Source organism: Eschscholzia californica, unplaced genomic scaffold (assembly GCF_041429995.1).
Source record: "Eschscholzia californica isolate CP2 unplaced genomic scaffold, dmEscCali1.0.p SCAF_1, whole genome shotgun sequence".
NCBI classification, from domain to species: Eukaryota; Viridiplantae; Streptophyta; class Magnoliopsida; order Ranunculales; family Papaveraceae; genus Eschscholzia; species Eschscholzia californica.
The window spans coordinates 6,187,749-6,259,837 of NW_028238198.1; the positions used below are offsets into that span (position 1 = coordinate 6,187,749).

The 72,089-nt window shown below is 36.4% G+C and overlaps 1 protein-coding gene and 6 pseudogenes across 4 annotated transcripts; 4 read left to right on the top strand and 3 right to left on the bottom strand.

Moving 5' to 3' along the window:
- The window catches only part of LOC147563612 (tetrahydroberberine oxidase pseudogene), a 1,877-nt pseudogene extending 352 nt beyond the window's left edge, over window positions 1-1,525 (top strand).
- A 4,245-nt stretch (window positions 1,526-5,770) lies between these two features.
- LOC147563613 (tetrahydroberberine oxidase pseudogene) lies at window positions 5,771-7,571 on the top strand (annotated as a pseudogene).
- On the bottom strand, window positions 7,552-10,817 carry LOC147563614 (O-fucosyltransferase 23 pseudogene; annotated as a pseudogene). Of its 2 annotated transcripts, none has more exons than XR_015224907.1 (2): window positions 10,688-10,817; window positions 7,552-9,291 (listed from the first exon to the last, which is right to left on the bottom strand). The product of XR_015224907.1 is annotated as an O-fucosyltransferase 23 pseudogene, transcript variant X1 (transcript). The 2 variants fall into 2 exon arrangements; XR_015224908.1 differs by lacking the exon at window positions 10,688-10,817 and adding an exon at window positions 9,392-9,572.
- A 12,025-nt stretch (window positions 10,818-22,842) lies between these two features.
- On the top strand, window positions 22,843-24,569 carry LOC147563615 (tetrahydroberberine oxidase pseudogene; annotated as a pseudogene). Its single transcript, XR_015236574.1, has one exon. The product of XR_015236574.1 is annotated as a tetrahydroberberine oxidase pseudogene (transcript).
- Window positions 24,570-44,072: 19,503 nt separating this feature from the next.
- LOC147563616 (tetrahydroberberine oxidase-like) lies at window positions 44,073-45,861 on the bottom strand. The gene has a single exon (XM_086639141.1). It carries the CDS (start codon window positions 45,813-45,815, stop codon window positions 44,229-44,231), a length of 1,587 nt encoding a protein of 528 aa, XP_086495267.1. The 5' UTR covers window positions 45,816-45,861; the 3' UTR covers window positions 44,073-44,228.
- Window positions 45,862-56,596: 10,735 nt separating this feature from the next.
- Window positions 56,597-58,195, top strand: LOC147563617 (tetrahydroberberine oxidase pseudogene; annotated as a pseudogene).
- A 9,154-nt stretch (window positions 58,196-67,349) lies between these two features.
- On the bottom strand, window positions 67,350-68,952 carry LOC147563618 (tetrahydroberberine oxidase pseudogene; annotated as a pseudogene).
- Between the last annotated feature and the right edge of the window lie 3,137 nt (window positions 68,953-72,089).

Consider the following 72,089-nt stretch of genomic DNA (forward strand, 5'->3'; position numbering starts at 1 on the left):
TACCTCAATCCCGAAACATGGGGCAGAAGAGTGCCTAATGCTTACCGACTTAATTTCGAAACTAATTAAAGATCCCATACGGTGAGGATCTTAAGTATTTATCAAACCTCTTCCGTTCCTCTGCTCGAAACTTGAGGTATTTGTCACCTAATTCAACTAAACCACAAATCATTATTACACCTACCCATGAATCCCACATTCAAGCTGCTGTTATTTGCTCTAAGAAACATGGGTTTGACCTTAAAATTCGAAGCGGAGGTCACGATGTTGAAGGCATCTCTTATGTGTCTGATACTCCGTTCGTTCTTGTTGATTTGATTAGTTTCCGAAATATAAGTGTTGATGTTAAGAGTAAAACTGCTTGGATTCAAGGTGGTGCTTCTCTTGGTGAAGTCTATTATGCAGTAGCAAATAAGAGTAATACCCTTGGCTTTCCGGCCGGATTTCGCCCCACTGTTGGTGTTGGTGGACACATTAGTGGTGGTGGATTTGGTGCCTTGGTCAGGAAATATGGTCTTGCTGCTGATCAAGTTATCGATGCTCGCTTTATTAATGCAGATGGCAAAATTCTTGACAAGAGAACAATGGGTAAAGAACTATTTTGGGCCATTAGAGGAGGTGGTGCTTCCAACTTTGGAGTTGTTGTGTCATGGAAAGTGAAGTTGGTTGATGTTACACCCATTGTTACAGTTGCCACAGTTAACAGAGCCTTAGAACAAGGTGCCACTGACCTTGTCCACAGATGGCAATTCATTGCCGATAGACTCCACGAAGATTTATATATCGGGCTTACTATGATTGTCGGGAATGGAAGCGGGCAGGAGAGAAAACGGTGATGGCTAGTTTTTCATTCATGTTCCTTGGTCGTGTCGATAGACTCTTGGAACTCATGGAAGAAAGCTTCCCTGAATTAGGTTTGAAGCGAAATGATTGCACCGAAATGAGTTGGGTTGAATCTCATGTCTATTTCTACGCTCGTGGGAGAACCGTAGACCTTCTATGGGACAGGGATCACACAACCAAGAGCTTCTTGAAAGTAAAATCCGACTATGTTACTGAGCCAATATCAAAGGCTGGGTTAGAATCGATATGGAAAAGATATATGACAGGCGACTCACCCGCTATGCTATGGACGCTGATGGGTGCACGAATGAATGAGATTTCAGAGTACGAAACTCCTTACCCTCACCGAGCCGGTAACATTTACAATATTATGTATGTCAATAACTGGCAACAAGAAAGTGATACGAAAAAACTGATTGATTGGATGAGAAAGTTCCATAGCTATATGACTCCTTTCGTTTCTAAGAATCCAAGATCCGCATATCTCAACTACAAAGATCTCGACATTGGGGTGAATAGCGAGGATGGAAAGCTAACTTACTCAAAAGCTAAGATATGGGGAAACAAATACTTCAAAAGTAATTACGAAAGATTGGTAAGAGTAAAGAGCATCGTGGATCCTGATAACTTCTTCAAGAACAAATAGAGCATTCCTCCTGTCCGTCATTGGGGAAAACATTAGAATAAAGGACAACTAATCATATATAAAGATTGATTTTTTTTTTATTGATATTCATGTTTGTTGTTAACATAATTATTCTACTTTTTACATTGTACACTAGAAAATTACATTTCATATGAAAATAAAGAATGATATGAAAAATACTTGGTTTTTATATTGGAGCCTTGAATGTAATATTTACCATTTTGTCAAGCTATTCTCATTCTTTTATCTTATCCAATAAACACAGGAAGAATCCTATCTATGAACATAAGAAAATATCTAAATTGAACAAATATCACAAAGGCACTATCCGTAAACTTAACAAAATGAGGAGGCGAAAGCGATCAATTAGACCCAATTGGGGCCAAAACAAACTGTCGTTGTGGGGGCCGTTAAGTTGTCACAAATTGAAAGGCAAAACAGAATTAAACCAAATCTTTTTATAATTGATGGTTTGATGAAAAGTGCTTCTCTCCTACAATCTTAGTTAACACTTGACTCACCTAAATGAGATCTTTATGATAGGAACTTTTGGTGAAGAACTCACAAAATGGGCCCAAATAGGAACTTCAACATACTATCCAATAATATTTCATAAAAAAAACCTCAGTTTTTTTAAAATATCCTAACATCAAATCCAAATACGGATTTCAGAACACAATTTCTCATCTCTAAGAAGCCAAATATTCTGATTATACCCCTTTTGTTCTTCTATATAGCAATCTCGAATCCCTCTCGAACTTCCTCGAATCGTTCTCTCTCTAGAAAACCAGACTTATATTTCTTTCCCTCCATTATCTCTCTTTCTCTCTCTAGGAAGGCAAACCGGAAAATTTTCTTACCGACGACGACATTTCATTATTCGCCGGACATCTTTCAGCAGGTACTATTTCTTTCCCTCATTACCGATGACGACACCCTCATTATTTCACCGGAAATTTCTCTAAAGGCACCATTTATTTTCTTCATCCATCTTTCAACATTTTTTTAAAACTATCTCCACCTCAATCCTTATGCAAACTAAAACATAATTTCTTCATTTCATCTTCATTTGTTTTCTTAACTATTTTCACACTCAAAATTGTTTTGTTTAAACTTTCTTTCTCGAAGTTCATCTTCATTTCATATATACAGACTCTCTCTCGGTTGATAACTTTCCTTCGTCAAACAACATTTAATTTACTTTTATTTTTATCTTTTAGTTTCATCATGAACACCGACATAATCCCTCTCGGTTCATAACATTTATTCATCGAGCAACATAATTTCAGAGTTATTTTCTGCACGTATTTCAATCTAAAATAGGTTTTCTCTCTCATCTCTTGTTCTTCTGTACATTTTCATGTTCTTCAAGACACAACACCCTCTTTTGAAACATTTCTTACATGTGTTTGGTTCTCAAACCATACTTTTGTAACACACAATTTGCAGTTATAAGCATACACGAGTTTGTTTTTTTTTGTTGAATTATGGAATATTAATAAGAAGGTAGAGTACCATTACAATACATAGTAACTAAAAAATACGGAACATTGGACCAAACTTTAGATCTATCCATTTGCGAGCCCATTTAGCCAGTTGTTTGCTTGAAATTTGGAAGGACCTACAAGTAACTTATTTTTGTGTAATAAGGGGTAATAAAGTACTTTCACATAATGATTTTTTTTTGCAATAATATTCAAGATTAGCCATAGTTTTCTATTATCTCCCATCTTATGGGATTTAAATTTACCCCTTCTCATAACTCATTTTCAACCCATATTTTCACAAAAATATACTTTATGTTAAAATGATTACAGCATACTCTTTTTCGTAAGAAAAATACAATGGAAAAAAATTGAAATGCCCCTACCATTTACTTGTTAATTGGTTGGTGGCCTTTGTCTTGTGGAACTATTTCTTTTCATTTTGTTGTGATTTACCGACACCCCATTGTTCTCTCTCTCATTATTTTAGGGAGTGAAAAATTGACAAGTCTCACTCTTTACGCCGCTTTCGTTCAATACCGTCACCATTTGCAACATGGTGGATCATATGGAGAGAATGAAACAACCGTGCGTTTTTGGGAATGGAGGCTATCAGGCTACAATTGCTTGTACTATTATTTGGGTCAAATTCTCCTTTATTATGGTCAATTTTTCTTTTTTTTTTGTTGAACTTAAGTCAATTTTTCTTTGTTTCACAACTCTTTCTTGGAAATATTTTTTGTGATAAAAAAATGGTCATCAGTTGACTGAGGTCAATAAATTTAGAAAAGACCAGAAACACAACGAGTCAACCTGTATCGAAATGACTGGAAGGTTAAATCTGAAAGACGCATGTCATTCAAGCCCAGATCTAGGGGGGTCAGAATTTTCTTAGATGCCTGAAATCCCGCCTTGAAATAAACCAGATCTGCCTTGGGATTTGAGAAAAGATTAGAGAGTCTAAATAGGCTACCTGAACTCATTTGGCAAAGCTAATGTTTTACAATTATTTCCTAGCATAGTTGGTGGAGCGATTATGAGGGATCAAGTCCCACACACATCACTTTTGTTTTTTAGCCAACAACCCTTGGTTGGAGTGGTAAGAGGTATAGTCTTCCACCTTAGAGGTCAAAAAAAAAGATTAGAAAGTCCACTTAAGTGGGGCCGATACCTCAATCCCGAAACATGGGGCAGAAGAGTGCCTAATGCTTACCGACTTAATTTCGAAACTAATTAAAGATCCCATACGGTGAGGATCTTAAGTATTTATTAAACTTGAGCTTCAAGAGTCTTCCAAGGAAGAAACACCTCCAAAAGAATCTACAAAATCGGAAACATAATTTCTTAAGTATCCTTAAACAAAGTAACTCCTAAATATGAAAGGTACGAGATATCCCTAAGAGGTACCGTAATATCTCCCAACTCGAAAATAACAGTTTTGATCCAACATGGTGAATATAAACCACCTCACTCACACCGTCTCTCTACAATCGATTAAACAACCTATAAAAGGTGATCAAATCTTCTCAGAGAAGACATGCAACCAACTCTCCCAATACATCGAGTAAGTCTCTAGAGGTTCACTCAATATTCAATTCTTTAAACTGTAAGGCAATCTGTCTATCTTGAGCGTGAAGAGGTTTCCAAGTTCCTTCCAGCTTTTATCCCCCAGATTAAGAAGAGCATGAGAGGGGTTAAACCCAGCGATCTCATCATTCACAACGGGATTCAGCATGACGGTCTCACTATTCTGATTGATACCAGAAAAACAAATTGCGACATCAACGCTCTTAATTCCCATTGGTGATCTCTTGCAATTTCATAGTTTTCTATGTTGTGGGAGACTTTCTTACTTTTTTTGTAATTTTGGGTTTTCTCCCCACCTCTAAAAGAAAAAAAAACTAAAATGGCAAATTCCACCTAAATCCAATTTGCCTAAGACTATCATTAACTCCAATTTGTCCCCTAAGTATAGGTATAATTTAAGATATGTCTAGATGAATCTAATAAAATACATCTAGAACTACTCAATTGTTTTCCCATCTAAGAAAGATCTAATACTATCTGAATTTATTCTCATGATTTGACAGAGAGTAATATTTGTAAGTAAAACAATAGTCAAACATAGGAGTAATTAAGGATTTTGTTTGGGAGGTATCCAAAAGGAATTGGAACAATTTCCTTGGCTTCAGTATTGCCTTACTTCAGCTTGTTGTTGATTTTCTGTAGTAAAATAAAAATTTCATGTTAAACAAAATATGCAAGTAACATGTGTTTTAATATCTTAGATTTAACGTTTATTCCTAACTGATATAATATGAAAAATCATGTTAAATATTTCAAATAAAAAAATTGAATATAAATTTCACATTAATTATATAACCGATTACAACAAGGAACAAGTCAATTAAGATGAATAAAAGGATGCCCTTTAAAGTATTATTTCATCATGAAAGAACACCATATAATAAAAAGACAATTGAATTTGAATAATTCTGTTATGAATGAAAAGAAGAAGAATAGTCAAATGAGGCTATTTTTTTTTTTATATTTCATTATTTAGTTTAGTGCAGCCTATATTTTTGAAAACACGGTTTCCATTCCACCTGAAAAATGGTCAAAACTTGCTAATACCACTCTCTCTTTACTCTTTTCTTTTGGAAGCATATTAGAGGTCACCACTAAAATATCATTTACTTCAACTTTGGCGGAAATCAATACAAAAGTCTTGTCTTGGGGTTTTCCTATAAATAGGTTATCCAGAAACCATAGTTTTTCATCACTCCAAACTCAACTCCAAAAAACAAAACAAACATGGGGATTTCATCAACTCCTTTCATTAACTCTGTCCTTGTTTCTCTACTTGTATTCTCTTCATTTACTCTCTCTTTTGCTACAAAATCATCAATTCATGGTGATTTTATCCAATGTCTTAATTCTCATCAACATCTTCACTCTGCTGCCTCAATTGATTCTAATCAATTTGTTGTCCCTGTTCATACCCCAACAAGTTCCAACTTCACAAACCTCTTTCGTTCCTCTGCTCGGAACTTGAGATATTTGTCACCTAATTCAACCAAACCACAAATCATTATTACACCTACCCATGAATCCCACATTCAAGCTGCTGTTATTTGCTCAAAGAAACATGGGTTTGACCTTAAAATTCGAAGCGGAGGTCACGATGTTGAAGGCATCTCTTATGTGTCTGATACTCCGTTCGTTCTCGTTGATTTGATTAGTTTCCGAAATATCAGTGTTGATGTTAAGAGTAAGACTGCTTGGATTCAAGGTGGTGCTTCTCTTGGTGAAGTCTATTATGCAGTTGCAAATAAGAGTAATACCCTTGGCTTTCCTGCCGGATTTTGCCCCACTGTTGGTGTTGGTGGACACATTAGTGGTGGTGGATTTGGTGCCTTGGTCAGGAAATATGGTCTTGCTGCTGATCAAGTTATCGATGCTCGCTTTATTAATGCAGATGGCAAAATTCTTGACAAGAGAACAATGGGTAAAGAACTATTTTGGGCCATTAGAGGAGGTGGTGCTTCCAACTTTGGAGTTGTTGTGTCATGGAAAGTGAAGTTGGTTGATGTTACACCCATTGTTACAGTTGCCACAGTTAACAGAGCCTTAGAACAAGGTGCCACTGACCTTGTCCACAGATGGCAATTCATTGCCGATAGACTCCACGAAGATTTATATATCGGGCTTACTATGATTGTCGGGAATGGAAGTCGAGCAGGAGAGAAAACGGTGATAGCTAGTTTTTCATTCATGTTCCTTGGTCGTGTCGATGGACTCTTGGAACTCATGGAAGAAAGCTTCCCTGAATTAGGTTTGAAGCGAAATGATTGCACCGAAATGAGTTGGGTTGAATCTCATGTCTATTTCTACGCTCGTGGGAGAACCGTAGACCTTCTATGGGACAGGGATCACACAACAAAGAGCTTCTTGAAAGTAAAATCCGACTATGTTACTGAGCCAATATCAAAGGCTGGGTTAGAATCGATATGGAAAAGATATATGACAGGCGACTCACCCGCTATGCTATGGACACCGATGGGTGCACGAATGAATGAGATTTCAGAGTACGAAACTCCTTACCCTCACCGAGCCGGTAACATTTACAATATTATGTATGTCAATAACTGGCAACAAGAAAGTGATACGAAAAAACAGATTGATTGGATGAGAAAGTTCCACAGCTACATGACTCCTTTCGTTTCTAAGAATCCAAGATCCGCATATCTCAACTACAAAGATCTCGACATCGGGGTGAATAGCGAGGACGGAAAGCTAACTTACTCAAAAGCTAAGATATGGGGAAACAAATACTTCAAAACTAACTACGAAAGATTGGTAAGAGTAAAGAGTATGGTCGATCCAGATAACTTCTTCAAGAACAAACAGAGTATTCCTCCCGTCCGTCATTGGGGAAAACATTAGAATAAAGGACAACTAATCATATATAAAGATTAATTTTTTGTATTGATATTCATGTTTGTTGTTAACATAATTATTCTACTTTTTACATTGTACACTAGAAAATTACATTTCATACGAAAATAAAGAATGATATGCAAAATACTTGGTTTTAATATTGGAGCCTCTATTTAATTACAATATTCTCAAGCTATTCTCATTATTTTATCTTATCCAATAAACAGTTAAAAACAGGAAGAATTCTATATGAACAAATGTAGATCTGTACACTAAACAAATATCACAAACGAATTGGAGCCTCTATTTAATTACAATATTCTAATCGATTCAGACCTTGCTCTTGAATTTAATATAGGTCGGGGGACTATAGTAGGACACAGAAAGAACGCCAATATATGATTGTGACGATACGGAACTCCATTTGTTATTCTAGCAAAGGATATTATTTGTGCCATAACTAATTGCTCGAAGACTAGAATCGGACATATTTGTCATCCATTTCTTAGCTCCGCCTGATTCGCCTAAAATGTTATACGCATAAGAGGACCACCTTAATTCATTACCTGTCTCACAGAATCCTTCTTTCACTCCCATCCTAATCAATTTCTGGGTTCTCTCGAGCACTATAAGACTCGAAAATGTAGAGAAGCTATTACCGACAAATATATCCGCTCTCAAACAAACTTCATAGTCGATCGCTGATTGAATAAGGTAAGGGTATTTCTTGTAAATATCCCAAACACCTAGTTTCTTCTTTTCAAATGGAAGAATGGCTTCTCTCCAACCACTCAGTACCGAACCATCTTCGAGAAGGTCGTCAGCCACAGCAAGATAAACAACGGTCGGGCCTGTAAGCCCGATAATGTGGCCTACCCGGTCCATGATCTCCCCTTTACTACTGCAAATTTGGCTAATATTGTACTTCCGCTCGAGTTTTTTGCAGTGAATCATCCAGTCTTTCTCTATTCTCATATGAACTGCAACATAAGTGGTTTCTCGTGACGATGTTTTAGTCGAAGTAGTGCTTCCTATCTCTCTAATTTTCGTAACAACTTTCTCTGCTTCTTCTGTAATCTCATTAACGAATACTAAACACTCAAAGATTTTCGCATAGTCCTTAACTGGCCAATGATCATGCCAAAGAAAAGGATTCTTCCCAATAATTCGAATCACTTCAAACCCATCGCTAATTGGGTCTTCTCTAAACTTTCTCAATTGATCCAAATCTCTTTCGATAGTCCATTTTCTTCCACTACCCTTTGTAAGATCAAGAACATCGGTCTTGTTGGATAGATCCAAAAACTGACCTAATTGAACGAACTCACTACAGAGAGAATTGAATTTCTCATATTGGAAGATCTTATCAAATGCAATAGGTTGTAAGAGATTGACTTCTTTATAGAACAGAGAAGCACTTAAGCTAGGTAGCAACAAAGTCCTATTCAACATTCTTGCTGTCAAGAAAGCTCTAGCTACTGCTATTTTCTGGTTATTTAATCCCCAAGCAATCTGAGGAACCTCCAAAAACTTATCTTTTCTCACTCCATTAGCATTTTTGGAATACGAAAGATGGGAAGAAGAAGTCTCATTCTGCAAAAAGGCGAAGTTGTGTTGTTGGACCCCAACAAGGCTAGGGCGGAACGTAACAAGGAAGACAACTCTGAAAACCAGAGCAATGAAGATCAGAGAGAAACATCTGCAAATCTTGGAATTCGTGAAGAGATCAAGGAATCCGATAACATTCTTCTTACATTTTGATATATTCATAAAGTCTTTCTTGTTTCTATCCGAATTCTGCCTATTTTCCCTCACAAAAACTAGAGATTGAGAATTACAACCACCACCACCACCACCATCTCCTTCTGAAAATCAACCCTGTTGAGTTCAATTTCCACAAAGGAAAAAAAATATAAGTTTCATCAACTTATTATAGTTTTACAAGATTATACCAAGCATAAAAGATCATAAATAAAACCTTTTCGAAAAATAAAAGATGAGAAACCCCATGAATCAAATGAACTCAATTAATCTTCATAAAGGAACACATGATTTAGCTCTTTTCTTGATTGGAATTCCAATTATTGGAATTTTATTTTGGTTTTGGTGTTTACTAGAGGAAATTGTTTAGTGATGTTCTCATCAGTTCACAAGATTATGACCTCAAAAGATATGGTTGAAGACATTACAGTTTGGAAAGTACTCTAGTCACATGTACATCCCAAGATTAAAAAGTAAACCAATAAATGATAAAGCTTCCAGCATTGATTTTCATTTGTCCCGTAATGTTTTTTTTTTTAATTGTTCAGTGTGTCTCGAACCCTTAACCTCTAGAATGGAAGACTATACCTCTTACCACTCCAACCAAGGGTTGTTGACAAATTGGTAACCTCATATACTTGACCAATTGTTCCAATTGAAGTGTTGGCATTTGTCCCATAATGTTATCAACTCTAAGTTGCAATATTTAGACAAAAAGGTGGTATTTTTTTAGTTCCCTAAACTCATATCACACTTTAGGCTTGATTTTCGAATGATTGTGTTTTGTCTCACTCATGTGTCTGACTCGTCTAAATGGCGGACACTGTTTGATTTTGAATCCATTTTAATTAGATATAAAGTTAAACCGACTTGGTTGAAAGAAACAAGAAACAATTGTTTCTTCCATGAAGTGATTCATTATGTCCACCATCCTTTGGTGTAACGGTTGGACACCACTCTTAAGCCCATGAGGTTGTGGGATCGAGTCTCGGTGGAAGCAGTTGTCATCAAGATTTATCATATGTAATTTAGGCTATAAATAATGTAATAGTTTGTCGGGCTTTAGGCCTCTTTCATTCTTGATTTAATTAGGCGGTTATCGTGCTTACTACATCTTCATGATGCATTTATGCCTTGTAACGACTAACGTAGATCGTAGTTGAATTCTCAGAAAAAAAAAAAAAAAAAAATCCTACAATCCAATACAAAAATGTCTTTGTTTTGATATATACTATTAGAGAAGAAAAATAATTTAATGAGTTGGGTCTCAAACTGTGATAATGAGGGTAGATCTTGGATGAATACAAAACCTAAATCAATAACATACTAGTTCAATTTCTCAAAGCATCCAACTTAAAACTATTAGTAGTATTATGTTTGAGATTGGAATCATGAAATAAAAATATTTGCTAAACCAAATTATAGATTGAATATATAAAAACAATAATGGGAACTAGTAATTAAATAATCGAGATCTGAAAATGAAATAACAAATAATGGCAGAGAGAAAAACCTGAAGGGTACGAGGTGGCAGGGGGCGAAATCGATAGAAGAGAAAAAGGAAAGGAGAGAATTTTGAGAGAGACAACATAACAGAAGGAAGTACAGAGGAGGAATTTATACTTAAAAGCTAATGTGGATTTGTACTTGTGATTTTGAATTGGAATGAAATAATGAATCAATGATTGTCTTTACCCTAAATTTACCCATGATGTCAACATACTGTCGGATGGTATAATCCAACGGCTGTTTTTTTTTCATTTTTTGATCTAATTGGAGGATCTGTTAAATGTATTATTGTATAGTTGTATTTTATCTTTTCTTCATGGGTAGTTCTGTAATTTCATTTTGTATTCTTTCATTATAAATACAAACATACCCTATTGATTAGGGTATCTTGAGTTCAACTTTACATGGTATCGAGAGCCTCTTGATTTATTTTCCCTTGGTTTTCTGTGCCTCTCTCTTTCTATGGCTTCCTTTAATGCCGGCACCCTCTCCCCAACTCAACTTTCTCCCACCTCTGATCCTTCTTCTTCTTCCTCTTCCTCCATGAATTTTCTAGCTCTCTCTAACATTGCTAATCTGGTTTCAATCCGATTAGATCATACCAACTATCTTCTCTAGAGGAGTCAGCTCCTATCCATTCTTCACTCTCAAGATCTTTACAAGTATGTTAATGGCTCTGTTTCTCCCCCTGCTGAGTTTCTTCCCTCTTCTTTCTGAATCTTCTTCTACTCCTATCATCAACCCTGACTATGTCTATTGGCATCGCATTCATCAAATGTTTCTTTCTTGGCTCAATGCTACTCTCATTGAACCTGTCCTCACTCAAGTACTTGGCTTAACTACTTCTCGCTCGGTTTGGGAATCTCTTGAACGAAATTTCTCATCTCTTAACTCTGCTCGCTTAATGAATCTCAAACTTCAGCTTCAGACCTTCAAGAAAGACTCTCTCTCTATATCTGAATATCTTCTTCGAATTAAATCTATCTCTGATTCCCTAGCAGCCATTGGACACTTTGTTCCTGATAATGAGTTAGTCCTCATCGTTCTGTCTGGTCTCTCTCCTGATTATGAGAGTTTCGTAATTTCGATTACTGCTCGTCTTGTCCCTCCCACTTACAGTGAGCTTCATTCTCTTCTACTTACTCATGAGTTTCGTATCGATCTTCTCAAACAACAACCCATTCAACCTACTGCTCCATTTTCTCCCTCTCCTTCTCCTTCACCTTCTCCATCTCGTGCTTCATTTTCCCCTGTTTTTCGAGGAAACAGAGGACGTTACAAAAGAGGAAGGGGAAATAGAAATTTCAACAATAACAGAGGAAACTATTGTGGTCAAAGAAATTCCACTGACTCTGTTTTAGGACCTTCTCCATCTTCTCAGGTGACTTGTCAATACTGTGACAAATATGGGCACACAGCTAGAAACTGTTACAGTCTTCCAAATCAAAATGATTTAGCTCGTGCTTTTGCTGCTATGGGGGTCGATTCTGCTCCTGCTGATCCAAACTGGTACCTCGACTCTGGTGCAACTATGCACATCTCCTCTGATGTTGCTTCTTCTTCAGCTCGATCTGATCTTTCTACTCCTGATCATGTGATGTTGGGTACTGGCCAGCTCACTCCAGTCTCGGGTATTGGTAATATCTTCGTCCCCTCTCATAATTGTTTTCTTCAAAATGTTCTTCGTGTTCCTCTTTTCAAAAAGAATCTCATCTCTATTTCTAGTCTTCTAAAGGAATTTAACTGTTTTGTTCTCTTTCATCGTCATGGTTTCCTTGTTCAGGAAATTCCAACCGCGAGGACACTCCTCGCCGGACCGATTGATGATGGTCTCTTTCGTGTCTCCATCTCCACTAAAGCTCCTCCATCAACTGCTCTTTTTGCTCCATCATTAGCCTCCGTTTCTTCAGTTTCCAAAGAAGTGTGGCATCGTCGTCTTGCTCACCCAAACCTGCAAGTTTTTAATTCTGTTATTAGAAACAATGATTTAAAATTTAAGAACTCTGTAATGAATTTAACAAAATGTTTGAGTTGTATTTTTGGAAACCATCATCGCCTTCCTTTTCATTATGTGTTTCATTCTACTTCTGCTCCCAATGAAATGATTAATTCTGATATGTGGGGACCCTCGCCGGTCATTTCTTCCTCGGGTCATCGTTATGTTCTCATTTTAGTCGACGATTACACGAGATTTACTTGGATCTATTTCTTAAAATACAAATCAGAAGCCACATTTCATTTTAAAAACTTCAAAAACTTTGTAAAAAAAACAATTCGGTCATCCCATTAAACTTGTGTCGAAGTTAATTCATGATCTCAAGCTTCAATTTGACATGTCTGATTTGGGTGACTTAAGTTATTTTTTAGGAATGGAAGTAACTCGATCGCCTCATGATTTACTTTTAACTCAAACTATTTATACATTGGATATTCTCTCTCGTTTTGGATTAGAGAATTCAAAACCTGTTTCTACCCCTAATATTTCTGGTTCAAAATTATCAAAGAATGATGGTACATTGCTCTCTGATCCGAAATTGTTTCGAAGTCTGGTGGGGGCTCTACAGTACCTCACCCTCACCAGACCTGATATCTCTTATGCCGTAAATCAAGTCTCCAAGTTCATGGGATCTCCGACGACGACTCATTTAGTTGCAGCTAAACGGATATTAAGGTATTTGCGAGGTTCCGTTCATCATGGTCTGGTTTTCCGGCGAGCAACAAGTTTACCCCTAATTACCTACTCGGATGCTGATTGGGCTGGGTCCCCAGATGACAGGCGTTCCACCTCTGGCTATGGTGTCTTTATGGATCCTAATTTAATAGCGTGGGCTTCTAAAACCGAATCCACTATGGCCCGCTCCTCGATCGAGGCTGAATACAGGGCCGTGGCCCATACCACTGCCGAACTTATCTGGGTCAAAAACCTTCTTCTTGAATTAGGTTTATCTACACCCACTCCTCCTATCATATATTGTGACAATATCAGTACGACTTATCTCACGGTCAATTCGATTCTCCACTCACGAACCAAACATGCTCCAATTGACTTTCATTTTGTTCGTGAGCAAGTAAAGAATGGTAGCCTCAAGGTTCAATTTCTTCAAGGGAATGATCAAATAGCTGATATTTTCACAAAGGACTTATTATCCACACGTTTTTAAGAACTTAATCGCAAGCTCTCTCTAGTTCCTAGACGTTCGGCTTGAGGGGGGTGTTAAATGTATTATTGTATAGTTGTATTTTATCTATTCTTCATGGGTAGTTCTGTAATTTCATTTTGTATTCTTTCATTATAAATACAAACATACCCTATTGATTAGGGTATCTTAAGTTCAAATTTACAGGATCAGAGTTGACTTTCGATAAGGATTATCTCCAAATTTGTTCTTTTGTGATCCCCCATGTGCCTTGGGATCCTCAATGATTGGAAAGAGCACCAACAAGAATTTTTTTTAGTGACTCTCGTTCGAAAGAGATGAAAAAGAAAGATTGGCGGCTCTTCAAATTATATCCATTGGTAGAGGATGAATTTTGTGAAATTAATAGTAGAAAGTGATTCTAGCAATGTCATAAATGCAATTAATGGATATATCAAAGCAATTCACTGGACTAGCTAAGATGCAATCAGATCAATGAACTTTTCTTGTAAATATGTAACAAAGCTGCTAATAGCCAGGGGTGTGGCTGAGATTTTAAGGGCCCTGTGCCAAATTTCGAAGAGAGTCCTTATACGATAAATAAACACTAAAGAAATCTGATTAACTAATAGGCAAAGATGGAGTAATAAATTGTTATTCCGCCCAAACTCAATATATATTAAACTAAATAACAAAAATTAATAGAAAATAAACAAAAACACTACAATCTTTATCATTTATATGACTTTGTAAAATAATTTTTCACTTGAATTTTTTCTCTTTGCATTTTCTGAAGCAAAATCAGTAATTAAGTCTTCGTAATGAATTTTGTCCAAAAAACCACTTCGTAGGAGAAAAAAGAGTGAAAAACATTACCGAAAATTTAAATTTGTCGGAATTGATGTTGTCTTCTTATTTTTCTTATTGAATGTTATAAAATTAGGATTTTTGTAGGTTATAATTAGGTAATGGGTAGTATCATATATAGTAGAAAGAAAAAAACAATAGTAATTGAAGAAGAAGGTGAAATAAAGGAGAAATCTTTTCAACAGCGAAAAGAAGGAAAAAGAAAAATATGATATTTATTGAAATAGAAAGGAGAAAAATACTTTATTTGTAGAGGGTGAAAGTGTAGAGTGAGAGAGATAGAGAGAAGAAGTCAAATCCTACTAGATAGGCATGTCATTCCCTAGACTTTGACATCTTTAAATGTCATTTCAAGTACAAGCCTTCATCCTTAACAAAAAAAAAAAAAAAAAAAAGTACAAGCCTTCAACTTCTGTACTATTTAAAATCTTTTTCTTGATCAATGCTACAAAGCTCCAGACCGTTGCATATTAACTTTTTTTAACTAAGGGTTAATAAGATGTGCCCCTGGGTAAAGGTGGGCCCTGTGCCACCGCACCGGTGGCACCCCTTTACCCACGGCTCTGCTAATAGCAAAGTCGATGAGCTTGCTAAGATATCTAGAAGAAAACTCCACAAGAATGGCAAACTGTGTGTCCAATCTTGTAGATGGAACAATCCTTATGTTCATACTTGTAAGTTTCTCAAAACTCTAATTTTATTCAATCAATAGAAATGATTACAAACTCTAGCTTTTATAGTAGAGATTAGAGTTAGTTATTGTGTTAACAGAAATATAACAAACATTTAACAAACTTGAAGATTAGTTAAAAATCTAACTAACTTCTTTATTTCTTGCAGGTGTGCCTCTAGAGTATATGTTGGTGTCTTCAGAGAATAGACTAGCTGGGATTTGACTTGGTCTATGATAACCTTGACTTTGACTAATCAAAATACCAATTGGGAAAACCCTAGAATCATTCTTAATTTTCATTCTTTTCTTCTTCTGGTTGTTCTCAGCCGAAACCCTAGGTTAACATCCCCCCTCAAACCGATGGGGACGAAGGATGATGAACCATTAGGTTGCTTCTTAGTTTGTGAAATAGATCAAAAGAAAGTCCCTTTGTAAAGATATCGGCTAGTTGATCTGATGTAGAGACATGATGAACAACAACCGAGCCATCAGTAACCAAGTCTCGAACATAATGGAAATCAACCTCGATGTGCTTCGTTCTTGCATGAAATATTGGGTTAGAAGCAAGGTATTTGGCGCTAATATTGTCACAATACAGCACAAAAGGCTTGATCAATGGAAGACGAAGTTCACTCATGAGGTAAGAGATCCAAACCACTTCTGTTGCTACCGATGATAGGGCTTTATACTCGGCTTCAGTTGAAGACCGAGCAACAGTAGCTTGCTTTTTCAAACTCCACGAAATAAGATTACCCCTAAAAAACACACAATATCCACCAGTTGATTTTTTGGAATCTGGGCATCCAGCCCAATCAGAATCTGAATAAGCTGTGAGAGTTGATAAATTTCCAGCAGAAATACTAATACCCGACCCCATTGAACCCTTTAGGTATCGTAAAATCTTCTTGACAATAATCATGTGTGTTGTTGTTGGTTTATGCATAAACTGTGAGGCATAATTCACTGCAAAGGATATATCAGGACGAGTAAGAGTGAGATACTGAAGGGCTCCCACCAAGCTCCTGTATTCAGTAGGGCTGGATAATGCAGTGCCATCAGTAAGTGATACCCTCTGCCCACTAGAAACTGGTAATTTTGATGGCTTTGAATCAAGTAAATTTGCCTTTTGTAGCAATTGTAGAGTGTATTTCTATTGAGTAAGGACCATATGCTTCTGTATAGGATCAGTTTTTACCTCTATACCAAGAAAATAGGACAGCTGACCTAAATCCTTCATTTTGAATGCTGAGCTGAGATCAGATATTAATTTGTTGATCTGAATAATAAAACTACCAGTAAGGATGATATCATCCACATATAGTAAGAGCACCAACATATCAGAGTTGCAGTGATAAACAAACATAGAGAGATCAATCTTACTCTTTTGAAAACCATACTTGTATAGAAAATTGGCAAATTTGTTGTACCAAGCTCTGGGTGCTTGTTTCAAGCCATATAGAGCTTTGTGAAGGTGGCAAACATAGTTCTCTTTACCTGGTTGAATGAACCCAGGTGGTTGAATCATAAAAACAGCTTCATCCAATGTGCCATGAAGAAAGGCATTGGATACATCAAGCTGTTTGATATGCCAAGAATTAGTTACTGCCACTGTCAAAATGAGTCTGATAGTATTGGCCTTAAGTACAGGACTAAATGTTTCTTCATAGTCCACCCCTTCTTGTTGATGAAAGCCTTTGGCTACAAGTCTAGCCTTGTATCTTTCAATAGTACCATCACTCTTTTGCTTCAATTTAAAGACCCATTTGCAGCCTAGAATATTCATTTGAGAAGTATATGGAACAAGAGACCATGTCTCATTCTGTTGTAAAGCTAGATATTCTTCATTCATAGCCTTACACAATTCTTCACTCTTAGCTGCTTCCTTATAAGTTGAGGGTTCAGATGGTAGTTGAAGAATAGATAAGTAAGCCACATTAAGAGTGTGAGGTGATGAGAAATGAGCCACAAAATCACTTGGTAGTTGCTTACTTTTGATTATACCATTCCTGCCCCTAGTTATAATCTGAGTAGTTGTTGGCAATTCTGAATCAGCTGGTGGACTAACAGTAGAGTTAGGTGTCCCTGATTCATGAGAGGGCAAACAACTAGGCCCTGAACTAGCTGGTGTGCTAGAACTAATACTAGATGAACCTAGTTCAGGGTGATCAGATGAATTGAAAACAATAGAGGGTAAAGGTAATGATATATGTGATTTAGTAACCTGATCACACCCAGACTGTTTCTCAGATATGTTAGCATAAGGAAAATTGCTCTCATCAAAAGAAACATGTCTGGATATATATAGTCTCTTTGTAATAGGTTCATAACACCTATAACCTTTGTGTTCATTGTTGTACCCCAAAAAGACACATTTGATGCTTTTAGGACTGAGTTTATCCTTCCTTAACTCTCCTAAGTGTGGATAGCATGCACAACCAAAAATTTTAAAGACTGAATAGTCAGGAATCATGTGAAAGAGGACCTCAAAAGGTGAAACTCCATGTAGTGTCTTTGTGGGAATTCTATTTATGATGTAAACTGCTGTACTAAATGCATCAAACCATAAATGTTTGGGTAAAGAACAGTGAAAGGATAGAGTATTACCTAACTCAGTAATATGTCTATGTTTCCTCTCAGCTTTTCCATTTTGCTGAGGGGTATATGGACAAGAACTCCTGAAAATAATGCCATTAGTATCCAAAAAGGCCCTGAAAGCACCTTTTTGAAATTCAGGTGCACCATCAGACTGAAAATAGACTATTTTTTCTTTGAGAAGATTCTCATTGGTTGCCTTGAAATGGGTAAAGCATTTCACACTGTCTGACCTTGCTTTCATAGCATATACCCAACTATATTTACTGTAATCATCCAAAAACAGAATGTAATATTTTGCTCCATTTGTAGTAGAGTTGGGTGCTGGTTCCCATATATCACAATGTACCAAGTGTAATGGGGTATTTGTTGTAGTGGTGGATGATTCAAAAGGTAAGCATTTGCTCTTTCCTAAAGCACAAGAATTACATAAGTACTTATCACTAGTATCTGACAGTAGTATTTTGTTCTCTTGATTTAACTGTTTTATAATACCACAATGAGAATGACCAAGCCTAGCATGCCAAGTTTCATAAGAGGTTGCTGTTTGAGCTGTATGAGCTTCTATAGACCTAGATTGAAGAAAATCCCCTTGAACTTCAATAGGATACAAATTATTCCTAACAGGACCCTCTGCCAGAATTTTATGTGACCAAATGTCCTTAATATTATATCCCCAGGGCATAAATTCCACTGAAACTGAGTTGTCCTTTGTAAACTTTGATATAGACAAGAAGTTCCTTTTTAGGCTAGGTACACACAATACTTTGTGAAGATCAAAAACACAATTTGAGGTACAAAGTTTAGAAGTACCTGTACTGGAAATTTGTAGAAATTTTCCACTACCAACCATTACTGCCTCATTTCCTTTGTAAACTTGGGAGGAAGATAGATTCTCAGCTGAGTGGGTCATGTGGCTACTAGCTCCTGTATCAGCTAGCCAAGCTTGATCTTTAATAGTTGACTGAGTAGATACAGTTAGAGTATAGCACTCTTCATGGAGAAAATATGAATTACAATCCTCAAATACATCATCATGAATTTGTTCAATAGCAGTATAGCATTCTTCAAATATATCTTCATCCTCATTTGGTTTATCTTGAGTACAATCATAGATAACAGCAGCATTACATTCTAGAAGAGCTTCTTCTTCATAAGGGTATGAGTACAATTGTTCATCACTTTCCTTTTCAATTTTTTGATTAAGTTCTTCAGTATGATATCCTGTTTGAGGCTTATTTGGCTTATATCTGAAATAACAGACAGTTGCTACATGTCCCCATCTCTTACAAATTCCACATGGTACTGTGGAAAAATCAAAATCATCAGCCTTTTTATGTTGTGACTGAGAATTTTGAGTATTTGAGGATGAACCCTCTATTTTAGCATATGCTTGATTCTTATAATAGGTTGGGGATGGTTTGTTCCTCATAATCTGTTTAGGAACTGATCTTCTAACATAGTATACTTCATGATCAGATTCTTTTGCAAGTAACCATTGCTCATGTTGAATGAGCCTAGATTTAAGTTGGGCTAAAGAAAGTAGCTCATTATTTGCCCTTAATGCAATGGTAAATTGATCATAGTCAGATGGCAGACCTTGTATTGCTATTCTGACTAGCTCAGGATCACTAATTCTGTCATGAACAGAGATTAAAGCATCTGAAATTTGCTTTAATTCTCTTAAGTATTCAGAAATGGAAGCACTTCCCTTTTTAAGACTTTGTAATTTCCTCCTTAACTGATCCTTTTTTGATTCTAAACCTTCATTATTTGTAAGTTCTAGATAGTCTCAGATTTCTTGTGCAGTTTGAAGTCCATAGATATCAAAATAAATGGATTTGGAGAGAGTACTCTTAAGGTAAGATTTCACAAAACTCTCTCTACTTCTCCAAATCAGAAACTCAGGATTTACCTGTTCTATGCCATTAATTATTTTGATTTGAGCTGGTACTTCAATAGAACCATTTACAAACCCTAGAAGTTCATATGTACTTAACATTGTTTCAATTTGGTCCTTCCACATCAAATAATTGGTTTCATCTAGCTTTTCAGTTATGAAATTAGTAACAGAGGATATAGGAGGAAGATTACCTGAATTGGCAGAAGACATGATGAGAGAAAAACCTTGCTTAGAAAAGAGGCCGAAAAAAACAGTAAGTTGTTGATGATATATGTTGATTTTACTTTTGATTTTACTTGATTTTGATTAGAACTTGATTTTGATCTTGATTTTACTTGATTTTGATCTTGATTTTACTTGATTTTGATCTTGAAGATGATAATTTTACTTGATTTTAACACTTCTTGCAATTTTGTTGTGATTTTGCGAGAAAATGGAGATGATGAAAGATTGCTGTTGAGTATAGATGAGAAACCCTAGAATGATCTAACCTGAAATCTGATACCATGTAAGTTTCTCAAAACTCTAATTTTATTCAATCAATAGAAATGATTACAAACTCTAGCTTTTATAGTAGAGATTAGAGTTAGTTATTGTGTTAACAGAAATATAACAAACATTTAACAAACTTGAAGATTAGTTAAAAATCTAACTAACTTCTTTATTTCTTGCAGGTGTGCCTCTAGAGTATATGTTGGTGTCTTCAGAGAATAGACTAGTTGGGCTTTGACTTGGACTATGATAACCTTGACTTTGACTAATCAAAATACCAATTGGGAAAACCCTAGAATCATTCTTTTCTTCTTCTGGTTGTTCTCAGCCGAAACCCTAGGTTAACAATACTCTTTTAGTTTAATGGATCTGTTCTTTCATTAAAAAAAGGTCCCTTCGGATCGATTTATGATGGGCAATCCAAAGTGTGGGCTAGGAAGTTCAAATTCCGATATCTCATTCATCTTTGCTCTCACTGGAGTCCATAACATTGGGGGTGAACTTCCTATTAAAAACTTTTTTCATATCCTTTCGAACCCAGCTTCCAAAATCGGGTCCCTCACGCAGTTGGCTTTTATTTTTAGGTATCTCGTGTCCGTAGAAACACAATAAATTTACCAGTCTAAAGAAGTAGACATGAGATTCGACCCACCTCTCGCGGGTGCAGTCTTTGTGTTTTTAGCCCACCTCTGGGAAGCTCTCTACCATGAGACTGAGAAGCATGTCACTACGGCCAAGGAACAAGAAAGAAAATTGAACTATGACTGTTTTTTCTCCTAACCGGCTACCGTTACCAACAATCATTGTGAGACCAATATATAAATCTTCGTAGAGCGTATCGACAATGAATTGGCATCTATGCACAAGGTCTGTGGCACCTTGTTAAAACGGTCTATTAGTTATCGCAACTGTGACAAATAGTGTAACTTCAATCAACTATTGCAACTGAGTTGGATTTACAAAAAAATTAGGAGCTTTGCAAATTTGTTGGAGTGCCTGTAAAGCACAACAGCCAGCAGCTAAACTTTAGGTGCCTATAGAATTTTCTTTCAATTTATACACAGAAGAAGAGGATTTTATAAGCAACAAATTTTTTTTCCTTTAGCCTCACTTAATCCTGACCAAGGGGTTCTGGTTTGCCCATTTCAATATTTTCCCAAAATCCCAAGCTCCACACATGGCTCGAAGACAGACCAGCCATAATACTTTTGCTGGTCTTGGCGGGCACAGGGCATCACATTTTGGTGCAATGCTTGACAGAACCCACGCGTTAGTCTCAATGGCCAAAAGACTAACACCACAACATGGTTCCCTTTCACCTCTTCTTGTGATTTTTAGTCAGAACAAACGATATTACTACTCAAGATGGAGGGGGAGACGGGAGCAATTTGACACTAACAAATTTTTTTTTCTAATTGGAATCCTACAGGCACGATAAAGGGAGACGGCCGACTAAAAAACAATACCCAAGTGTGCTTTGTTTAGCTATCAAATTGTTCTCTTTTAGGAAAGTAATGAATACTATTTCAACAAAAAAAAAAAAGTAATGAAATACTCAAATGTTATTTTCTATCATTAAAATTTGGATACTCACTTATTGGTTTGTCTACCTTTTTTTTTGGTGTCTTCTTGGCACCATTGGTTAACACATTAACTTTTCTCTTAAAAATTTCGTTAAAAATAGAATAGTCGCTTATTAGTTATAGTAATGTAAATATAAGTGCTAAAGGTTTGAATAAAGAACAATAATTAAAGTCACAATATCGTAACCTTTTTTTTTTTTTGTTGAAAGACAATATGATAACCTAGGAATCGTCTTTAGTTATTTTAATTATACCTAATTTGAACTCTAAGTGGACTCTTAGTTCAACAATTTTGGACTCGTTTTTCAATGTAAATTTTTAGGATTAAGTATTCGGGACTATAATTTTTAGGACTTTATAATTAAACATAAATTCAGATTGCGTAAGATGTCTTACGCTAGTTATCTTGTCAAATAATTATCTTTTAATGCTAATTTCCCCCTCTTCGCTCCTTTGTTTCTCTAATCCTGGTTTCCCTCTTTACGAGAGGTGTTTGCTATGTGTACAGATAAAATAACTAGTCTACAGGTACATACAACTCTCTCACATAGAAGGTTTAATTTTAGGAGGATTGCCTACAACGACCCACCCGTGGGCCGTGGCAGAACCTTCGTATATTAGAGATTTGTACGTACAGGCCATTTTTACTCAAAAGTGGAATAGAATATATAACACAAGCTGCTTCTTCAAATATAGATTAATTTCGAGAGAATGTTAGCTAGCTAGGTTTTCCATTAGTTTGGGTACTCTTTATCTGAAAAATATGGTGTTCATCCTAACGGTCGGTAATAGATGATTTTATGTAATAGCCCTACAAACTTATATTGTTCATTACATAATTAATCACATGGTAAAACAATATTGCTTTTTCAGATTATAAGTAGGCAAGTTCTAACACTAATTAAAAGCATAGAAACCATGGATATCTCACCATCAAGTTCTTCATCAATTGTCTCATTACTTACTTTACTTGTATTTACAAATATTACTACTTCATGGGCAACTTCATGTTCTTCATTTGGAGATGATTTCATTCACTGCATATCTCTTTATAAACCACCAAACTCTATCCCAATCTTCACACCACATAATAGTTCTTTCTCATCACTCTTACAATCTGGTGCAAGAAACCTAAGATTCTTGTCACCAACCTCCTCAAAACCTAAATATATTATTAAACCTTTGCATGAATCTCATGTCCAAGCAGCTGTTGTTTGTTCTCGTAAACACGGGTTGGATTTTAAAGTTCGAAGTGGAGGCCATGATTTAGAAGGACTCTCATTTGTTTCTGATACCCCATTTGTCCTAGTTGATTTAGTCGATTTTCGGTCCATTCATATTGATGCTGAAAATAGCATTGCATGGATTCAAGCAGGAGCAAACCTAGGAGAGGTTTATTATGCAATTGGAGAGAAGAGCAAAACTCTAGGGTTTCCGGGCGGGTTTTGCCCTACGGTAGGTGTTGGTGGGCATCTTAGTGGAGGTGGGATCGGTAGTCTAGTCCGAAAATATGGCCTTGCAGCTGATCACATCGTTGATGCTCGCATAGTTAATGCTAATGGTGAGATTCTTGATAGAGAATCCATGGGAGAAGATTTATTTTGGGCTATTAGAGGAGGGGGAGCTTCGAGTTTTGCAGTTATTCTTTCATGGAAAGTTAAGTTGGTTCATGTTCCAGCCAGGGTGACTGTTGCCATGATCTTCAAAAAGCACGAAGAACATGCAATAGACATTATTCATAGATGGCAATTCGTCGCCGATAGGCTTCCCAGAGACCTCTATGTTGGACTCACATTGGCAATGATAAATGCCACAGCCCAAGCTCAATTCTCAATTTTGTTTCTTGGTGATAATATTAACAAACTCGTCGAACTCATGGAAGAGAACTTTCCCGAGTTAGGTTTGAAGAACAATGACTGTATTGGAATGAGTTGGGTAGAATCTCATGTTTTCTTTTACGCACGTGGAAACCGTTTAGAGTACTTACTAGATAGGAATGAACCTCTATCAAAGATCTCGGTGAAGGCGAAATCTGATCATGTCAAGGTACCAATACCGAAAAAAGGGTTGGAAGGGTTATGGACTATGTTAAAAGAAGAACCTATACCAGTAATTCTTATAGCTCCTTTCGGTGGAAAAATGAACGAAATCCCAGAATATGAAACTCCATTCCCGCATAGAGTTGGGAACATTTACAATATCTTATACGTCACGAATTGGTTTGACAAAACAGAAGCAGAAAAGCATATAGATTGGATGAGAAGGTTATATAAATATATGACTCCGTACGTTTCAAAATCTCCAAGAGCTGCCTATGTTAACTACAAGGATCTTGATTTGGGTGAGTACGAGAATGGTGAAGTGAGTTACTCAAAAGGTAAAATATGGGGTATAAAATATTTCATGGGCAACTTTGATAGACTGGCACAAGTTAAGAGCAAAGTTGATCCTGATAATTTCTTCAAGGACAAACAAAGTATTCCTCCTATCCACTCGTAGAGAAAACGAATCGTACAGTTGTGTATTTATTCATCTTGCAAGATGGTTTCATTTGTTTTTATGTTTTTAAGTGATTTTCGTGTAATTAGTACTTTATGATGTACGGGTGATTCTCTTCAATAAATATTTTCCTTTACACACATCTATATTGTTGGAAGGTCTACTCCACTCGGCTAAACCGAGTGGATTAGGTCCAACTTAGTATATAGGAAATCTAGTACGATTAAGATTCCTAGTACAATCAAGATTATTGTATCTTAGATAAACATGTACTTAGATAAACATCATAGAGTTTTAAACTCTAAACTCCTCCATTGTAAACCTATATAAAGGAACCAACACATAATGTACAAATCAAGTTGTAGTGTTAATAAACAAAGGTGTTTTCCTATCTCTCTCCCACACACGATCAACATCTCATCACCATCATCTCTCAGTTTTCCCCTGAGAAGCTCTCACGATCAACTCTCGGTTATACCCGAGACCCTTAACTGTTCCTCTCGGTTTCACCCGAAAAGCTCCATCACTGCTCTCGGTTTCACCCGAGAGCTCCTACTCTTCCTCTCGGCTTCACCGAGACCGATCTCCCTTTATCTTCCTCGACTTCATTCGAGTTGTTTATTCAGAGGATTTTACCTCTTCACATGGTATAAAAGCCATTTATTTGAATCATGACTACTCCCGAAACTTCGGAAACTTCTCAAGTTCACCCTACCATTAATTGTGGGTCGTTTGATGTTCACCATTCGGATTCTCCCACTACTATTCTCATAACACCGCTTCTAACCGGTGATAATTACTCCTCATGGTCACGAGGAATGACCAAAGCCTTAAGAGCTAAAGCCAAACTAGGATTCGTTAATGGAAGCATCGAAAAACCCACGATCCTAATTAATGAACTAGAACAATGGGGACGATGTAACGATCTCGTTTATAGTTGGCTCATTAATTCGGTTGATCCACCTCTCCGATCGTCCATCTTATACGATGAATCGGCTTTCGATATATGGCACAATCTCTTTGATCGTTTTCATCAACGTAATGCTCCAAAGACATTTCAATTAAAAAGAGCTATCTTTTGTCTCAAACAAGAAAATTCTGACGTTTCAACGTACTTTACTAATCTCAAGGCTCTTCAAGATGAACTCAATTCCTTGCTAATCACCGAGCCTTGTACATGTGGTCATGGTCGTTCCTTGGTTGAAAGAACCAACCAAGCTGGAGTTTCTTCAAGGCCTTAACGATAGATTCCCATCTATTCGGAGTCAAATCTTGTTGATTGAACCCTTCCCATCAATTCTTCGAATCCATTCACTTATCAAACAAGAAGAGGTTCAACAAAATCTCATTACTCCCATGAATGTTGACTCCAATACTGCTGCCGTTGCCGTTGGTTCTAGCGATTATAATCAAAACCGTTTCAACGGTTCCGATAGACAACGTTCTACAATTGCAAAATTCATGGACATGATGTTTCTTCTTGCTACAAAATACATGGGTATCCACCCATTTATGGTCAAAGAGGACGGAACCGCTCCCGTCAAGAAGCCGTGAATGCCTCGGTTTTGGACCAAACCGGTCAGGGGGTGCCTGCAGCAACTTCCTTTACTAATGAACAATATTAAGGTATATTGGCACTCCTCGACCGAACTAGGCAACCAACCGCAACTCAATCTAACGGAAACACCAATAAGGATCCTCTAATCAACCTTACCGGTAAGTACTCTTCTTCGTTTCATCCTCCATGGGTCATTGACTCAGGAGTCGCGGAGCATATTTGTTCGAATCTATCTCGATTCTCTTCTTATTCCCTTGCAGCACCGAATTTATACGTCCGATTATCGGACGGTTCACGGGTCAAGGTTGAACATATTGGTACCGTCTATTTTTCCAATAGATTTTATCTTGAAGATGTTTTTCATATTCCATCTTTTCAATTCAATCTCATCTCTATATCTCAAATTTCTAAATCACTTCGTTGTACCGTCTTATTTGACTATAATTTGTGTTTTTTTCAGGACCGAACACCGTGAACGAAGATTGGGCATGGTAGTCTTCATGGCGACCTTTACTTCCTTCGCACGGAGCGTCCCATCCTTTCGATTTCTAGTCTAGTCAAAGATAGTTCTAGTCATGAGTCTTTTCTTTTATGGCATTGGCGTTTAGGCCATCCATCTTTTACTCGCTTTCAATATTTTAATTCCAAACTTTCATGTTTGAATTTTAATTTTTTATCTAATAAATTACCGTGCGATGTTTGTCCACTTTATAAGCTATGTCGTTTACCTTTTCCCACTAGTACCACTTCTTCTTCTCATATATTTGAGTTGGTACATGCGGATTTATAGGGACCTTTTCCGGTCCCTTCCACCTCTGGGTGTCGATATTTTCTCACCCTTGTCGACGATTATTCACGTTGTACTTGGATATTTCTTATGGGTTCTAAGTCCGAATCGAATACATTAATTATGAACTTTTTTACTTACGTCTCAACGCAATTTAATTGCAAAATAAAGACCCTTCGATCGGACAATGGTTCCGAATTCATCAATACATCTCTACAAAGTTGGTTTATCGAAAAAGGGGTTACCCACCAACATAGTTGTACTTATACACCGCAACAAAACGGGATAGTTGAACGCAAACATCACCACATTCTTGAAGTGGCGCGTTCCTTACGACTTCAAGCTCACCTTCCTCTCTCCTTTTGGGGGGAATGCGTTCTCACCGCAGTCTACTTAATTAACAAGTTACAGACACCTATTCTTGATGGTAAATCTCCCCATGAAATCCTCATGGGTGTTCCTCCCAATCTATCTCATCTTCGTGTATTCGGATGCCTTTGTTATGCCCGAATCCCTTTGGTCAAAACTAAGATGGACGCCCGCTCTTCCGCCGGCATCTTCCTTGGTTATCCCAATGGACAAAAAGGTTATCGTATTTACGATATCTCCACACGACGAATTTCCGTCTCTCGCGACGTCACATTCGTTGAAAACCAATTCCCTATGTCCTCCTCCTACTCTTCTGTTACGTCACCTAGCCCTCGTCCGACACCGTTTATATCGATCGAAGACGATGACACCTTCTATTTTTCGGCGACTAATGGATCACCCACCGTCGTCGCACCAAACAGAAGCAACACCACCGATAGAGTTGGTGTTCCTGTTGATTCCAGGAACATCACCGATGGTGCTGCTGTTCCTGTTAATTCCAGGAACATCACCGATATAATGGTACCTTCAGACACCCCTGTTGGACCGGGTTCCAACCCATCTCTCACGGCCCCTCATTCCAGGGTGCCTTCAGATTTCGCTGATGACGACCCCCAAACAAGAACCCCATCAGCGACTACGGACACCACTGTCCTCGACGATTTCTCGTCTGACTTACCGACGGCCGACGCCAACTCCGAACCTCTCGAGGAGATTTCCGGCCGTCCCACGCGGTCTCGCTGACCGCCGCCCCATTTAGATGACTATGTGTGTTCTAACACTAATTCCGTCAAGTACCCGCTTGAAAACTATTTCTCCATTAATTCGTTTTCCACGTCTCACCAACAATTCCTATCCTCCGTGTTAACCACTGCCGAGCCCAGCTCTTTCACTCAAGCAATGAAATCTTCTCATTGGAAGGATGCTATGGCCAAAGAAATCTCCGCTTTGGAAGAAAATAGGACATGGTCCATCACTACTCTACCACCCGGCAAAAGAGCTATTGGTTGCAAATGGGTGTACAAAATTAAGTTTAATTCTGATGGTTCCATTGAACGCTATAAAGCTCGTCTAGTAGCTAAAGGTTACACCCAAATAGAAGGACTCGACTACAACGACACTTTTGCTCCCGTAGCGAAACTTGTCACTGTTCGTGTTCTTCTCTCTCTTGCCGCCGTTAAAGGATGGTCTCTCCACCAGTTGGATGTTAACAACGCTTCAAGGCGATCTCAATGAAGAAGTATACATGAAACTTCCACCCGGATTCTCATCTCAGGGGGAGTCTAAAATGTGTCGCCTTCATAAGTCTTTATACGAACTTAAACAGGCGTCCCGTCAGTGGTTTTCTAAATTCTCCTCTGTCCTTATTGATCGAGGTTTCTCGCAATCCAAAAGCGCTATTCTCTCTTCACTTTCCGCTCGCACTCCACTCAGATTTTCGTTCTCGTCTATGTAAACGACATAATCATCACGGCAAATAATGATGATGCTATTTCCCTATTAAAATTATTTCTTAACAAAGCCTTCTCACTAAAAGACCTAGGCCGTCTACAATACTTCCTCGGTATCGAGGTATTTCGCTCATCGCAAGACATTTTCCTATGTCAACGGAAATATGCTCTTGACATTCTAAAAGATTCTGGCCTAACAGCGGCACGCCCCTCTGAATTTCCCATGGAACAAAAACTCCGTCTCAGTCCTACCGACGGTGATCCATTAAAATATCCGTTAGTTTACCGCCGGCTCATCGGCCGATTACTATATCTAACGGGCATACGACCGGACATCACCTTCGCAGTGAATAATCTTAGTCAATTCATGCAAACACCTAGTCAAGTACACTTAGACGCTGCTCATTGGTGGGCCTAGAAAGTTTCCTAAATAGGTCTACACCCGCAAGTGCACGGTGTCAAGTTGTAATTTTTCCGGTAAGACCGGTTCGTTCCTCAGAGACTAGTTAAACTTATTCTAAAACTTAGAATTAGTACAATTTTTGGTTTTGATTTTGGTTTTGGTTTTTAAAATAAAATAAATAAAATATTAAAACGATTAAAAAGGTGAACTCAAATGGGGAGAAGTCAAAAGGGAAGAGAGCCTAGGAATTTAGAATCCACCACATAAAATTACCTTTATTACACATAGTTAACTAACTAATTCTTTTTTCTATAACTCAAAATTCTGGATAATAAACTATCCAAATTTCGGAAGATGTTTTCGATAAAATCGGTTTTTAGATCATAAAATGGTATTTGTCTTCTTTTGAAAAATATATTTCTAAACTACTATCTATCAATTAATAAGTATGAACCGTCAAATGATTTAACATAAGCACGATGCATCAAAAAGTATAGATAGTGAAAAGATAACCGATTTAACAAATTAAAACAAATTCAACTTTATCGTTCAATCAAAAGAATTATTCAATCAAGAATATGCTTAAAAGATCAAGAGTTGGTTTCATCATCAACCCTAGATAGAATGTTAGCTAATTATAATACGAGATCGAAACAAATATGACAAATAAGAGAGGAAAAGGAAAGAACAACAAAACTTTCTCACTGATTTTCCTATGGCAGCCAAACGCTCCCCTGGAGAAAACAATTTTCCAGCGTCAATGGAAAATGATTTTCCAGCAAAACTTATTAACCAAACGCGGTCTTCTTCTCCACCAAGTTTTTCTCTCTATTTCTCTCAACTGATAAAATAGTACTACTTGATTCTCTGTTTTTCTCTACAAACAATAATCTCCAAAGTAAAGTATTTGTAGAAGAAGATAAAGAAATATGATGATGATTCTTTGATTATGAACACAACACCTATCTTACAATTCTCTCTCTGTGCTCTGTTTTCTCTCTTTCTCACTCTAAAAGTTGTTTCTCTAATAAAATCTCTCCTTCTTTTCTATTTTGTTTTTACTTTCTCTCACAAAAAGAAATACAAAGAAAAGAAAGATAAGAAGATGATGATGCTCTGGTTCTCCCTCTATTGAATGTATTCTGTTTTAGCTTAAGGGAGGATCTACCCAAAGATGAGATCCTCCTCCACGATGATGAATGCTCCCATTATATAGAAAGAATAATAGAGATAGAGAATAATTCAAATTGGGTATAATTTAGATTGGGTTGGACAGCTCTTATTTGGCTCCTATATACCTGATCATAACACTTCAACAACTGTTAAGTTTGTTATGGCTGGACCGGTTCTCATCCACTCTCAACTCAGCCTAACCTAACTACCTTAAGTTTGTTATAGTTAGTTAGAGAGAGAAACGAATTTCTATTTTCTGTTTTGAGTTTGTTATTGAGTTAGTTGTAATTGCTCTTTAAATACTCTTGTACTGATTCATTTTAATTTTAATGAGAATCAAATCAACTATGGTATCAGAGCTAAGTGCGCTCATCCTCTGAAAATCCCTTTATCGCTTTTTCTCTCTAGAACTTTGTCTTCTTCATCTGCTCCTTCATCCTCTTCATCTTCTTCATCTGTTTCTTCATTAATTTTCTTCTTCGTCTTCATCATCTGTCTTCCGTCTTCTAATTCATCAATGGAGAATCCTAAAATCACATCTTTGTCTATCAATTCTATGGGAAATGTAATCCCAATTAAACTTCAAAGTGATAACTATTTGGCTTGGAAATCACTATTTCTTCCTATACTTAAGAAATACAAAGTACTCGATCTCATAGATGGAACTCGCCCTCAACCTGCTCAATTTCTAGATGCTGAATCAAAGCAAATCAATCCTGAATATCTTGAATGGTTAGAAGAAGATCAAACTTTATTGATATGGATAAATTCAACTTTATCAGACTCTGTGATTCCTTATGTGGTAGGAAATACATCTTCTCAAGAACTTTGGAAGAATCTTGAGGATTCTTTTGCTTCAGCCTCTACTTCTCACATCTTCCAGTTACAAGAAAATCTTCGTGATTTGAAGAAAGATTCAGAGAAAATGCCTGAATTTCTCACTAAGGTAAAGAAGATATCAGATTCTCTTGCTGCTGCTGGTAGTCCAGCTTCTAATGCTGAGTTAGTCGTGAGCATTTTGTGAGCTCTCCCATCAGAATATGATTCTTTTTCAGCAGCTATTAGGCTAAGAAAACCTCCTGTTTCTGTGTCTGAATTACAAAATCTATTAATCAGTGAGGAAATCACTATCTTTGAGAGACAGAAGAGGTCTATGCTAAATGTGAATCAAGCCTTATTCACCAATCCTCAAGTTTGATCGAATCAACCAAGGTTCAATACTGGTAATTCTTCCAATTCATATCCTAATCGATTCAGAAATGCAAGGGATTATAGCAATAATTCTTTTCAAGGCAAAAATTCCAGTAATAGTGCTTCTCAAGCAAAGAATTACACTCAACAAGCTTCAAGAACCAATAATGGTGACAAGCCTGTATGTCAAATTTGCCATAAAGTGGGACATACTACAGTTGAATGCTATCATCGCATGAATTTCTCCTATCAGGGTCGAAATCCACCAAGAAATCTGGCAGCTATGCTTGCTACAGCCAACATTTTGGGAGAAAACCCTTGGTATGCTGATACTGGAGCCTCACATCATATAACTCCAGATGCTTCTAACATAGCATCTTCTTCCTCTTCCATCTATAAAAGCAAAGAGATAGTCTCCACAGCTAATGGCCAAGGTATGCTTATTGCTCAAACTGGTAATTCTATCTTTAAGCATAAGAATCATACTTTCTCTCTTAAGAATGTGTTGGTTGTCCCTCAAGCTACACACAATCTGTTGTCTGTGAACAAATTCACAAGAGCTAACAATTGTTCTTTAACATTTGATCCTGTTCAATATTCTGTGAAGGATCTAACCTCGAACCAGACTCTTTTCCAAGGGCCAGCTAAAGGTGGTCTGTACCCAATAATGCTTGATGCTGGTTTCTCTTCCAAACCTCAAATAAAAGCTTTGCTAGCAAGGCCTACTTCTCTTGCTATTTTGCACAAAAGGCTGGGCCATCCTTCATTCCAATCTTTGCAGAAATTGAAGTATCTCTTTACTAATGCTGCTATCAAACCAATATTTTGCTCAGACTGTCAACTAGGGAGAAGCAAGAAACTCTCTTTTCAATCTTCTAATAATGTAGCATCTCTTCCTTTACAATTGTTACATATAGACCTATGGGGTCCTGCTCCTAGTGTCTCAGTTAGTGGCTACAAATACTATGCTAATGTGATAGATGACTACTCTAAGTTCTGTTGGATATTACCTTTGTCAAATAAATCACATTTTGCTTCAGCTTTTATGTCCTTTGTTGCTTCTATTGAGAATTAGTTGGGTCACAAGATTAAAACTATTAGGACAGATGGAGGAGGGGAGTTTATTGCTACTTCTCTTAAATTGTTTCTTCAAAGTAAAGGAATTACTCATCAAATGACTTGCCCTCATACTCCAGAACAAAATGGAGTGGCTGAGTCTAAACACAGACATCCACTTGATCTCACTAGAACATTACTTGTTCAATCTTCACTTCCTAGCTCCTATTGGCTTGAAGCTCTTCATTCAGCCAATTATCTCATTAATAGGCTTCCTCTAATGTCTTTGCAAAATGTGTCACCATTAGAGAAACTATTCTTCTGCACACCTGATTATGACTTTCTCAGAGTCTATGGTTGTGCTTGTTATCCTTGGTTGCGACCATATGCACAAGATAAGCTTGCACCAAGGAGTAAGGAGTGTATTTTTATAGGATATGCCACTGACCAAAAGGGTTATAAGTGTCTAGACCCAACCAATGGTCGAGTTTATATTTCGAGACATGTGGTTTTTAATGAAGAGTATTTTCCATTGTCTTCTACCAAGTATTCTAACATTAGTACTTCTGATAACTCATCAATTAATCATAAAGATATGGTTCCCATTTCACCATCCATTTTTCAGCCTAACACACCTACTGAACAACCTCTTCTTGTAAATCCTGTTCATGAGGAACCTGCTTCACCTCTTCCTGCACCTGAGGTTAATTCTCCACCATTATCTCCTGTTCATGAACCACAGTCACCTATTCATGAAACTCCACCACCTATAGATGAACCTCCATCACCTGTAGTTCAATCTCCAATACATAACCAACCACCACCAATTCAAACAATTGAGTCCATTCACCCAATGCAAACAAGAGCTAAGTCTGGGATTTTTAAACCAAAAACATTTTTAGCCTCAACCAAACATCCTCTCTCCTCTACACTGACTAATATAGCTTTACCCCCAACACCAACTTGTTTTACCCAAGCTAACAAGAGTCCTCAATGGAGAGAAGCTATGGCTACAGAATTTAAAGCTTTACAAGATCTTAACACTTGGTCTCTTGTTCCTCCCTCCCCTAATCAAAATTTGGTAGGATGCAAATGGGTATTTAAATTAAAACAGAAGTCTGATGGTAGTATTGAAAGATATAAAGCCAGGTTAGTGGCCAAGGGTTTTCACCAAAGAGAAGGAATTGACTATTCAGAGACATTTAGTCCTGTGGCTAAACCAACCACAATTCGAGCTCTTCTCTCTCTTGCTGTTCAAAATGATTGGTTAGTTAAACAACTTGATGTTAGTAATGCATTCCTTCATGGTCATCTAAAGGAAGAAGTCTATATGACTCAACCTCATGGATTTCAAGATAAATGCTATCCAAATTATGTTTGTAAGCTTCATAAATCACTTTATGGTTTGAAGCAAGCTCCAAGAGCCTGGTATGAAGAATTAGTGGATTCATTGCTAGCTCTAGGCTTTCAAAAATCATTCTCAGACACATCTCTTTTTGTTCTATCAGATAATGGGGTTATTCTATATGTGTTGGTTTATGTGGATGACATATTGGTCACTGGTAACTCTACCTCAGCTTGTGCTTCACTAATCAAAACTTTAAGTTCTCAATTTGCTACGAAGGACTTAGGTCCTCTTCATTATTTTTTAGGAATGGAAGTTAAAAGAGATATGTCTAAACTTCATCTTTCACAAACTAAATATGCTTTGGATCTTCTTTAAAAGGCTCAAATGGCTGATGCAAAACCATGTTCAACTCCACTGCCTCACAGAACAAAGTTAAGTCCAAATGATGGTGAGCTTCTTACTGATCCTACCTACTATAGAAGTTTAGTGGGAGCCTTACAGTATCTTACATGGACAAGGCCTGATTTGAGTTATTTAGTTAATCTTGTTTGCCAATTTATGAGTCAGCCAAGGACTTCTCATCTTTTAGCTGTAAAAAGAATACTGAGATATCTGAAAGGAACCATCACACATGGAATTCATTTTACTAAAAGCAATTCTTTAGGAATACAAGGATTTGCAGATGCAGATTGGGCTGGTAGTGTTTGTGACAGTCGATCTACATCTGGTTTCATTATATACTTGGGTGGAAATCCTATCTCTTGGTCAGCTAAAAAGCAGCCCACTGTATCTAGGTCTTCTACAGAGGCAGAGTATCGTTCTCTTGCCCACACTGCAGCTGAAATCTTATGGATTTGTTCTCTTCTGAAGGATTTACATTGCTTTGTTTCTGATCCACCAATTCTATGGTGTGATAATGTTTCAGCTTTGGCCTTACATCAAATCCTGTTTTTCACTCCAAGATAAAACATCTCGCATTGGACTTCCATTTCATTAGAGAGTTGGTGGTGAATAAGAGAATTCAGCTATCTTATGTCCACACTTCAGATCAGCCAGCAGACATTCTTACTAAAGCTCTTCCAGGACCTCATTTCACACAACTCAGATCCAAGCTTAAGCTCTCTCCTATTGCTTAGCTTGAGGGAGGGTAATAGAGATAGAGAATAATTCAAATTGGGTATAATTTAGATTGGGTTGGACAGCTCTTATTTGGCTCCTATATACCTGATCATAACACTTCAACAACTGTTAAGTTTGTTATGGCTGGACCGGTTCTCATCCACTCTCAACTCAGCCTAACCTAACTACCTTAAGTTTGTTATAGTTAGAGAGAGAAACGAATTTCTATTTTCTGTTTTGAGTTTGTTATTGAGTTAGTTGTAATTGCTCTTTAAATACTCTTGTACTGATTCATTTTAAGTTTAATGAGAATCAAATCAACTAAAGAAAACAAGTCCAGCTCTCTGTAAAAATCTCACTGACTTATCTCTCTAGGTTCTCAAAAATATCTCCAACTCTCTTTCTTTCCTTCTCCAATAATTTCTTTCCTTCTCTCTCTCTCTACATTCTCTGTTTTGTAAGATTCAATCGAATGAAATCTTCCTTCCTTGATCACTTTCTCTCTCTTCACAATTCGGTTTTAAAGACATAATCTCCAGCTATAAAATGATATCTTCACTAAAGAATAAATCTCTTTCCTTCTCTGGTTTTTATGATCTCTTGGGTTGTTCTTGGTTTTGATCTCTCTTTCCTTTTAAATATACAATCACAGAACAACCCAGCTCTTCTTCTATGTTTAGAGAAAATTTCATGATATCTCTAGCACAATATCTGCATCTAATTAGAAAATAAATCCAGCTCCAATCATTAATCTTTTCTCTATTTAGAGAGATAAGATAATCTTGAAGAAGGAAATAGTGGGGATATGGAAAGCAATCCGTCTCTCTCTTTTAGACAATACAGGTTAAGGAAATATTAAAGAATAAGGAAATAATGAGGACATATGGGTATCAATCCCTACATGCTAGCTATTGTTCACGTGGGTGAGTTATTTCCAAATGAGAAAACAAAGGAACCAACCGAGTGATTTGCTGGAGTTGTCCATACGAAATTATTCGGTGAGCTTCGGAGCACAATGAGATGCTACAACGAACTTATAATACGATGCCATGTGTGCTTGGAGAGTTTCAGCCGTAAGATCTGACGTGATACGCGAGAAGCTTAGTGGTATCTTGTACAGTGTTACACCAGATTATGAACTCCAGAAGACCCCGTAGTACAACTATGGGTACCCGAATCTATCCCGTGATCAATTTCAGTCGTCAGATCGGGCTATCTCTTGCGCCACTTGTCTCTAGTAGCTCTGTGCTGACCTTGGTCAAGTGATTTTGACTCAAATTTTGACCGGTTCTAGTTTGTTCATCCGGACTCCAATTTGACTTCTGCTTTCGCCATTGTGTTCGTCTTGGGCTCCACTTATCATCCGATATAGACGTGGACAAATCACCAAACTCTATAAATGACCAAAATGCCCCTAGTATATCTTTCTCTCGGTTTTAGCTATTTTTCGCGCTTAATTCCATAGAAGACACCTAGACATGAGAAACAAACAAATCATCAGAGTAACTGCTCGAATTGGACTAACTAGCCTTAGTTAAGAGATTCAAATGGGACGTTTTCATGCCTCATCACTCATCGTGTTCTACGATACTTGAAAGGTACCCTTGACAAAGGAGTCTTCTTATCAGCAAATAGCTCCCTTCATATCACAGGATACTGTGACTCAGATTGGGCTGGGTGTCCTTCAACCCGTAGATCAACTACTGGATATTTTACAATGTTAGGCAATAGTCCACTCTCTTGGAAATCAAAGAAACAACCAACGGTTGCAAAATCTTCTGCAGAAGCAGGATATCGAGCTTTGGCCATTCTCACTTGTGATTTACAATGGCTCAAGTATCTACTACTTGATTTTGGAATTAATCACACAGACCCGATGACAGTTTGCTGTGACAATCGAGCCGCTCTCCACATTGCTGATAATCCCGTATTCCACGAGCGTACGAAACATATTGAAATAGACTGCCACATCGTTCGTGAGAAGATTAAAGATAACGTCATTGCCACGCGCTTCACCACTTCAGACAACCAGTTAGCGGATATCTTCACCAAGCCACTTGGAGCAGAACCGTTCCAGAACATCATTGGAAAGTTAGGCGTTACTTCCATTCCCGCTCTAACTTGAGGGGGAGTGTTGGAAGGTCCACTCCACTCGGCTAAACCGAGTGGATTAGGTCCAACTTAGTATATAGGAAACCTAGTACGATTAGGATTCTTAGTACAATCAAGATTATTGTATCTTAGATAAACATGTACTTGGATAAACATCATAGAGTTTTATACTCGATCCTTAAACTCCTCCATTGTAAATGTGACGCCCCAAGCCTAGTAGTTGCCGATATTGTCCTCCCTTTACGCCACCATCCTCGCACGGATGGTAGGAGGTTTTGTTCTTGGCGAGAGCACCACGGACTCCCCCAAAAGGCCTCGACACTTACCAAGCTGAAGCATACACCTATAGCCCAGGCTCCAGACACTCTCGTGAGCGATGTGGGACTATCACAATCCCCCACCCTCAGCGAAGAGCCGTCCTCGGCTCTGATACCACTTGTGACGCCTCTAGCCCAGCAGTTGCCGATTTTGTCCTCCCTTTACGCCACCATCCTCGCACGAATGGTAGGAGGTTTTGTTTTTGGCGAGAGCACCACGAACTCCCCCAAAAGGCCTCGACATGGCGAAGACACACGATTCGCCCTACCATCAGAGTACGCAGCGACACCGTTGACCCCCCACAACGATATTGTCCTCCCTTTGTGCACCACCAAGCACAGGTGGTAGGAGGTTTTGTTCGTGACGAGCGCTCCAAGAGCACACCCACAAGGCCTCGCCAGATTAGTAAACTAACCTCTAAGGAAGGACAATTTTGAAATATGCAATGATTCGAGGAAACTAAACAAGCGAGTGGTGTTAACGATCATGGGAACAACGACATTAGCTCAAGTTTGTTAAGTCAATGATTCTTTTTGTGGTCAACTTGTTCGATATGGATGGACTAGTGGTAAAATTGGTAAGCCTAAGTCACTTGATCAGGTGATTCTCATATGATGGCATTGCCAGGAGTAGCTAACCTAGGCGAACCGGTAATTTGGGAAATGCCATCAAGTGAGGAAGAAGCTACATATTGAACCACTTAAGAAGCATGTTGACCACATTGGTGTGACCATAACTTCGGCAAAGACCACAAAATTGGGTTTGTAGATTGATCCAAAGATTCAGATGCATGAAGAATGTAAGAGTGGTGAACGATATGATTTTATCTGAGCAAGGTCATAAGTAACAAAAACAAGAGGAATTCTTATAGAATCAATTTATGCGTCAGAAGTTCACCATTATAGTATTAAATGATAAAGAAGAGTTGTGATATGATGTGGTTAAGAAGTCGTTAAAGGAAAACGATTTAATTCGAGAGATACTTTGAGATAAAGTGAGTCGATCTAAATTTCGAGGATGAAATTTCTATAAGGGGGGAGGATTGTAACATCCCATGTTTTTATGGTTAGTTGAGGGACTATTCGACAATTGGGTCAAGTCAAAAGAGGGGCCAAATCAGCAAAGAGGACAATTTAGGGGGTATTTTTGCGCACAGGCCAAAACCAGGGACCAAACTGTAAATTCGACAGATTTAATTGAAGAAACAATAATCTGATTTTCTTTTATCTTGTTCGACCGAGTGAGTTAGGGTTTCAATTTGGGTTCAAATAATTCGATCAAGAAAAGGCAATTTTGGATCAAATTCATAAAGGGAATTTGATATATTTGAAAATTATAGGTTATTGATGGCTTATCTCTTGATTTTAGTTAAACTATGGTATATCCTGTGCCCTAGGGCACGGACACTTGTATAAATTACATGTTACGAAATTTATTGTTAAATTTCAAGTGTAATTTATTGTTAAATTACACTTGAGATTTATTTTGTTTCTTTTTTTCTTAAATTAGAATTTTTATTTCTAAGAACGAAAGGATTATTGTTTTTTAAATAGGTTTTAACCCTTGAAATTTATTTTGTTTCTTTTTTTCTTAAATTAGAGATTTTATTTTAAGAAGGAAAAGATTATTGTTTTTTTAATAGGTAACTTTATTTCTACGAAGAACTATATTTTAAACTTTGAGAAGGGCTTCTAGGCAATATCCTTTATTCAAAAAGGGTGTTTGTCTCAGTCATCATTTTCCCTTCTGTTTTATTATATAGATATTTTATTGAGAGAGATTTTTATTAGTTATTATTTTTTTGTATTATTCTTTTGTTTATTCCAGCCGGTGATCTTGTCTAACGAGGCTAGAGGTGTTGCGTCGTTTTCTTTGGTTTTCTATTATTTCAAAGTTATGTAGTTATTGCAGAACTGAACTCTAACATGTATATATGTAACACTTAGAGTTGTTTATAAGTTGTATCGGCGTTTTATGAGGCGTTTGTATTTTTTTTGGTTCGGGTTTCGACCCGAAACTGAGTTGAGTTTCTTTAGCTTCCGCTCAGTAGTTTATGTCTTTGTGTATGCGAATGTATGGTTTGCATGACAAGTTTTATAAGTGAGACCGGTTCGATTTACAGAGGAGACTCTACCGGGTTTTTTGTCTCTTCTGTGAATTGCCGGGGTGTGGTCGTGTCTATTTTGGGACACGGGGCGTCACAGTAAACCTATATAAAGGAACCAACACATAATGTACAAATCAAGTTGTAGTGTTAATAAACAAAGGTGTTTTCCTATCTCTCTCCCACACACGATCAACATCTCATCACCATCATCTCTCAGTTTTCACCTGAGAAGCTCTCACGATCAACTCTCGGTTATACCCGAGACCCTTAACTGTTTCCTCTCGGTTTCACCCGAAAAGCTCCATCACTGCTCTCGGTTTCACCCGAGAGCTCCTACTCTACCTCTCGGCTTCACCGAGACCGATCTCCCTTCATCTTCCTCGACTTCATTCGAGTTGTTTATTTAGAGGATTTTACCTCTTCACATATATCTCTTTCCTCATTTATTGGATGGACTCTATTCCCACCTTTGATATGGTATACGAAAATGATAGAAAATACAATGAAAAAGTCTATCAAGAGAGAGAAAGAATTGACTCGAAAATAAATATTGTTGATTTCGTTTATGTATGGAGTTGGCTTTGACTTTTAGCATTACACTATGCTGAAAAGTAAGAGCGTTTACCAACAAGGTGTCTATTATGGATGAAAGTGGAAGGGAGCATCTCATGCATTCTCTTTTAGTCAGACTATTTTGTCATATTTCACATCGGTCTTTGATTACCTATTCCATTGCCGACCTTCTTTCATACATTCGTTAGTGGATAAAATTGTTATCCTATTTTCCTGACTTTCACTCTTTTTCAGACCAATGAAACAACGAAAATTAATTTTCTTGAGAAAATCAATTTCCCAACCTTATTTCTCTACGTAACGAACAGACCCTTCATTTCTATAGAAATTTTTTAGGATGGCTCTCCACACGTATTATCATTTCATAGTTACTCTTGGAATACATCTCCCCACAAGGCCACAAGCTATAGCTTATGGGATAACATCTCTCACTTGCAGCTTGGTGATGATACTGGTGTCTTCTAAAGGAGGATGACTTGTTTTCATTAAAAACGATTATCGACAACTAAAAACAATAGCATCTTGCTTTTTGTCCAGCCATCAAATTGTTTTTCTCTTTCAGAGCAATGATATTCAAAATGGGAAATGATAGAGTGACTTAGAAATTGGTACTTAGAGGGTGACATATTTCCTCATTTGGAAACAAAAGCGGTCCCCACCATAGTCAAACTTTGAAAAAACCTTGTCTTTTAGTGATTCCACATCAGCTGGGCATTAAAATGCCCAAAAAACTGGGCACTCTAGCATCTCCCATTCAAAATTACTTAACTTTCATCACTAAACTGCTCACATTTTGGTTATCAAAATAAAATAAAAATAAAAATAAAAATAGAATGATGATTAAAGGTTTAAATAAATCACAATAATGATTAAAAGGGGAACATGATAAAGATTGCATAAGATTTTCTCTAAGTGGAACAAATATCTTGGCTGTTGATTCTACCCCTCCTAACCTCCTTTATGCTATCTATATAAGACATAGTGTATATAATTCAAGTATTTCTTGAAGGTAAAATTTTTATGGGAAAGATATTTAGGTGTGGCTTGAGTTTGCTAACTTCTTTATTAAAAGAGTTAATTCCTATATGGCCCCCACATTTTTGTAAATTCAAATATGGCCCCCTATTTTCATGGAAATGTCATAACTACCCTTCCCATTAATATATTTTCAAAATTAAAATTAAAAACCTAAATTCCACCTCACTTCCCTCTCCACCACTCATCTCTCTCCACGTCACCTCTCTCTCTCTCTCCAAGTCAGCACTCTCATGAAGGTCGCCGGCCGGAAAATTTCCGGCCGGCGACCTTCAAACTTAAAAAATAAAAAAAAAAAAAAAATTTTCACTCACCTCTCTCTCTCTCTCTCCAAGTCAGCACTTCATGAAGGTCGCCGGCCGGAAAATTTTCCGGCCGGCGACCTTCAAACTAAAAAAAAAAAAATTCACTCACCTCTCTCTCTCTCTCTCTCTCTCCAAGTCAGCACTTCATGAAGGTCGCCGGCCGGAAAATTTTCCGGCCGGCGACCTTCATGAAGTGCTGACTTGGAGAGAGAGAGAGAGAGAGGTGAGTGAAATTTTTTTTTTTTTTTTTTTTTTAAGTTTGAAGTCATGAGAGTGCTGACTTGGAGAGAGAGAGGTGAGTTGGAGAGATAGGTGACGTGGAGAGAGATGAGTGGTGGAGAGGGAAGTGAGGTGGAATTTAAGTTTTTGTTTTTAATTTTATTTTGAAAATATATTAATGGGAAGGGTAGTTATGACATTTCCATGAAAATAGGGGGCTATATTTGAATTTACAAAAATTTGGGGGCCATAAAGGAAGCTGGTCACAAAGTAGGGGGCCATATAGGAATTAACTCTTATTAAAAATACTTAAGGATGGTACTCTGCCCTTGTCCGGTCCACGAGCTGAGTGAGCCAGCCAGGACGGGCACTTGGGTCATCCCGATCAGACAACTCATTAATATAGGTAATTTTATACAACAGAAATTTTGAAGGCGACTCTCGGCTCACGAGCCTCCATATTCTAGAAAACGATTACCTCTCTAAACAGATACTATTTCACTTTTGAGTTAAAATTAGTGGACTCGAGTTGATTTGGCTACAAAATAGGTTGGTGCCCACCAAATTTGAACCTTACAGCCACTACTAAATACAAGTCAAATTGATTTGACTTTTGCATTACATCTAAACTAGCTACTTTCTATTTCTTTATCGTGATGATAGTTACATCTATACTACTTTCTAGGATTATAAATAGCAATTCATTTTTTAATACAATATAAAAGCATGTGACCCATGAATATTTCGCTACCAAACTCAGTACTTAGAGCATCTCCAATGCAAGACTCAAACTCTAAATCTTAGAGAGTCACATAGCATATTTTAGAGTTTTTCTTCAAAATCCATCTCCAGTGCAACACTTAACTTGGATCTCTAAAATGAGGTGGCGGTAGTTATTTTAGAGATCCTCAAGAGGACACTCTAAATTTAGAGTGTCCTCTTGAGGATCTCTAAGTGCCACATAAGCAAATCAATTAGTTTTTAACCAAAATATAAGTTTTTAGAGTTTCTCTCGAGTGTTGCATTGGAGAAGGTTCTTCAATAGAGTGTCTCTAAAAGGTCAAATACGAAAGAGACTATTTAGAGATCTATTTTTCACACTTAACACGTAAGATTTTTAGAGTTTTTCTTGAGTCTTGCATTGGAGATGCTCTTAGAGCATCTACAATGCAAGACTCAATCTTAAAATCTTAAGTGCCACCTAAGACTTTAAAGTTTTTTTTTTGAGAAAAAACCTCTCCAATGCAAAACTCAATTGAGATCTTAAGATGATGTGAAAACATTTAGTTTTAAGATGTCTCAACTAGAAACTCTATTTTTGAGATCTCTTTTGAGTGTCTTAACTATCCTAGTCAATTTCGACCCGACACATAAGTCAATTAGAGTTTTTTTTTTTAGTTTTGCATTGGAGATGCTCTTACTTTACCTGTATTTTCAAGTGGGAGCGTCTACAGGGGCTTCCCAAAACTACTATAAGGCCTACTGAGCACCTCTCCCTTCTTCATTTTTCCTTCTTTCTCTCTCTACTCTCAATCTGAAAATCAATCAACTAAAATTCATTGATCTTCAAAAAACTTAAACACAAAATGAGAACTCTAGATTTCCCATCCAATTTCGAAAGTATGATGAAGAAACTCTAGATCTGCTGTCTAATTTCGAAAGTGTGATGAAGAACCCTGATTTCCCTTCCAACATTGAGTGTAGACCCTCGGACAATCCAATCCGACAGGTCTTGGACTGGCCAGTCGAAGGCCTATAGCATGGCTTCAAATTGGGCTAGTCCGAGACTTGTCGGACTGAACGATCTGACTCCTCTCGTACGAGCCCAGTCCTAGGCCATGCTTTGGGCTTCAGACTTGTCAGCCCGAGTGGGAGGCACCTACAGTGGTCGGGATTTGACTACCGTAAAACCCTTTTGAGAGGCCCCTATAGCAATTTCCGGAGGTGCCTTTGGATCTATCGAGTTTCTTTTGGGGCCTCTCAAAACTGTTGTAGGGGCCTCTCAAAACTCTTCATGTCATGATGATTACATTCACGTTCACTGCGTATCCCTTTATAAACCACAAAACTCATTCCAAATATTTACATAACTTAATTCTTCCTTTTCATTACTCTTGCAAGTTGCAATCTTCTGCAAGAAAACCTAAGATTCTTACATCCAAACTTTTGAAACCTAAATATACCATTACCTTTGCATGAATCCCATCTACAAGCAGCTGTCATTTGTTCTCGAAAACACAGGTTGGATATTAAAGTTCCAAGCGAACATCCTGAAGTAGAAGGACTCTGATCTTTTGCTTCTGATACTCCATATGTTCTTGTAGATTTAATTGATTTTCAATCCATTTGTGATTTTGTGTTGAATCCCAAAAATCTCAAACTTGGAAATAGGCTTAATATATGTGAATCTTACAAAAAGGAACTTAGTGTCAAAATCTTAGAGTTAGTATAACAAAGCTGAGTGTAGGCAAAGCTCCCTAGTATCTCTATAACAAAACGTGTTTATTTGAAACAATTAATTTTTGGTATATAAATTTCCATTGTATAATTAATTCATTTGAACGTAATACGTACAAGAAATTATTTATTTATTGCATCAGTACAATATTGATGTGTCATATTTTACCTTTATGTTGACATATAATCAACTTGACATAGTTTTGTGTCTTAATTCATCAATTAACTCTAACAACGGGAAGACTTTGTTCATTTCTATAGAAATTTTCAGGATCAACTTTGCTCTTCACACGTACTAATCTGTCATAGTTATTCTTGAAGTACTTTTTACCCCAAACTCGAGCTTCTGAATAACTTGCCGTGCCATTTTTACTTTCACCCAAATCAATATCTCTATAGTTGAGAAACGCCGTTCTTGGAGACTTCGAAACATAAGGAGTCATGTAACTGTATAGTTCTCTTATCCACTTAATTTGCTCTTTAGTCTCTTCCAATCTTTCCCAATAGGCTAAATACTGAATCTTGAATAAGTTTCCTTTTCTATGGGGGAAAGGAAGCTCAGATTCTGAAATCTCACTCATCTTTCCACCATATGGACTTAAGATCACTTGAGGCTCTTCTTTTTCTAATAATCTTTTCATCATTCCTTCTAATCCAGTTTTTGGAATGGGTTTCTTCACATAATCAGATTTTGCTTTATAAAACCTCTTTTCTTGAGTCTTATTGAGTAGAATTTCTAGTGGACTATCTATTGGGTACTCAGCAAAATATATTGTAGATTGAACCCAACTCATTTCACTACAATCTTTCTTCTCCAACCCTAACTCAGGAAATCTATATTTCATCAAAGTTAGAAGATTCTTAGAACCTCCAAGATACATGGAGTTGAATGAAGCTTGTACTGTTTTTTTTCCGGTTTGGTTATCACGGACGACGTCTAAGATGACCCGAATAAAGAGATTTTTAGGAAGTTTAGGTGCAACTTCTTGCCACTTATGAACTAGTGAAGTTGCACCTTGTTCTAGGGTTTTAGTAATTGTAAAAACTGTTACAGTTGATGGAACAGGAACCAATCTAGTCTTCCATGAAAGAATGACCCCAAAGCTCCCTCCTCCACCTCCTCTAATAGCCCAAAACAGATCTTCTCCCATTGATTCTCTGTTTAGAATTCTTCCATTAGCATCGATTATTCGAGCATCAAGGATATGATCAGCTGCAAGGCCAAATTTTCTTAACAAAGCACCATACCCACCTCCACTAAAATGCCCACCAACACCTACTGTGGGGCAAATTCCTGCAGGAAAAGCGAGATTTCGACTTTTTACTCCTATATTATAGTAAAGTTCGCCAATTAATGCACCAGATTGAACCCATGCTGTATTTTCTTTCGTATCGATACTTATTTTTCGTAGATTGAACAAATCAAGGATTATGTAAGGAACGTCAGATATATAAGAGAGACCATCATAATCATGGCCTCCGCTTCGAATTTTTAGCTGCATTTTATGCTTTTTGGAACAAATTACAGCTATTTGTACATGGGATTCATACAATGGTCTAATTATAAGATTAGGTTTTGGAGTGGTGGGTGATATGAATCTAAGGTTTTGAATAGTAGATTGTAGGGTAGATGTATAATTTGAAGTGTTTGGGGTGAAAGTTGGAATTGAATTTTTGTTGGAATTAAGACAATGAAGAAAGTTATTATGATTTGAGGTTGCTGAAATTGCCAAGGGTAGAAAGAACACAAGTAAAGGAAATTGGATTGAATAGAAAGATGGAGAATAGATTGAATTGGTATCCATCTTAGGTTTTCTCTAAGAGGCTTTGGTGCTCAAAGATATGAGTCTGTGTTTTATTTTTCACTAATTAGAATTGCTTATTTATAGATGTCGATTGCCTAGTTTTTCTACAAACACGCCTAACAATGAAAGAGACGTAATCCAAGACAGTAAAAGATTATTAGCTAATAATCTAGTGTTTCGGCTTTTGGTAAGATGATAACGTTTATGAGAGACAACCCACAAGTAAATATTTTATATATGTGGATATAAGACACAATCACTAATTAACCGAACAACCTAAAATCCACACGAGTAAATTGATTGAACCATCTTATGCATTTGATTCATATACTAACTTTAGTACTCTTTGTTACTACTTTCGTAGCAAAAAAAAAAGTTACAACAAGAAAATATGATCAGTAACTCACAAAATGTAGACTTTGAAAACAAAAGTAACTCAGAAAAACCGTGCCATATAATGTCGATAGACGTCATTTCCACCAAAATTAGAGGAAATTGGAGCAAAATGTTTGTCATCCACATGTTGAAAGTAATTTTTTGAATTGTCTTGCTGCACGAGGGAAACGTGAAAGTATGGATGAGGAAGTTCATCTTGACTTTAATGGTGGTACCACATGAAGTTGTCTTTAAATCAAATAGTTTCTCACATTTTCAAAAACTCAAGAAGCCGTGAGAGCATAAAGCCTAACCCTGACATCAAGAGATCTCTTAACAAACCTAAAAATCAAATTTAGATAGGTATATAAAGTAACAAATTGTTGTCATTGTTTTTAGAGAAATGCTAAAATCACAAAAGATTTTGACAAAAGAAGGTACTCAACTGAAGTGACCGTTGTGGTTTAAAAGTTTGACTAAATCTGGACCGTTTAGAGATGAATATCACAACCGCCACATATTGATATTATTTCTTAGTATTCAAAATTGTTCTTAGTGGTTTTTGGGGTTAATTTCATGGCATATTAGGTGTATTCCATCATCTTTTGATATCATATGTGATTATATGGTTCTAGTGTTGTTGTATCTATCTCCTTTGAATTTTTTTATATTACTTTCCTAAACCAAAGGGAACTAACTATTTTTTTCTTTCAACTCCTTCACAATCTTCTAGTAGTTCCAAGCGTTCTTCTGTTGGCTCCAACTTCTACTCTCTTTTCTCATTGGTTCCTTTGAAATTTTGAGATCCATGAAAAGTGAAGCGAGTCTATTTCATTTTGGAATATAATTTTGCATCGTGCTTTTGAGCAATACCTAGTGATTTAAAAGACGCAAACATAACCTCCACGGATGAGAAATAAGAATTGGTGATGAGAATGAAATTGACTATGTTTCAGCATCAATGTGAGTTGGCTTTTCATTCACATTTTTTCCTCGCCAACTCTTAGAGGAATAGAAAGCAACAAAATAGTAAAGCATATGGTTTAAGTTGTTTACATATTCCGTGGTTCTTAAAAATCCTGTAATTTAATTGATTAAATATTGTTTATTTTTTCTTATTAATTTCCCTTTTCATGTTTTTTTTTTTTTTTTTTTTTTTTTTTTTTTTTGTTGAAAATTTCCCTTTTCATGTTGGTTGAATATCGGATAATGTTTGTTGTTGCAAAAATGTTAGAAATATCGACTATCATTCTTTCCCTGCTTTTTTGTGGAAGCACGTCTAAAAACACGTTTACAAAGCATTCCATCAGTATTTCTTTTTCAATGTTTGAAAATGACCTTTAAGTAGGATTAATTGCCCAATTCCCCTATAGATTATTAGAGTGCTGGTAGAAAGTTCAATTGGGCCTGGATCTGGCTGCGCGTTTTTTCATTTTCGAGATTATTACTAGGACAAGGTATAACTTGAGCCTGCAATCAAGACACTTCCATAGTTCCATAAAGTACTTACGGCATTTAAACACATTTGGTTCTCAATTAAAATCTGAAAGTTGTAAACATCATCTATGTTTTAAAACGAAGTTAATCAAAAACAAATTCAATTTTAATTGAATTTATAAAAAAGTTGTGAAAATAATCACGTGTAAGCCATAACAAAAGATAGCAAGATTTAATTTTTCTTTATTCATTCGACAATTGATTTTTAAGTTGAAGGTCTACGAAATTAATGTGATATCAGATGATGCATTAGGCGCCAACAACCATACACTCTTTACACCACCTAGCCAAAAAATATTTTACGCTGAAAAGAATGTCACAAGTAAAGAGCTGTCAAAATAATCCCACACTAACGAGAAGTATTTTTTTTTTGCCAATAGTGAGCGGGTTAAAGGGCCCGACCCTAACAAGCAACAAGCTATAAGCAACAAAAAGAAAAAACCAAAACCAAAAAACTACACATTAAGTCCAACATTTCCTTAGCCTAATTTTTCCCCTTACGTCATCCTGTAAGATTCGGCATAAATCTGGAGGCACCTCCTTGGGCCCAAAGATAACTTCACTGCTTGGCTGGATTTTGCCGAGAAAGTTTGCTGCTTGGTTAACTTCACGCACCACATGTTCAATTATGCACGATTTGAACCTAGCCCAAAGACTCCTTATAGGAGAAGTACTTCCATAACCAAAGATGTAATATATGAGGGTCCCTCCTTAGAAAAAAACGGGAGTACCATACCTTAATGCTACCGAGAAGAGCAGTCCAACGTCCGCATGATATAATTTGTTTTTTTTTTTTTTTTTTTTTTTTTTTTTGAACAGAAAGTCTATTAACTGATAAAAGTTACAACATAGTCCAAAAAAATAAAAGACATACAATCCCGGACTAAACTTATAACTGGATGAACTGTAGGTACTAAAACAAGATTAAACTTCTTGATGGGGTGTAACCGAAGCTGCCAATGCATGCGCTTCTTGGTTAAAGATACGGTTACAATACACCACTTTGACGCGGAGTATATTAACCCTTAATCGTAAACCGTCGATCTCATTTATGATTCTCCATGGAACCTCACTATCAACGGTTGCGAGTAAGTGTATCAACACCTGTGAGTCGCCTTCCACTATAAAATCCACAAACCCTAAACTTTCGCCCAAATCTAGGGCACACTCCAATCCTTTCATCTCGCTGTACAGCGCCGATTTAGGCATGATCACTCTACTTGTCGTCCCTAAGATCCGACCGGTCGAATCTCTTGCTAGAGCAGCACAAGAAGCTTTGTCTTCTCTGTAAGCTCCATCGAAGTTGATTTTAATGGAACCGAGAGGAGGAGGGCACCATCTTCCTACCTGCAAAACATTATCAATGATCATAGGATTGTTTAAGTTAGGAACAGACCTCAAAGATTCTCTAGTACTCCACCAACATCTTTCTAAATCCGGCTCCTTTTGGTTGAAATGTTTCTCACATCTCAACTTCCACCATTCCCACATCAGATAGGTAAGAGTAAACCATTCTTTGTTAGCTCTTTTGTTTTGTTGAAGTAAAAATTTCAATGTTTTGATTGGATCGTCGAACCTGCTTACCAGATCTATGGTCCCTGCCTTGATGTTCAGATCTATAAAAAGGGGGCATTTACCAAACAGGTGTGTACTCGTTTCCATTTCACCTTGGTTACACATGATACATGATTGATTAATATGATGAATTCTCTTACCAATATTGTTGAGAGTCGCTAGTCCTCCATGTATCAACTTCCAGATGAAATTTTGAATCTTCGGATTCATCGATTTTTTGGCCCAAAATAATTTCCAAGGGAAATCCGAGACCTCTTCTTCTAGTTGTGGTAATATTTTGGTCTCTGCATAGTAGGACTTAGTCGAAAATTTACCTGTTTTAGAAGGGCACCAAATAAGTCTATCTTCATTTGGTCTTGGACTGAGCTTTATATTTATAATTTCTTGTGAAGTTCTTTGATCAAAATGCCCCTGAATCAATGGCACATTCCACTGTTGTTGATTATGTTGCATTAGATCAGAAACTGTGGTAATAGTAGATGGGAATGGAAGTGTTGGTATAGGGATATGGTCTGTTGTGTTGGGTAACCAAGGATCTTGAGTGATTTTAACAGAGTTTCCATCTCCTATGTTCCATATGATATTTCTTTTCATGGATTCTCTGATATGAGTAATTGCTTGCCAAAAATGAGACGATTTACTTGGGCAAATATGAGTCCAGAAGTCTCCTTGTTTAATATATTTAGATTTCAAAAGTTGAACCCAAGTAGCCTCCTTGTGATTTAGAAATCTCCAAGTCATCTTGGCCATGAGAGCTTGGTTTACTTCATATAACGATCTAATACCTAGACCTCCATTTACTTTGGGACTAGTTATGATTTCCCATCTGATAAAATGTATCTTCTTTTCATTAGTTGTATGACCCCACCAGAAACTTCTTTCAACCTTTTCTAATTCGTAGATGACTTCTTTTGGCATTATTTGATACCCACATGGATACGTACAGAACGATGATAAAACCGATTGTATAAGAACAGTTCTTCCAGGTTGACTTATCATTTTGTTCTTCCATCCTGAGAGCTTACTATTAACTTTATCCACTAGCCACTTATAACTTTGTATTCTGTTGCTTTTTTTGAGGATAAGTGATCCAAGGTATTTTTCTTGATCGGACATTAGTGGTGCTGAAAGTCGAGTTATAAATTGATTCTGGATGCTTTGATGAATGCCTCTGCCAAAGAATAGAGATGATTTGGAGTAATTAACCTGCTGGCCCGAGAAAGAAGAATAATGGTTCATTAGTTGTATTAAGTTGTTTAAATTAGTTGTATTTGCTTTTCCGAATACAATCAAATCATCCGCGAACAGTAGGTGAGATATGTTAGGACTGTCCGGATTGAGCTTGTAACCTGTAAAAGACCCTCGAGCTGTATATAAATCAAATAAAAGAGAGAGAGATTGAGAGGTGAGGATAAAAAGGTAGGGGGACAACGGGCATCCCTGCCTTAGACCTCTAGAGGCCGAAAAGTCCCCAACTCTATTCCCATTTATCTGAATATTAAATCGGGTCGAGGTGACACAGGACATGATCAGGTTTAGAATCCGACCTTCAAGTCCCGTGGCAATAAGGACTAGTTTGAGAAAAGACCAATCAACACGGTCGTATGCTTTGGCCATATCCATCTTTAAAGAGAAGGCCCCTTTTTTAGCTCTGGAATTATGCATGGAATGGATTAATTCTTTTGTGATAATTATATTATCAATAATTTGCCTATTAGGGACAAAAGCGTTTTGATTCCAAGCTATACATTCTTCCAGGTAAGGTCTAAGGCGGTTGGCGATGATTTTTGTGATGAATTTATAGACCGAGTTACATAGGGAGATAGGTCTGAACTCAGAAGCGAAACTCGGATTCCTAGTTTTAGGGATTAAAGCGATAGTGGTAAAATTTAAAGTTGGATCGATAGAACCTGATGTGAAGATGTCTTGTATGTAGCATATAAGTTCAGGACCAATTACTTCCCAATTATGTTGGAAGAAAAAACATGGTAATCCATCCGGTCCAGGACTCTTCACTGCTCCCATTTCCATCACCACTGCTTTTATCTCTTCTGCTGACGGAATCCTTGAGATGTCGCCTATTTGTTCGGCCGAAAAAACTTTGTATGAATTAAGTAACTCGGTAGGGGGCATAGTAACTTGATCTGCCGAAAATAAATTCTGAAAAAAAGCCGTAAATTCCGCCTCAATCTCTTCGATATTTCTTGTGATTTGACCGTTAGACTTAGTTAATTGGTGAATGGTATTTTTCTGTTTTCTGGTAGACATTGCTAAGTGGAAAGCCTTAGTGTTCCTGTCCCCATTATGGACCCAATTTACCTTTGCCCTCTGTTCTGCCCTGGTACAACTTATACCTTCTAAAAATAATATTTCTTCTTGGATGTCACTCTCTATATTCAGAATATCATTTGTTGGGTCTAACTTTTGGATATTCAACAGTCTATTCTTAAGTATTGCAAGACGATTTTTAATAACTCCGAATGCCTTCTTACTCCATCTTTTGATTTCCTCCTTTACTTCTTGTATCTTGTCTGTAAAGTTACCCGAACTCTGATCCCATTTTTCTTTGAAAATAGTTGAGTAGTCCCCGTGCTTAGTCCAAAATACCTCAAATTTTGAGATAGTATACATAGTACTACCTTGGACATTGAATTTCAAAAGAATGGGAGCATGATCACTGTTGTAACGAGGCAAATGAAAGACTCCTGCCGTTGGAAATTTGAGTAGCCAATCAGCATTACACAAGACTCTGTCCAATCTTTCTTTAGTTAGGTGATGAATTGATTTACTATTCGTCCAAGTGAAAGCCGGACCATTGAAACCAAGATCCATAAGATTCGCATCACGCACAAATTTCTGAAAATTAGACATAAAAGGTATGTGAGTATTTCCTCCCCATTTCTCTGATTGATTTAGTAATGCATTTAAGTCACCCATACAACAATATGGGTTAGTTATGCCCTCAATACGATGTAAAAGTGTGGTCCAAAATATTGACCGATTATTGACCTGTGGGGGTCCATAGATAAAGAAAAAATCCCAAGGGATGTTATCCGTCACGTTCCGAATAGTCGCATGTATAAGATTAGGCGACGAATAGAGAATATCTAATTGTATGTCCTGGGTCCAATGTAGGATAAGACCACCACTACGACCCGTGGAGGGAACATAATAAAAATTAGTTAAATTATATTTAGTAAAACAAGTAAGAGGAATATAATTGGAAATTTTCGTTTCCGAAAGAAATACAATAGAAGGCTTAATAGCCCCAAGGAACTGTGAAAGTGTCTCCTTTGTCGGGTGTTCCCTAGACCCCGACAATTCCATGCAAAAGCAGTCATGGCCCCTGCGGCATTTGGGTTGCCGGTACCCTATCCTGTTGACTCCCCTCTTGCAAGTTGCGAGGAGTGTGCTTATACTGTTTAATGGCTCTAACAGTTTGTGTGGACGTGTCCTCTTCCATGTCGACCACCAAATTTGAACGATCTCGGCTCTGTTTCCTTTTCGAATCTGTTTGACATTCCGAATAAAGAGTGTTAGAGTAGACCGACGAGTCACCGGTTTTACGTTGAACTTTGGATTTCTTCGCATCAATTAGGTTGTAAAGGAGATCTCCAAAATTTTGGTTAATGGAAATATTTGCTGGATCTTGTTCCTCTCCTGTACCTACATTATCATTTAAATTTAGATTAGCCAATCTTGGAATAATATTACATTCAAACGAACCCAATTCTCGAATAGGGTTTCTAGTGGTAAAAGGAACTTTGTATTCCTCTTTATATTTAGGAACTAAGGCTTTTTCAACATATGTTCGGGTGTTATCATCAATGTCCTGTTTAAGGATGTCTCCAAAAGCAAGGACAGTAGGACAGAATCTCATAGTGTGTCCCAACAACCCACAATAGATACAAAAACGGGGTAATTTCTCCACTCGAATTTCTATAGAAATCAGTTTATGATCAGACAATTTTAGATTAACCCGAGGCGGTAATTTCTTAGTAATGTCTAATTCCACTCGCACTCGCCCAAACAGACTCCATTTGGACGCCTCTTCCTTCGTTGTGGGGACAAAATTTCCAATTGAACCCGCCATTCGATTAATTGCTGTACTGTTGAGGTATGCCGTTGGTACTCCATGGAGTTGGATCCAAAACCATGCCTTATCGAAAACGTGATTCCCTGGTGGTGTGTCCGGTTGGCACTTCTGTAATATAATTAATTCGTCCTGTATAACCCATGGTGAGCATTCTAATGCAATATCTAATTCAGTCCCCGTATTGAATTTCATAAGAAATAAATTATCTTGAACTTCCGATAATAGAAATTTATTCGGTCCGTGAATCACCCTAGATAATCGCATCACAGCTTGAGCAATGTCTACTTTTTTATTACTCTGAATCCAAACAACCCCGTTTTTAATAACTTCATTGTTCCACGGTAAAAGATCTGCCCCTTCAACTTGAATCGTTGGAGGATCCTCTGTAGTTAATTCTGAGAATTGCTGTATTAACTCTGCATTTGTTGATTCCATTATTAATGACAAACTAAACCAGATAAAGTCTAAAACTTTGAGGATGAGAAACCCCTATAGGGCGACTAATGAAGGAAACCCAGGCTTAAGAAGCCGGTTTCCGAGAAGATTTGAAAAAAATTAAAAAAGAACCGCTCAAAACTGCCTAATAACCGTGAAAAGGACCCAATAAATCTGGGTAACTAATTTATCTCCTCCACAAAAGGTGGCGCTGATCTGTTAACTATAATATCTCCGCCCGGGAGCAAAAACTAGTTTTTAAAGGGCGGTGTTGATTTATAATTATTCTGACTTCAACTCATCAGCAGAGCCCGATATAATTTGTTGTATGGCACCACCAGATTTGGAATCATTTCATGACTTTCATGAATATCCAATGGCCCAATTGGCCAATCAGAACTCAATGAGGATTTCTTCAAAGAATGGAATATCACTAAAATTAATGAGAAGAAAAATCTTATCTCCAACAAGTAACACGTTTTTGATAGTTCAACAAAAAAAAAAAAAAAAAAGTAACACGTTTTTGAGAAAAAAAAAGGGTTAATTTTCATATGCCCCATACTTTATGACCAGCTTTCCGTGTAGTTACCTACTTTATAGAAAATACTCAAATGACCTTTTTCCGTTAGTGTCACAATGTCCGTTAAATTATCTTTCCCTCTCCCAAAACTACCCTTAAGCATTGTCAACTTCTCTGTCGCCACCTCATCATCTTTTCTGATAAAGTCGCTGGCCTACCAAAATTTCCGACGACCTTCACATTAAAAATAAATATATTTCTTCTCTTTGTTTTTCTTTCTCTCTCTCTCTCTCCACTAGGGTTTGGCGTTTCCCCAGACCCTTAGATCTGGTTTGGATTTCCCCAAACCCTAGATTTGGTTTGGGGAAAACCCAAACCAGATCTGTTGAATCCAAACCAGATCTATTGAAGCTTCAACAGATTTGGTTTGGGAAAACACAAACCGTATATCTGGTTTGTGTGTTTCCCAAACCCTAGTGGAGAGAGAAAAATAAAGAAGATTTTTTTTTAAAGTACGAAGGTCGCCAGTCTGTCGCCAAAAATTTTGGCCGATCGGCGACTTTATCGGAGAAAATGATGAGGTGGCGAGAGAGATGACAACGCGAAAGGGTAGTTTTGGGAGAGGAAAAAAGAATTTAACGGACATGTGACGGTAACGGAAAAAGAAGGTCATCTGAGTATTTTTGATAAAGTAGGGGCTATGCGAGAAGCTGGTCATAAAGTAGGGGCCATTTGAAAAATAACCGAAGAAAAAACAAGTAACACCTTGGGCAAAACCAAAGAAAATCTTGATCGGCATATATACCCTGTCTTAATTGAGCCCCCTTGGCCTTTGTAACTTATTGAGAGGTATTCTTTTCAACACTACGATTAATATATTATCATTTCTAAAAAAATGAAGATTATAATGTCTGTGTTTTCTTGACATCTTAAATAATTTTAAACCAGTTGAGTTCAAAATGATCAAATAAATTGTGTTTATTTCTTGCTGATTTTCACAAGAAATACAAGACCTCGTTTATAGAGTTGGGAATACTACTAGTTTCTAATTTACTAGTCGCTAATATTTGATAATTTCTAATATCTGTTAGTTTTTAATATCTTTACTAGTTTCTAATTGTTAAATCACTAAATAAACATGAATAAAGAACACCATATTTAACGAGGTTTGGTCGGACATTCACGACTACATCCTCGAAGAAAACCACACCAACTACACACTCCTCACAATTGTGGTAATTCATTACAATGATATCTAATCAAAAGTATCGAATGATTTAATTCTTAAAACCCTCTCTCGTTTATAGAGAAATTAGGATTTACGATTTGCTAGTTTTTGTTCGGCATAAATTACGATTTGCTAGTTTCTTCTAGCTAATTACTAAGAAACAATATAAAATCTATTCAACAATAATATTAGATATATAACAATAAATATTCTAAATATATGAAACTGACCATTGTAGATATTCACATATCTTGAGCGTAAGGGCAAATTGGGCATCATGAGAAAGGTAATAAACACAAAAGTAAATTGAAAACAAAAAAAAAATGCTAATTTTAGAAGAAGGGGCGATGTTCATGAGTTGACCGTCTTTAGAGGGGCCAAAATGAAATCAAGCCTAGAGGAGAGGGTGTGAGAATAGTCTGACATGGAAGAAGGGCGACCTAGCAATCAAGAATATAATGTCTAGGTCTTATCCCCTCATTGCCAATTAATTTTGAGTTGGATGACCACAAACTCAACATGATATAATGTCTGAATCCCTATTTGAACTAAAAGGTATTTTCTTTTTCTTATTGTATCAAGAGAATAGGTTAAAAAATGTATTAAAAAAAGAACGAAAAACTTTAAGGTACATGTCCCCAAGGTCCATTTCTGTAAAATTTCCCTAGTGGCTTGCCTGATTTTTATTCTATTGATTCTTTTCTTGAGAAATATTCTATTGATTACAAAATCATTCATACGAGGAAAATTCACAAAGAAGATCAACCATTTTATTAAATACAATATCCATAGAAATTCTTTTTTTTGTTGTTGAAAATATCTTTGGTTTATAATACGTACATTCCTTTTGCGTATAGATACATTAACAAATTTAATATGGACTCTGAACATGCACTCATTGACGTGTAACATGCGCGTTTAAAAAATTAAATTTTGTACCATATATAAATTTCATAGAATGATCACAATTTTCATAGAGTGGTCATATATTTCATAGTATAAATAATCAACTATTTTGTGATGAAAAACTCATCAAAATCTCTCTCACCCAAATTAACAAGATGGGTATTAGTTCTTTCATATTCTTATTTTCTTTGTTTTCGTTTTCAATTTCATTGGGCACCTCACAAACCTCCATCTATGACAACTTCCTTCAATGCCTTAGCACCCAATCTTCTCAAACCCCAATTCCTGTTTACTCCCCAACCAGTTCTAACTATACATCTACCTTGCAATCTACTATACAAAACCTAAGATTCATATCCCCTACTTCTCCAAAACCTAAGCTTGTAATTACACCTTTGAATGAATCACATGTTCAAGATGTTGTAGTTTGTTCTAGGGAACTCGGAATTCAGATAAAAATTCGAAGCGGTGGCCATGATTATGATGGTCTTTCATACGTTTCCGATGTTCCTTTCGTGGTTATTGATTTGTCTAACCTACGTTCTATCGTTATAGATGCAAAAAACGGTACTGCATGGGTTCAATCTGGTGCAACAGTTGGCGAACTTTATTATAATATTGGAGTGAAGAGTAAAACCCTAGCATTTCCTGCAGGAATTTGCCCTACTGTTGGTGTTGGTGGTCAGCTTAGTGGAGGCGGGTACGGTAATTTGTTAAGAAAATATGGTCTTGCTGCTGATAATGTAATTGATGCTCGTATAGTCGACGTTGAGGGAAAAATTCTAGATAGAAAAACCATGGGAGAAGACTTGTTTTGGGCAATTAGAGGTGGAGGTGGAGGAAGCTTTGGAATCATTCTCTCATGGAAGATCAAATTGCTTTCTGTTCCATCTACTGTTACTGTTTTTACTCTCCCTAAAACTTTAGAACAAGGTGCAACTTCACTTGTTTATAAGTGGCAAAAAATAGCACATAGACTTCCTAATGATCTCTTCATTAGAATCCTCTTCACCGTCACGAATTCTAGTCAACGAACAGGAAACAAAACTGTCCAAGCTTTATTCAACTCAATATTTCTTGGAAATACTGAGGATCTGTTAACTTTGATGAAAGAGAGATTTCCTGAGTTGGGTTTGGAGAGAAAAGATTGCAAAGAAATGAGTTGGGTTCAATCTACTAGCTGCTTTGCTGGATTCAAAGTTGATGATCCTTTAGAAATCCTATTAAGTAGGAAACAAGATAAGAGATTTTACAAGGCAAAATCTGATTATGTGAAAGAACCCATTTCACAAGTTGGATTTGAAGGACTATGGAAAATTTTATTAGAAAAAGAGGAACCTGTGGTAATCTTTAGTCCTTATGGTGGGAAAATGAATGAGATTTCAGAATCTGAAATTCCATTCCCACATAGAAAAGGAAACCTATTCAAGATTCAGTATTTGGCATATTGGAAAGGGTTGGAAGATACTGAGGATCAAATCAATTGGATTAGGAAACTATACAAATACATGGAACCTTATGCTTCAAAATCTCCAAGAGCTGCATATCTCAACTATAGAGATATTGATTTAGGTCAGAGTAAAAATGGCACAACAACATACTCACAAGGTAAGGCTTGGGGGAAAAAGTACTTCAAAAACAACTACGTAAGGTTAGTAATAACGAAGACCAACTCTGACCCCTATAATTTCTTCAGAAATGAACAAAGCATTCCCGTTGATGCTTCTTTAAATTATGGTTTAGCTTAATTGAATATTATAAATATTTAAAGTAAGAGCCTGATGCATTTATATTTAGTTCTACGACATGTAATTTATCATTTTTTGAGAAAAAGATTGATATTTACTTCCTCTACGTTGTCTATTTTTTTCAGCTTAAGGTAATATTAACGGAACTTCAACTTAATATATTATAAGAATAATGCTTTTAATCATCAGATAGGTGTTACGTAATTATGCGGAATATGAAATATTGAGAGAGATATCAAGAGACTTGAAATATATATGAGATACGCTATCCCTAAAACAATATTTGAGCTATTTCAATCGAGATTAGTTGAAAGTCATTATTAGGAAAATTTCTTCCCACAAATCCTTTGTGAATTTGCACCGTACTATTCATGAAGGTTCACATATTGTATTTCAAGAAGGGAAATTTGGACCCAATATTTTTTTAAGAATAATCACATTAATTCAGAATATATAAAGTTTGTTTCTAAAATTCTATAGAAACCAAAGATACTTTTAGTGGTAAGTTATATCTTCCCAAATAGAAAATACATTATGTATATTTCCAAATATACTTTTATCAAAATATACATCTATTATTCTATTAGGAATAGGTCTTTGGTGTAGGAAGAGCGATATCTGGTATGGACACTGCGTTAGAAATGTCATTTTATATATTTGTTCTTCCTTTACCAAATTAGTTTAACTCCAGGACCGTGGCTGAGAGTTTAAGGGCCCCGTGCGAAATTTGAATCTAGGCCAGTTTGAACAAAAAAAAATTACAATTAAACAAAACTCGAACAAGGTATATTTTCTTTGTTAAAATGTATTCTTTCTTTGTAGAAGATATAGTTTAGAATCTAAAAGTTGGTTTTTGAATGTAGCATTTTCGTATCATGATTTTCACATACATACTTTCGAATTCTTTTAACGAATTTTAGATTTTTATTTCAAAAAGTTCTTCAAAAATTAAAGAAATGCACCGATATACGTAACAAAATGTTAAAAAGAAGTATAACAAAGTAAAAAATAGAGAGTCAATTAGCAATGTACCATGAACATTACAAAACCAGCTAAAAAGCAAACTTGATTTGGTTTCGAACCCACTGCAACACGGTTGGACACAACCAATTCCAACCATCTCGACTAAGTGACATTTTATGAACATGTCTGTATATTTATTTTATATACTGTAACTATTACGATATTATCGAATACGGGCTCTTGTCGGTGGGGGGCCATGTGCGACGGCCCTGCTCGCACGGGCCCAAACACAGCCCTGAGTTTGAGGAGAGCGTTATAAGGATCATTTAATAAATAATGCTAAAAATGAACTTGAATAAAATTAACAATAAATCTAATATTCTATTCACTTGCAGTTTTGTCTCACATAAACAACCCAACCCTAATGTCGATCACTACTATCAACATCTCAATTGATATTAAAAAAAACTTGAAAATACATAAATTTACTAACGTTTTGTATTAGATACAAGCTTTTAATGATGCATCAAGGCCCCATGGAAACCTCCATTAATAAAGGAGGCAACCTACATCAAGAACGAAAAGTCTTTTTACTTAAACGAAGACATCGACTTAAATGAAAATATCGACTTAAACGAGAGCTAAACGAAGATTTAGACTTAAACAAAGACATATTCAATGAAGATAATATGTCTCAGGTAAAAAAATCATTTGTTTGTCTTCTTCAAAGGTTTAACAAATATTTTTAGGGTTTTAGGTCATTTTTGTTCTAGTAAAGGATTTCTGATTGTGTTGAGTGAAAAAGACAACAAATTTCGGTCGGCTCGGCTGAAATTGGTTTATTTTTTAATCCGTCCTGGACGAAATTTGTTAACTTTTCAATGGTTCGGGATGAAAATGTTCACTATTTTCATTCATGAAACTTTTATTTATTCTAAGCAAAACTTGTTAAAATGCTAAAAATCTATGAAGAAATCAAACAATAACAATATGTATGAACCCTTCGATGGAGATGAGGGTTGTGTTTGTCATCTAGGATTTAGGGTTTCCATCTCTATTTCTCTCTTTGATCGAACATCTCTATCTCTTTCTTTGATCGAACAACAATTCTATCTCTATCTTTGATCGAACAACATCTCTGTCTCTCTTTGATTAAACAACGTCTCTATCTCTTTTTGATCGAACATAACTTTAGAGGTTTCTCTTTCTCTGATCGAACAGAGTTTTAGGGGTTTCCCTCTCTTTGACCGAACAAAGTTTTAGGTGAGGGACCAACTTTTAATTTTGGGATATTCTGAAAATAGTGTCCATCTCTCTCTATCCTAAAATGAATGCTCTCCCTATTTAATGCACTCCATTTACTAAACATTACTCTTCTTATACCAAAGACGAATAGATTTTGAATTTGAAAATAATAGGAAACATATTTATCAATGGTATGTGAAAATCTCAACAAAAGATGACAAATATTGTAGGGGTTTTTGCGCTTACCCCCTCAAAACTAATTGGTAATTGAGTTTACCCCCCTCAATGATGGGTAATTGAGCTTACCCCCTTAGACTTACTATTATTGACAAAAACACAAAAGTTGTGTTTGGCGTACGTGAAATAATTGTGACTACCAAGATCAATTATTCTTCAATATGATTTCTAGTAGAGATTCCACCTTGCTTTATTGTTTGATTTGGTCGGGAATATGATTAGTAAAGATTGATTTTGTTTATATATTTTTTAATTTATGATTTTATTTATCACATACCAAACACTTCCTTAGTAGTCTTGACAAAAAATCGAAATTTAAGGGGGTAAATTCAATTATCAATTACTGGAGGGGGTAAACTCAATTACCAATTAGTGGAGGGGGTAAACTCAATTGCCAATTAGTTTTGAGGGGGTGAGCTCAAAAGACCCAATATTGTATTGTATTGTATTGTGTATATTGTGAATATACTGTGGGGTATTTTCAAGTAAGAATGCATCTTTCTAAATACACTTACCATTTTCTTTTACATCAAACACATTGGGTATGAGGGAATTTTAAATGGGTCTGTATCGTTAAAGACGCTTAATCAGATTGAAAATTTTGAGGGAGAATTTGTGAGGGAAGGAGACGTTTTAACCTGTGCGGACGCCACTAACACTTCCCTTGCGCGCAAAGAAGGATTTTTTAAGAGAAGTTTTATATGCGCCCCGATTATTTGTAAATAATTCACACTTTTTTACGTGGGAAGTTTTAAAGGCACATCTATAAGTGTTAAAGGTGCCTCACTTAAGATAAATTTGAGAGGGAGTTTGTGATAGAAAGTCTGAGGTTAAGTTGATTACCAATTGACTGACGAAAATATATAAAAGCGAGCCAAATTAGAAGCTGGTCATCTTTAGGGGGCCATTTTGGCGAGTTGCTCATCTTTAGGGGGTTAAAATGGAATTAACCCATTATTATTAATAGCAATTTGAAATATGAGAAATGCTACTGTAATAGAGTTGCTGCCAAGCTGATTGCTATTACATAAATAACAATAGATTTTGATAAACATAAAATCTCGATAGAGTTTGATAAGAACATGTCGACTATAATTGTATAAGTGCCGACAATGACACAAAAAGTGTTGAGGAAATATAAGAGCGTCGATGAAGAATCAAAGTAGTTGTACGAAAAAATATTCCGATTAAATTTAAATTATATTATTTTCTATAATTTTAATCGATATGATTTTACAGTTTTGTTTTTTTACTTTTATAATATAAATTGTTGGCACCATCATTAAGTTTTCTTAGTTAGCAAAATATGATTATAACTAATAATAGATTCAGTAAATAATAAATAAAACAATTAAAAATTTCTAAAAATAAAAAGTGCCAAAAATACTAAAGTTAAACTAATGTGAATTCTACTTATGTTACGTTATTAAGATTAAACTGTAGATGTGTAATTGAGAATATAAACTAAAGATGTTCGTTGACAAATAATGTACTAAAGATATCTATTTTAAAAAGTATATTCTTTCAAATTTATTAAAGATATGAAAAGTAAAAATTAAACAGTGTCATTTTTAACAAAAATTATTATGCTTTTGATTTATATTTCTATTTGCATATTTTTCTATATATTTTAAATTATTATATATTAAAATAAATTTTATATTTTATAATAGCCAACCATCATTAAGTTTTATTCGTTAGCAAAATATGATAATCACTAATGAGAGATTTAGTAAATTATACATAAAACAATTAAAAATTTATAAAATTAAAATTTATAAAGGTTTAAAAATAAATAAAATTTTTAAATATTAAAAATTAAAAAAATACTAAAGTTAAACTAATGTGAATTCTACTTATGTTACGCTATTAAGATTAAACTGGAGACGTGTAATCGAAAATATAAACTAAAGATGATCGTCGAAAAATAATGAACTAAAGATATCTATTTTAAAAATATATACTTTTAAAATTTATTAAAGATATGAAAAATAAAAATTTAACAATTTTATTTGTAATAAATTAAAACCGATGTTGATGGTAGGTGTTCAATTTGAGGGGTGTTATTTGGGTGAGGTGGATGATACAGTCTTAGGTGTTGCAACAAAGATATAGAATATCCCATTTGTAAGGATTTTTTATTTAGTGATGATGAAGCTGAACTATATCATCACTTCTGAAAAGAAACAGGCTTCTCTCCGAGTAAAACCCTATAAAACAAAAAATGAAGTAGTTAAAAGAAACTATAAGATGTTAGGATGTAGACTTAACACTAAATATGTACTAATATTTCGGTCAAATTTAAAATATTTTATTTTATATAGTTTTAATCGAACTGGTTTTATTGTTTTCTTTTTTTTATTATTGTAATATAAATGTTGACACCGTCATTAAGTTTTATTTTTTAACAAAAAAGAATATAACTAATGATAGATTTAGTAATAACACATAAAACAATAAAAATTTTATTTTAAATTAATATATTAAAATAAATTCCTCATTTTAATAGTTTAAATAAACATATATAACTTAATAGTTTTTTTATAAACATTTTTAATTTAATATGAATAATTGCATGAGGAGGTTTTCTTCAGGAAATATTGGGGGCTATTTGGCCGAGTAAATGCCTTAAGGTGGGTTGAATTGAGGGTAAATCCCTGTTATTGAAAAAACTGTTATTGAAAAAACTGTTATTGAAAAAAAAACATTACTATAAAGTTTTTATAATAAACTAATCTATTAGTTGCATCCTGCGGTATTTAACACACTTTGTAAACCTACTGAATTTATTCATTCTTTTATTAAAGTAATCAAAATATTCATCTCTAAATTATTGTTGGTGGACCCTAAGCACGTTAGTGGCGACAAAATCAATGAATGCATCGCACGCACGAGAGAAAAGTATGTGATGTAGTAACTCTTTGGCGAGTGTTGGATGGCGAATGCATTGGTTTTCCTTATAGACGACGAGCTTGAGCTGCTTGAACCTACATATTGGTTTGATTGTTAAAGTTTTTTTTGTTAAAAGATAGACATATTAAAACTAAGGTACCAGAGTAGCATTACAATACATACTTAACAGAAAGTACGGAATATCGTTCCACGATTTAGATCTATCCTTTTTGCGAGCCCACTTGGCGAGTTTGGCTGCTTGAATATTGAGATTTCTTTTGAGGGGGTAAGCTCAATTACCAATTACTGGAGGGGGTAAACTCAATTACCAATTAGTTTTGAGGGGGTAAGCTCCAAAAACCCAATATTATATCGTATTGTGTATATTGTGAATATACTGTAGGGTATTTTCAAGTAAGAATGCATCTTTCTAAATACACTTACCATTTTCTTTTACATCAAACACATTGGGCATGGGGAAATTTTAAATGGGTCTGTATCGTTAAAGACGCTTAATCAGATTGACAAATTTGAGGGAGAATTTGTGAGGGAAGGAGTCGCTTTAACCTGTGCGGACGCCACTAACACTTCCCTTGCGCATAAAGAAAGACTTTTTAGGAGAAGTTCTACATGAACCCCGATTATTTGTAATTAGACACTTTTCCACGTGAGAAGCTTTAAAGGCGCATCTATAAGTGTTAAAGGCGCCTCACTTAAGATAAATTTGAAGGGGACTTCGGCGAAGGGGACTTTTTCACGTGGGAAACCCATCCATCTCTCTCTTAAAGAGAAATGGTAACTTCAAACTTAAACCTAAGACATAGAAAACTTAAAAATAATTTCCTCCCATTCAAAATCGAAGGGGACTTCGGCGAAGGAAGGCCTGCTTCGCCGGAAAAACAACCAAAAACTAAGATCTCTCTCTAAAAAACGGTTACTCGAGTTCCTATTTTCTCTAACTTTCCCAAAAAGGTCCTTTCCCGGAAAGATATGCCTTTAATACTTACATGAGGTGTTTTGCGTTTTTTCCAGACCCAGCTCTCGTCTTTACCTTCATATGTCTTTAATTATTTTAGAAAATCTTAATGCAATGCAATTTTAATTGAGAAGTTTTAAAGGCGGCTCCATTTTTATTATTAGCACCTTCCCTGCTCCTTTGACTGTGGCAAATTCTCTATGATTACCCTGGCTATCGACACCCCCAAATCGGTGGACGTGAGCTGATTTTCTGAACTAATGTCGATTTTAAGCGTCTTCAGCAGTGACGGTAGGTTCAATTGGTTTTGTAAACAATGAGGGTATAACCTGTGCCCGTCGGGCACTGACCCTTCTATCAGATGCGTCACGGGAGGTTGGCTTTAAGATAATAGTGGTTGATCTAACGCGCCCCACATTGCAGCTATAGGCACTCTTAAAAGCTAAAGTTTAAGGGATCCATATGTAAATGAGGTGCCTACAATAATAATATGAATATTCCCAAAGAAAAATGAGATCTTTGAAAAGATGCTCATAATCTCAACCCTTGAATGAATTCTAATCAAATCTGAACCCTCAAATTTTGAGTAAATGAATCCCAACCATTATTGAATAAAAATGGGAGAGTAAATCTTGGCCATTGGGAGGAGGGGAAAAGATACTCTCCTCCTTTATCCTATATATTAAAACAGGTCAGTCGGTTACATGAGGGATAAGTCTTGCCGTCTATTTTTATTGGGAGTTTGACAGATATCACATCCGACGGCTGGATAATATCTTCTTAATGTAAATTAAATCAAAATAAAAGGGTATTAGTGTAAATCGACCAAAATCGGTTGGGATATCCCTCTAATAACTACTACCACGTATTTCTCTCCCTACTCGATTTTCTATCACGATTTAAGTTTTTGACATCATCTTTATTACTCATTGTTATTTGTTATTCCATATCCAGAGAGTTCTTCTTAGGAACATTGATTTAATTGTCATCTCCGGCGTTAGCCAAGAGGGATTTGTCGCGTCCGTAGGACGCGGCGGAACCCTAGTTATATAGATATCAGCTTAGACCCGTCAAGTTTTCTAGCGGAAGCGGTTTGAACCTACCGGTTAGCCCTAATCAATCCATCTATCTACAACAACTTTCTCAACACTATCCAAATCACTAAAGTTCACCACAATTAAGACTACCTTATTCAACCAAAAATTCATATAAAAATCATAGAAGAAAATCCTCTTTCAGCCGATTGAGGAATCCTCAACCGATTTCAATCATAGAAACAGTTAAGAATAGATGTTTTTTCAATTTTAATTCGTCTACTGACGAGTTTAGAGAGAGAAAGAGACTTTAGAGATTTTTATCTCAACTTCAAATACTTCAAAAATTATTGCACATAGAAGCAAACTTAGAGAGAAGTAACGTTTCTGATTTTAGGGTATAGTTGTGATTCTGTGAAGAACAGAAACAAGAATAGAAGAAAATGTTTTGCGTCCCTTTGAAATCAGTGGGTTCGAGCTGAATTTTGGAACCAAAGTCCGTTGGAGTCAACCGATTTCATGTCAAACACAGAAGTTAAAGGGTTTGTATTGAGAGAAGCCGCTTTTAACTGCACTGGAGGCTCTAGTAGGGGTGGGATTTTGGCCCGGAAACCCGGAATCCGCCCACGACCGTCCGAGTCCGAAGAGTCCGTGACCGTCCGATGCCCGAATCGGTCCGTACCCACTCGACCGAAAGATCTTAAGCGGATGGATGCGGGAATAGGTCCTTACCCGGTGGTCCGACCGAGTCCGCCCGCTTATATCGTCCGCCCGCTTATATCGTCCGCCCGACCGAACCCGTCCACACCCGTCCGTTTATCCTACTCGTTATATCCGCCCGCCTATATGATTGATTTTAAGCCTTTAGGTTTGTAGAGTTAGCTACAACCATTAGATTTCAAGAGTAAATAAATAACTCTAGAAATCACTTTTCTTAATCTTGTCTTCGTCGTTCTACTTCTCTTGTCTCTATCTCCTCCAAAATCTCAGTATCTCATCAATAACCCGAGAATCCACAATAAACCGATCGTAATCCATGAGAAGAAGCATATAAACCGATTATAATCCATGAGAAATCTCAATACTTATCTTGCGATTTTGAATATATTTACTTTTTAGAATTGTAAAGTGGGAGTTTTAGAAAGTTGTATTTAGCGACTAAACATTTTTTATTTCGAATAAAAGTTTCTTTATTTGTTCATTAGTGACCAGTATCCGCCCGAACGATACCCGGTTTGCCCGACTATCAAAACGGTCACGGACGGGCACTTTGTTGGAGAAAAATTCAAAATGTCCGCCCGTTTTGTGCGGATGTCCGAGTGGACACTTAGGACTCGTGTTCATTCCGCCCGGACCGGTTGAGTTAGTGTCCGTTTCCCGCCCGGACCGATTCCCACCCCTAGTTTCTAGTAACATTGATGGGCGCCTTCATGATTTCCTTTTTGAAATTGCTAATTCATGTTGAGCCCCCAAAGTGTGATCAACTTGTTCTTTTCACCCCCCCCCCATTTATCCAATTTCCATTTTGACCCCATTTTAACTGAAGAGTTAATTCATGTTGAGTGCGATAGACGTGTCATAGTTTTCTTTATAAATTAACTTGGAGTCTCCTTAAATTTGTTTCACCATAAGAAAACCATAGGCTATAGTAAGCTAATAATAGTATATTACAACTCTTTTTTTATGTTTTCAAATATGAGGATAAATTGCAGAAGTACAAGTAATATCAATTACATAGTCTTTATTTTATACCTAGAATGTAATCAATCTGACCATGATATGATGATCAAGACATTCAAGTGTCCTATTTTTTTCTTCTCCAATTAAGCATATGGAACAAAAGGAATGCTTTGTTCGTTTCTGAAGAAATTTCCAGGATCAACCTTGGTCTTCACATGCACTAACCTTTCATAGTTATTCTTAAAGTATTTTTCGCCCCAAGTCTTAGCTTGTAAATATGTTGCCGTGCCGTTTTTGCTCTGACCTAAATCAATATCTCTGTAGTTGAGATATGCAGCTCTTGGAGATCTTGAAACATAAGGTGCCATATATTGATATAGCTTCCTAATCCAGTTGATTTGGTTCTCAGTTTCATCCAACCCTTCCCAATATGCCAAATACTGAATCTTGAATAAGTTTCCACTTCTATGTGGGAACGGAATTTCGGATTCTGAAATCTCACTCATTTTTCCACCATAAGGACTAAAGATCACCACAGGTTGCTTTTCTTCTAATAACCTTCTCCATAGTCCTTCTAATCCAACTTGTGAAATGGGTTCTTTCACGTAATCCGATTTTGCTTTATAAAACCTCTTCTCTTGTGTCCTATTTAAGAGGGCTTCTAGAGGACCATCAATTTTGAATTCAGCAAAGTAGAGGGTAGATTGAATCCAGCTCATTTCAGTACAATCTTTTCTCTCCAAACCCAACTCAGGAAATCTATCTTTCATCAAAGTTAGGAGATTCTTGGCACTTCCAAGAAACATGGAGTTGAATGAAGCTTGAATAGTTTTATCTCCTCTTTGATTAGAATTCGCAACGGTTGAGAGGATTCTAATGAAAAGATCATTAGGAAGTGTATGTGCAATTTCTTGCCACCTATGAACAAGTGAAGTAGCACCTTGTTGTAAGGTTTTAGAGATTGTAAAAACAGTGACAGTTGGTGGAACAGAAAGCAATTTGATCTTCCATGAAAGAATGATTCCAAAGCTTCCTCCACCTCCACCTCTAATGGCCCAAAACAAGTCTTCTCCCATGGTTTTTCTATCTAAAATTCTGCCGTTAACGTCGACTATTCGAGCATCAATAACATTATCAGCAGCAAGACCATATTTCCTTAATAAAGTACCATACCCACCTCCACTAAAGTGACCACCAACACCAACAGTAGGGCAAATCCCTGCAGGAAATGCTAGGGTTTTACTCTTTACTCCAATATTATAATAAACTTCACCGATGGTTGCACCAGATTGAACCCATGCATTATTATTTTCTGTATCAACAACAATCGATCGTAAATTAGACAAATCAACAATCACGAAAGGAACATCAGATACGTACGATAGACCATCATAATCATGTCCTCCACTTCGAATTTTTAATTGAATTCCGAGTTTCCGGGAACAAATTACAGAAGCTTGAACATGTGATTCATGCATGGCAGTAATTATTAGATTAGGTTTTGGAGAAGTAGGGGATATGAATCTTAGGTTTTGTATAGTAGATTGTAAAGTAGATGTATAATTAGAACTGGTTGGGGTGTAAACAGGAATGGGTGTTTGAGAAGGTTGGGTAGTAAGGCAATTGAGGAAGTTGTCATGGATGGAGGTAGCTGAAGTTGTAAATGAAATTGAGAACAAAAAGAAAGTAAATAAGAATATGAAAGAACCTGGAGTACTAAATATTGTCATATTTGTGATGAATTTGTTATCATAATATGGATGGTTATTTATACTACAAAATTTATGACTATTCTATGCAATTAATTGTATCAAATTTGAATTTAGTTTGAATATGGAACTATTAATTGATGTGAAGAGGCTAAAAACGATAATTCTACTTTGAATGTCAAAGAGCCACATTTTAATTAAGGGTCCCTAGTTTATGACTAGCCTCCCACTTTAGTCCTCATCTTTCAAAGAGTCTAATTTCATCCCCTTGGTTAACAGCCCATCGATTAGCTTTTAGGTATTTTTATTCCTTTTACAAGAATGCCCTCTTTTTTATTTGTTTTCTCTCCTTCTTCTCCTTGTTTCTTTCTAGATTCATATTCAAGTGCCTCTGTTAATGGGTCCATGTCAGTTTGTTTCTCTAAGAAAAAAGAAAGAATAACGAGAGGAAAAATACAATTGAAGTTCGACATTGGGGGTGAAATTAGCCTAAAAAAATTAAGATAATTTAATTTAGAAATTCTAATAAATTTATAAATTAAGAAACACCCTAATGATTTAAATGTTACAATCAAGGTCAACTGTCAAACATACATTACACACCAAAGAAATATAGATTTTGAAAATTCTGCCATTCACTATGCATTGGTCTTTGGCTTGCTAGAAAATTAGTTTCTGGTATCTTGTCCATGGATAGAGACACTTTCACATATATCTAGTGGATGCCTTTTCCAATACTATTTTTGTATTAATTAGCAAATACAATATCTTTTCAATGACTATTCCATGGATTAATTGAACAAAAAGGTTGATTAAGTGAAAGTTGAGACTTCGATTTATAATTTTGGTTAGGAACACAAGAACTTGGACTGAAGACACAATTTAATATATTGTTTGGTTAAAAATTCAATATTTTTTACAAAATTATTGTAAGGTATTACAAAGTTGTCGCAAGGTATTGTAAAGTTGTCGCAAAGTGTCACAAAACTGTAGCATGTTGTTGCAAATTAAAAAAAACACCTACTTAGCGGAAAACTAAAAAAAGTTGACTGATCTGTTTTACCAAAACAAAAAATATATATGACGTTTTAATCAAAATTCCAAAAAAAATAGTTTGTGACGACTAGTTGCAAAAGAGCTACAAAACTTACTTGCATGGGTTGCATTGCATTTGGAATTTTGACCAAGCAAAAATATGACTAGTCTTTTTGACAACAAAAAAAGAAGTAAAGAACAAAAAGCTTGAGATACAGCCTTCGCCCCAATTTCTTATGTTGTTTTCTAACTTGTGCTCTTAGGTCACAAATTAAGACATGTGAGATTTTATACGCGATGTCTTTTATCCTAAGGCAATGAATTTTAACAGTTTGACTTGATCAATTTATTGTGACTAAGTTTGGTTAAAGACACTGCAATCTTTAAGGGTTCCGTTAACCCATCCGCCATAAAATCACCGGCTGACAAACTCCTCCTCCTTCTTCTCTCTTGTCTAGAAAAAAAAATTTGTGACTCTTATTAAGATAATGATTTTTTTTATTTATATTTTGATAAAAATAGAAATCAGTCAGGAATTTATTTAAAGAATGGCATAAAAGTGATAAGGATGGCAAAAAGTGGAAGGGAGAAACAGTAGTGTAGATGAAGGTTTCGTTTACTTTTTTTTGTTTTTGTCTGAATCTAAATTGGCTTGGTTAACAAGTTTGTGTTTGTTTTTTAAATTTGAATCACTAGGTTTGAATTAAAATTTAACATTTTTAGCATTCATTGATATTTCTAAGAAAAATCCTAGTTTCTCTTAAAAATTTACTCTCTCCCTCTCTCTCCCCTGCTTTGTCTCTCCCCCCACTGTCGTTCCTGTCTCTCTCTCTCTCTCTCTCTTTTTCTGTTTCTAGAACGGAAGATTAGGACAAAATTCTAAAAATATTTCACTTTCTTCCTCTCCCTCTCTCATATGCTCTTTGTCTTCCTCCTTATCTCTCTACATCGAAGATTAAAGCTAAGCCTTTGCCAGATCTAGCGAGGGTTTCAAACAAGATGATCTGGCAAGGATTCACAGATCAAGAGTGTTCACAAGGATCTTTACTTGGTGGTTGTGGTGGTTGGGGATGTTGTGGTGTTGGTTGTGGTATTGTGTCTGGTGGTGATGGTGTGTGTGGTGGTTTAGATGAATCCGAAAATAAATGGTTACATAAATATGCGAAAATTGAAGAGAAGTTCTTCCATGAGACCAAATCAATTTCTTCTTCTGGAGAAGACAAATACGAAATCTCAAACATTAAATTGCGAATTACATATACTTTTGTGCTCAGTGGTGGTGTTGTATTTTATGGTGGTTTTACTGTAATTCGCGGTGGTGGTTGTGTTGTGGTCTTGTGGTGGTGTGGTGTTGTTATGGTCTTGTAGTGGCATTGGTGTGGCGGTGGTTCTGATTGTGGTGTAAGAAAATGAAATAAATTCTTTTTCAATTTTTGTAGGAGTGTACTTACTTATCATTTGCATTATTTCAGATTTTGAGCTCTCATTTTAGACTTATGTTAAAAGTCTGAAATGAGTGGACCTTTATCATTTCATTCAGACGTTAAGTTTAAGTCAAGATTACAGATTTTCTTAAATAAAAAAGCAAGCATTTGAAATCTGAGACGGAGTCAAATTTCGGTTTCAAACATGAAAATAAGATATCAATAGCAACCGAAGATACTTTTGTAAAGTCAAAATCTGATTTAGTTAGAGGCTAGGAAAATAAGGAAGTAATCATTTCAGAGTTTTTCCTAAACTAAAGGGCCATAGGGAGATTGATCTTATTTTTAGAAGCCAACCCAAAAATTTTAGGGTTCATTCTGTTTTGGCCCCCAATTGTTGACCAACTCACCGTTTTAGTCCCCAATGTGTCCGGTAGTCCGTTTTGGCCCCAAGATCCACTTTTCGGGCAGCGCCGACATCATCAAGGCATGAGCAATATTTTTCTTTAACTAAATTACCCCTCTGACCAAATCAAAACAAAATCCCAGACGTCAAATAATTTAATCCTAATTTCTTTTCCCAAAACTCTTTCTTCTCCATTTTCATATCATTTCTGATGCAGGGGCACCCGGCGTGGACACTTTTACCGTGGACCTAACGGCCACGTAGGCTAACCGGCCATATTGATTAGTTTAGAA

What these genes read in the sequence shown, in the direction of transcription:
- LOC147563616 (XM_086639141.1), bottom strand. Translation starts at nt 45,815, where the DNA reads ATGGATACCAATTCAATCTATTCTCCATCTTTCTATTCAATCCAATTT.